The sequence below is a fragment of the Lottia gigantea genome (genome assembly GCF_000327385.1).
Source record: "Lottia gigantea unplaced genomic scaffold LOTGIsca_1, whole genome shotgun sequence".
Taxonomy (NCBI): domain Eukaryota; kingdom Metazoa; phylum Mollusca; class Gastropoda; family Lottiidae; genus Lottia; species Lottia gigantea.
The window spans coordinates 8,742,887-8,803,834 of NW_008706746.1; the positions used below are offsets into that span (position 1 = coordinate 8,742,887).

Genomic DNA, 60,948 nt, shown 5'->3' on the forward strand with positions numbered 1-60,948 from the left:
ACAAGATGATACCGTAGGATTTTCTATCCAGTGGTGCGTCTGTATGGTGAAATTGGGTCAGTCCTTGGTTGTGTGCAATACGTAGGCTCTGTACTATAAAGATTCCTCGGCATCAGATGCGGAGTAGGGCGTAAAACTCCATTTCATTCATTTTGTGGATTGATTGTTTGCACAGTTTAATTTCAGGACCATTTCTATAGCAGAAGTAGGAATTCTTTTAGTAAGACAGTTCAAGACCTGTGTTGATAAACAATTTAGGTCGGCAATTCAGAGCATTATTCACATCATTGTACCGTTGCTAAAGGAACATGGACCATCATCTGAAAGTATATATTAAATCTATAGTGGCTATATAGTCAGACAAGGGAGGCATTTCTAACCACCCTCTAAAACAGATATTAAACAATAAAGGTATTCATACATCTAAATTTTCAGATACAGCTACATTGAATTAAAAAAGAAAGCTCTTCTTTAACAGACAACGCCGTTAAGTGCATTATATGATAGGAGCAATTCTTCCAGGATAGCATCATCTGAGGTACATAGCCTGAAGAACACTGGGTTTCAGTTTTTCCAACAACCAATTTGTTTAACCATGGACCCATGAAGAAACTGACAGACTACAGTTACCCACTATAATAAAACCCAGAATTCCACCTCCTCCCATGCCATTATTCGTCCGGAATTTCATTGAGTTTCCGCAATTTTTTAAGCAGTTATTCAGAAAGCTATATCCCTTGAAATAAGTATATTGTCAAATGAAATGTTTGTGTACAGTGATGTTTATTGAAGTTTGATTTACGATAAACAAATAACAAGTAGCCAAGGGGCAATAAATGTTATATCTGTAATAATATCAATGCTAAATATATAGATATACTTTGAGATAATACTCGGTCGACGATCACTGTGGTCCGTGTTTATTGTAATTCAAGAATGTTTTATCCAATTAAGACGTCAATTTTGCAAATACCACTGATGTCCAGTGGTTAAGTATAATAACTTTATTTGGCAACCCATTTAGACAGAAGTCTAATTTTCAATAGGTCCCACTAGTCTTTCTGGAATCCAGTTATTGCCCATACCTATCTTCTGCTAGATGACAAAACAAGATTCTAGAGAACTGGTGTTAGCGGCCTTCAGAAAGGGCCTACAATCAAAGCCATAATGTCATGTATAATTTTAATAAAGTTTCATTGTATCAAATAAGGACATATTTTTATAAGTTTATTTCACATTTTTTATTATTTAACAATTACAATATTTAATAGATTCACTCAACAATAATATTGATATTTGAACACAAAGAAAGAAACAACCTGATAGCCTTATGGCACATCTATAAACAATAGTGAATGAAATCAAATTTTACTCTGGTCATGCATGATATTTGGGAATATTATTTGGGTTGCTTGATTGGTGAGTTCTGCACTTTCGAGTTTTATGGAATCAACAGAACATTCAATAAAAAAAAGATGGAACAGAGTTTAGAACGCCTTCCATGTGTGCTGAAAAAAATATTAGGTGCTGACAGAATTCAAAATGGAGGAGGGGGAAAATTTGAAATACTGTTCTATTGAGGACAGAATTTGAATAGATGGAACCTGTTTAGAACTGTCCAATTAAACGCCAGCAAGTATTACTGTTGGTGAGGATGATGATGTTATGGATAGTAGCTGCACATGAGAATGATAAGTACAATATGATAATGACAAAAGTGTAGTGTTAAGTTTTAATTTAATTAAAGTGGAAATGGAAAATGTTACAGATAACTGTTATTTAAACAATACAGCTAAGAATTTAATTAAAGCTGAAATATTCCTTAAAATATATTTACAATTGATGTAATGAAGATAAACTGTTCAGTAGAAACACATAATTTAACTTTGAAAAGTCTAACAAAACATAATGATGTACATCTTTCAAGTTTCAATTATTAGCAAATGAAATAATTTTTTCATTATTTGAAAAATTTTGAGGGATTTGAAATGTGCATGACCTACAGAGCACAGAGCATCCGTATTTACTGATCTATTCAATGGAAAATCTGTCTCTCTGTACTTGATACATAATATTTTCTATTATTCAGGGTGACAGGAGCTTTCTCGACAAGAGGCTGATCTCTTGAAGATTTAAGATATTAATCCCTTTGAAAATTCTCCATAAACTCTTAAACTTATATAGGTTCACAAATCCACTGTATTTAAGAAACCAAACAGAGAGCTTTACGATGGTATGATGATGGAGCCTCTGTAACAAAAGACCAATCAGAGAGCTTTACGATGATATTCTGGTGGCGCCACTGTATAATCTTTAATATTAAACAAGGTCGAGGAATTTTTATGTAAATATCTGAAGAAAAAAAACAGAAAAACATCAGAGCATTAGATTATAAATACATTACAATAATACATCTGGTTAGAGATAGTATACTATCACAGATTTTCTTTCTATTAACAAAACTGCAATATCCTTTGGTCAAATTGAATATCTGAAATATTTTTCTGAAGATGCAACTTTTCATCAGTACATAACATTTATTTAGCAAAAGATAGCTACATGTGGTCAAGAGTTCTTTTTAGATTATAAATAGTGATCACACAATTTGCTTTTTGTAATTACAGCAATCACCCAATGGATAGCTCAGACAGTTGCAAGTTGGATTGTTGACAGGCAATAAAGTGAGGTGGGTTTGAATCCTCCTTAACGTAAGTAAAATTCTGGTGCATGTGCTTTCGAGAGTCAATCTGGTGTCTGCTCTCAACCCCTGATACCTAAACCAGATAGACCACTGCTGATATTTCACACTCTTAAACAAATCACATTCACTTAGAGTCAAATAACAAAACAACACTTACTTTAAAAAGTCGTGAATATGAGTTAATAACAACTGAACATTTTTTTCATCTAACGCTGTATAGGCTAACATTCCCCCTAACTTCACTGCAAATAATCATTCAATTTATTTATTAATTCATAACAACTACTGCTTTCTCTTACATTTACAATTAGATGTATTAAATACTACTAGATAAATACATTAAACTGTATTATTTTGCCAGAAAAAAGCAAAAGGTCAAATCAAAATCTCAATTGCATATATAACGGAAATATCTTACCGAATAATCGTAATAAATGCGTGGCACCATAAATACTAGTAATAGGTGTATTAGAATGGTCTGTTAAAATCTACAAGGAAAATATCTTAAAAATAATTTTTGGACTTCTTCGAACCTCTGGAGTCATTTCAGGGATGCTGATTCGGTTTTTATTAATTATCATTTCTGATGTGTTTTGAAATGTTAGGCTAAAACTCATAGATCATAGGAATAACATTTTTTGTTACAAAAATTTGTACAGAATTATGTTTATATAATAGGTTACTTACTTCTTTATATTGTGGCCGTTCAAATTTATATAATAAATGTGTTCCTAACATCACAGTGAAATATTCTCGGATTCCTTTAGTTACTTCTATTATAGCATCTCTAGAAAATTAAAATAATACCCTTTCTTTATTGTGTTTTACTTCAGTAATTCTTCAGAGGGAGTTTCTCACCTCGCAGGCCATGCTTAATTAAGAACACCCACTGACACTCCACAACTTGGTTCGTCTTGTATAGAATACATTTTTGGAAAGACATTTAGGATTGACAATATATTTTCTCTAGAATTTCCTCAATGATTACATAGTTAAGAACACAGAAGTTGAATAGAAAATTGCACAAAAGGACTGTTCTGAAAGACAATTAATTGACAACTTACTTGTTTGGGTTATTTCCCTTGGCTGTTTTAGCTTTCACATAATCATCCAATATCTGATCTACAGACAGTTTACATGGCAATGATACCAGCTGAAATTATTAACGTTTAAATTACAATAGACACATCCATAATTAACATTATGTAGAGAAGTACTTCTAGTGTTTGGTTTAATTGTGCACTATGTTTCAACAAAATTACATTGCCAATATCAAGAGTACCATGTGATTTTGCATTATTTAATCAAGAGGCTGGAAACTTAATTTAGACAGCGACAGTTTAACCAATACCAGTAAAGATTGCCTTTACCAAAATGTACAAATGATGTTCAGAAAAGTGATTTTTCTAAGTGATTGGATAAATGAGAGAATATTTACCATTTTTTGTCTTGAAATTAAATCCCAGTCGTCAACCAACCATGGTTTTAATTCATCCGGAATTTTGATTTTTACTTCTATTTTTGTCAGGAATGACTCTTCCTGTAAAAATAACACAGATCTTCTCAAGTTGGGTCAAAAACGTATCATATTACAATAGAAAAATATACTATTTCAAAAGGGTTAAGTTATAGATATTGACAAATGTTTCAGGTATACAAATTGAAGTTGCTTTGAAATGGGAGGATGGTGAGAGGGTGCGCGGTTTCTTAAACTTTACTTTCGGCACATTTTTTAGCAATACCATTAAAGTAAATCAAAGGATGAAAACTAACTTCTATTAGGAAAAAGCTTTTTAAAAAGCTGATACTGGCACTGACTTTGGGTGATATCTAAATTCCAATCCTTAAGTCAAAGACAATAAGCTATCAATAGGCTAAGATGCTATGGTACAATCTAGTACAAACTAACAGGTTATCAATAATAAGCTAACAAGATGATCATGCATTTAGACTTAGTATATACAGTGAGAGTGTAGCTCAAAAATTAGATATTGACTACATATTTGGTTATAACATGCAATAAATAACAGAATGTATTATCAAATAAAAGAAAAGAAATACAATGATTGTTGACCAATCTTTCCCTTCCCACACAAAATAAATCAAACAGAAATAAAGAGTGTATATTAGTGAATTATAGTTAAAAGAAAGAAAGTTTTATAGTTCTATCTAGTTAAAAAGACTACATTTACTTTTTTAGGTCTTACAGATTCTACTGTGGAATCAGCTGTCCTGGCTCGTTTTCTCTTTGGTTCATTCGATGCTACACTAGTGCTGCTGGATGATTCTGGGACGGGTGTGGATGATCTGGCTGCTGGGGCACCTGTAATATTTATCATTTGATATTTATATTTTTTTTTTTGTGTTCATCATTACCATATGCTTATATTAACTGTTGTCTGTAATGCTTTCATTTTGCTGTTACCTCTCTTGCATGTTTTGTTTTTGATAACTAAAATACATCCATTAAACCTATTATATGAACTGTAGTCTGTTACTATCTAATTATTAGTTATTTGTCTTTAGTACTAGGCACAAATATTGAGGATTATGTTGGATTCCTCGGCCGACATCAAACAAATCTCAAATTGACATCGAGGCAAAATCCGTTTCTCTTGGTGTACGAATTGAACACATAACATATACTTAATGTTATCTGTTATAAAGTATTCTTACACCTTATTACTCTTCATAGTATTAGAAATAAGCTTGATAAATAGAAGTCTAGATATAAGGATGTCATTGGATACAATAAGGCACTGTCCATAAACAATCTCATCTTATTCTTCAGACATATGAGGACAGATAGAAAATTCATGCCTAGTCTATTCATTATGAATCATAACAAAAGTACAAACTTTCACAAGCAGAATTGTGCACAGGACAGACCAAGATATCGACTTTTCTAAAGCCAAATAAAATTTTACCTCTAGATTTTTTAGGAGCAGGTTCTTTTTCGGACGTGTTGGATGCTTTTTCTTTATCTTTGTCTTTCTCCTTGTCCTTTTCTTTGTCTTTTTCTTTCTTTGAGGCTTTTGCTTTCTTTGTGTTCCTAATAAAATGAGATTAACTTAATCACTAATTCACAAATTGTTGTAAAAGACATATATATACATAGGCCTATAGCTTAATATTCAAAGTATCTATTCTCCAAATCTATCAGAATTTATCTCATATCTTGTTTTTTGTTCATTAATGTCATCTACTTTCTTATAATTGTTGTTTTAGTATGATAATATTTACTAGTTCATCTAAGAGTAAATATTCGAAGCCTCACCAACATCTTTCCTTTAACTTTCCTTTAGTTTGAACAATACCTGAAGACATTTCAATATGCATCACCACATTAATATATCAATAGATATGTTATATGTGTGTGAGTCAAGTCATTATAGTCCTTACTTACCCTGCATGAGCTTTTAACAGTTCTTTTTGTTTCTGTAATCCTGCTTCATTACATTTCAACACTCTGGCTTCAGGGACCCATTCATCCCAACTTAAAGACACAAAATTTCAAATTAATTAAATAAAGAAATCACATTCATTAGAATATGACAACATCATCAAAAACTTTGTCCTTAAAGATCAGATTCACCATTTTCGGGGGTTTATTTGGGTTTTGAATATATGTAAATAATCTTCAGAAGTACTAGAAATGTATGAAAATCGCATAATTCCTTCACAAATATCAACTAGGACTAGTGAACTGTGAAATACTAGTATTGACAGGTACACTTACTTTTTATTCCAGCCATTATAATGTATAAAATATCTAACCAATTTGTCTTTCACTTCTGACTTCACACACTGAAAAATAGATATAATTTTAAACTTTTTGTTCTTTTTGAAGAAAAGTGTGGTCGAAATATCCAATGGAGATTATCATCTTCAAAAGTCCTATTAGCATTAGGTTTTAAAATTATACTGATATTTTAACTGAACTACGATAATTTCTGAGGGCGATGGTGCCACTCTTTGCTAAATTACATAGTTGATGACATAGTTCACTAAACTTTAAATAAACCAAATAACTATATACATAAATACAATACCCACCTTAGCTTCATATAAAAGAGGGCCGTGAAAACATAGAACTTTTTCTCCTGAAATAACCAAACATAAACGATTAAAAATACAAAAATAGGCTTCAATGCCTACTCCATACACAAGCAACTTTTGTGGCCATTTTCATGCAAATAATTAACTTTCCTCATTGAAAATTGGACTTGTTAAAAAGATCTATCATGCACTAGTTAATCACAGTCGGTTAGCCAGACTTCAGTGTCAGTATCAGTATTATGGATGTCTGCGGAAAAGCGATAAGCACTTTTGACTTTTCAAGCAAAAGAAAGAGACTCTGTCCAACTTCAATCCAACTCAATTACATAGCTTAAAATATATATGAAATATCACTGACACTCATCTCTGATGCTTGAGAGTCAGTCAGCTGTCAACCTTAACTCATTTCATTTAGTCAAGTCAAATCTATAAAACTGTTTGTTCAGTACAATGTTGATAAATACAAAATGTAAATAATCCCACATAATTATAAAAAAAAAAATGGAGTCAATTATTTCATCAAAATTGAAGACAAAAAGCCAATAAATCAAAGGTCCAAGGCAAAGCAGAGGTCTGCATTTGCTATACTTAAGTGTTACCTTCTTGAAATTTCATTTTAGGAGCCATAACAGAGAAATATTTGTAGGAAAAGCTCTAAAATGTGTCTTCTTCACGCGCCAAGTTGTGTGGCTCTGTATAAAACGTCACATAAACTTGTGCTAATCAAGGGACATAACTCTGTGTATCTAGCGACAGACAACACCTAATCACTTTGTCACATTGCTTTTTAGTGGACATATCAAACGTTTGACATTTTTATATTGCAGGATCAATAACATTTGTGATACTATATGTGTGTTGTTGGGCGTTTGTCGTTGGGGGAGACGTAGGGGAATGGGTATGGGATCTACCATGGGGGTGCTGTATGAGTATTTAGTTTATGTAGCACAGATCATATCCTTGACTCTTAATTCTTGGCTCATAGACCAGTGCGGCATCAGCAGTCAGTGAAATTTCGGTTGAAATTATTGTGTTTTTCGAGACTAAAAACATCATCAAACATAATATATTTATTCATACTCATAATATATACATCACATCATATCAAATACATAGTCAAAGGGTTATAGTGGTTGCAATATTTACTATACTATACGAGCTGAAACAGCTCCATTTCAGCTATCCGTACTATTATTGATAGAATCACAACCCAATTTCAACAAATTTAATTCAATAATCGCGCACACACAAGCAAACATCAACATTTTAAACTCGTATCAACAGTCATATAGAAAATCCGACATATGATTCCTTTTAGATCATTAAAGATTGGTGCCCAGAAACGGGAAACTATAGGCTTTAGGCACGACTATTCACCGAAAAACTCACTTAAATGTAACATCTGTAAAAGCACAAATATCATTGAGATGGACATTATTGAGAACTCGACCGCTTAACAATCCATTAGTGATATGCACACTTGCTAAATATGTTTTATTTACAGAATCTAATATAGCATTTAAACCTCGATACCCACCGTTAACGATACGTACAGGAGAACCCAGATTGGGTATAACTGTTTGTAAATCTTGCTGACGGACACTGACAGTCTCATTCGAGTCTGTGAGTAAAATCAAATAGTTATCTTCAGAGATTGAACAATATACAACGGTTCCGAATTTACCAATGTTCTGTTTCCCAGCAAAGTTTGACGATATTCTAACCTGTAAACCAAGGGTTACCCAACTCAATGTCCTGTTCAGGTGGTCTCTTTCTGACTCAAGTTCCATTTTAATGTCTTCTAGAGCATTTCTTTTCCTCTTTGTGGACTTCGGTGAGTTTTCTTTGATTTTCAAGTCTGAAAAAGAACTGAAGGAATTAATACATTTGTTCATTTCTTTTCCAATATGTTCTCTAAGTTTCGTCGGCTCTTTATCAGTTAGTAAGTCGTCAAGATGATCCCCAGCGTCGGATGGCGGTCTCATATCGCCTATCTTAAACGACAGCCTTTGGTGGTTCAACTCAGATGCGTTTTCTGTGCTGTGTTTTTCAGACTCGCTGATAGGCGGTGTTTCTTTGCTCTTTCTTGAACACTTTGAGAGGGTGAAGTTGATTTTTTCATTTGGATCTCTGGACAACTTTCTCTTCTCAGAAGTTACCGTATTGCGCTTCTTATTTTTGTCAAGTTTCAGCATTTTTCTTACATATGGACACAAACTGTGTGATTTCACTTTCGTGAACTTTTTTTGCCGTTCAATCGTGTCGATTTTTGGAGTTTCTTTGTCAAACTCTTGAATAAGTTCAAATGTCTCATTCACCTGGCATTTTTTGCAGCATTTCAACCAGTAGAGAAACTCGGGTATAGTTTTCCATTGCGTGTTCTCTAATGAAATAGAGTTGCTTTGTAAGTTGTAAGCCTTAAACACCATTCTAGCAGGTACCCGTTTTCTTTTAAATTTCGATAATATTTCTATAAAACCGTCAACAAATTTTTCAGACAAATTTTGTCTTTCAGAACTTTGAAAATTCTGTGAAAAATGCTTCCGCTGACGATGATTTTCCGTCGTCAAATGGTTGAGAAATATATTATGATTTTCACATTGAAGGTTACAAGTGCGACAATACCATTTTGATCCATCTTTATCCAATTCATTTTGCGCTCTTTTAGCCGTAGGTCGTGGAATTAACTCCATTCTAGACTGACAAAACCTCTCCTTAATCAAAGTCTGCTGTAACTAATGGTGTGTTTTTTGAATTTCTTTCTCTTTTATATGATATGGCAAACGTAAGGTTAATGTTTCTTTCGATATTACAGCGTTAGCACAATTACTTAAGCGTTAGAACAACGTTATTTATTAGCCTAATAGTACTAATACAACGGAGAATGAACGTTTCTTTCGATTTATAGTTAAAGGGACGCAACTCCATTTAGTGCTTATGTTTTTGTTAATGATGTAAGCTATGTATTTCAATCGCTTACGCACTTGAAGATTGAAATTTGTTTATGAATGGGTGCGTAAAATCAACGAGTTATAAGAATTGTATCTCTCTTGATACGCGGACTTGACATTGATAAGTAATAAGACCTAAATTTTCTAGTGGATAAAAAACATAAAAAGAAATCAGATAGCCTAACAGGCCTAGTTGCTATTTGATGTGATTGACATAGTTATATTGACATAGTTATATTGATATGCTTACACAAGCAGTGGGATAAGTCAGTTCGGTACGGGGTCATTTCGCCTGTTACTCTTGGTCGTTTCGGTAAATACTTACCATTAATTTATTATTTCCTGGTTCTCTTGCTATACAACTAAAACATATTTTGTAAAACAAGGTAATGAGAAATTAATTTCATTTTAGGTTTAGAAAATATATGAAGTTGTAAGTGTTATTTGCAATTTTTAAAGTTGAAATGGCATCTACAAAAGAATTGGATACCCAGGGTAATATATCTTACAATTAATATGAAACCGTTTGTACAGAAAATAATGATGATTCACAAAGATATTGATTACCTGATATTCAGTGTTTAGGAGGTGGACCATTCGACATGGCCTCCTTCTCGGCCTTTACCTATTTTGAAGTGAATATTAAGGGGCATCAAAGGGGTTTGGCACTTTAGGTCTTACCTTTGGCCCACACCACAGCATTTTCTTAATGAGCCCATGCCTGGGTTCATATAGTGTATAAAAATGTACCCTGAATTTATTATTAACTCCATCGCTTTGTACTTTGGTACATACCATGGTACCTGCTTGAGTGTTAGGTGCCCATTGGTGGAAAAACTGTATGATCATCATAATTGGTAGAAAGACAGATGTGGTTTGTAAGCAAGACTTCCCAGACATTAGGATTTGATAACATTGATACTATGTACGTAGTTGTATTTCCCTCCTTGTACACTGCATGACAGTGTCTGTCTTCAGTATAAGATTTTTAAAGGGTAATAAAAAAGGGGCATCTTAAAATGATAGAGTTTGAAATTGTAGGTGAACCATCAGAAGAAGAGCCCATAAAATTGACACCAGCTCAGAGGGCTAGAGTAGAGAGAAATAGACAGAAAGCTTTACTATTGAAACAAGCTAGACTAGCCAATAGACCTTATACTATTGGTAAAGAAAGGTAAGAATCATCCTCAAATTCATTATTACCTTCCATTAAGAATGACACAACTGTATTTTACAAGGATAACAGTTAAGGATCCTCTCTACCAGCTGGTCGTTGGCCAAACCTCTTGACATTAATCTTTCCTGGATTATCCGTACCCATTTACACCTGGGTCGACTGGAATTATGAGTGAAGATGACTTTTTCAAGGTAATCAGACTATCACACACCCATCGAGAATTGAACCCACAGCCCACATTTGCCAAGCAAATGATGTCATGCTAAGAACCAACGCTCTAACCGACTGTGTTTCTCAATAAGAGAATTCCCCTTACTTATATTTCCATGTACTCCTTCTGGGTGTCCAGTAGATCTCCCATCTCCCATTTCTTGCAGTATAGATTTGTTTTCCCCTTGTTGTTTTTAAGTTGTTTGTTAATTTTGATTTCTTAATTATTTATTGATTATCTTATCTGTAAGCTCAAGAAGCCTTTATCAGTGTGTTAAAAGGTGTGTAAAATCTTATTGTTTCTTCCAGTCACAAAGTTCAGGCAGCACCAAGAGAAGTTGATACTGGTTCAGGGTTTTTTATTGAAGAAGATAACAAAGAAATTAAAACAGGAAAATTAGAAGTTAAACATCAGCCAGGTATGTAACTAGACATGATTTCGCTCATTGAACACTCTGTGATGTTGCTGGTCTTTAACAGTGAAATTAAAAGCTGTTAACAGCCCCGTCACCTGGAATTGGTGCGGGGGCTCAGATTTTGTACGCAGAAAATGTGAAGGATTAGGCCCAGAGAACTCATTTCTGACAATTTTGAGGTGCCAAAAACGTATCAAAAGTCTATATGTTTTCAATTTTTGTACAAAGACACTGTAAATAAATCAATCTCTGCTGAACTGAAGAAGGTTGCTGGGGCTTAATTCTCACTTTCTGGAGACCATTCCCAACGGATCCCACCCTAACAACGGGACTGGCAGTTAAGTAGAAAAATCCATTTCGTTGATCAAGCCTGTGTATTAAAGTGGCCAACTGACAAATTATTGTTTGAATTATTTATATTATAATAAAAAGATTCAAATAAAACTAATAGTGAATTTTTTTTCTCAGAAATATGACTGATTTTAGAATTCATGTCAAAAACAAGCTGACCTCACTATATTATTAAAATTTATTTTTTTATATTTTTGAACAGGTCGAGAAAAGATTTAGTCATTGACTCTTTATGGCCCAAAAGGAATAGTTATACAGTTCTGAAAATATTTATTGTATATTTCAGCACCAGTTATAGCAGTAGATAATATATTCTGTGAGTCTTGTGAAAAAGAATTCCTGGATTCCTATATTTATACTCATTTTAACATTCCTGCTTGTGATACCTGTAGGTATGTACAGCTTGACTCATTGTCTCTTCACAACATCCTCAAATATAACATTACACTTTGTTGCACTGTGGCCAGTTGAATTGGTGTAAGTTATTGAATAATAGATATTTATTCAATTTTATATCAAACTGCTTTGTATGAAAAGGTTTGTTTTGATTGAATAAAATTCACTGCTTCAAACAAAATTATATTGACTCAGTGAACCACAGAAGGCTGAGATTAAATTTTGATGATAAATGATGATAAATGCTTCTGTTGAAAAGGAAAGAAAATTTTGTAAGTAATATCTTGGTCCACACCGGATATAGAATATTTAAGCACGAATTCTGTTGATTGTTTTAGAGAAAAGGACAAATATGACCTGATAACCAAGACAGATGCAAAGAATCGTTTTTTATTGAAAGATGCTGATCTAGATAAACGAGAACCACCTTTGAAATTTATTGTGAAGAAGAATCCTAATAATAACAGATGGGGAGATATGAAGCTATTTCTAGAATATCAGGTTAGTTTGTTATAACAGGTACAGGTATTTAGATCCTTACTTCTCAAAAAATCTTTAAATCATCTTTTTTGTAAATTTCCTCACTTTCGCAATAGTTCTGTTCCGTTCCATGCTAATTCCTTTTCGTAACATTTGAAATATTTGTTTCCTCTGGGCCAACAAACCAAAATTTGATCAAAGCTTAACTTGTCCGTTTTCTCATCTTGCATCTCACAGATTTGGTTTTTAATTGTTCTACTGTACAAATTGGTTTTCACTATTTTAAGGTTCAAGAAAGAGCGATGGAAGTTTGGGGAAGTGAAGAGGCCATTGAAGAAGAGAGAGAAAACAGAAATGAAAAAAAAGATAAAGCTAAACAAAAGAAATTTGATAAGAGAGTAAAAGGTAGATTATCTCCCCTTTATATTTATTTGATACTTATTATGAACAAGAGTTATAAATTGGGTTATTTTGTTTTAAGGAAAAATGAATCATCAAGTGGTAAAAAAATATTAAAATTTTTGAAAAGCAACAAGATAGTTCAAATTGTGTTACAGAGCAGAATAATTGTAAATTTTAATGAAACCTGTCAGTACAATTCCAAGTTCTTGTTTGTGCATTATCAATTATATTGCTTGAAAATAATGAAGACTGTTCTATGTGTGCATGTATAGAATCATATTTTTGGGGCACAAAACATTGCTTATGATGCTCAATATCAAGAATGGTTCAGGAAACCTTGTAGAGAGATTGTTTAAACTAAAATTAACACTTTTTGTTTCAGAGTTGAGAAACACTGTTAGAAGTAGTTTGTGGAGGAAAGGAACAACATTTCATGAACATGATTTTCAGGAAGAAACATACGATGAGGAAGAAGATATTTATTCAAAAAAATGTAAAACTTGTGAACATATAGAAACGTATGAAAAAATGTGAAGCAGGAATGAAATTGTGGAGAATCAAGCTGTTGATTTAGCCGTTTGGTCAAACTATATCTGTCAGTTGAGTCTGACTGGTGCTTTAGTCAATGATATCAGCTGGAAGTGAACGTTATCTTGTCATCAAACCAAACTAAGCATCCTACTAGTGCTAAATTGATTGAGCTCTATATACCAGGCCTGTCTGACTAGACATCTGTATTATTGATGTATTTGTGAGTTACATCTGATTAAAGCTCAGGACTGGGTTGTGACTTCAATCATAAAGATTAGGTTTTATAACCTGTTTTGTGTATTGAGAAAAAAAGATACTATGAAATTAGTTAAAAAAAAAAAAAAAAAGATTTTATTTAAAGAAGAAAGGTGCAATACACAATTGTTTTCCAATTTGGAGTATTTTTGCTTTCTTTTTCAACAATCACTTGATTTATTTCCTTCTTTTTGTCCAAATTTTGCAACCAATATTGAAAAATATATATCTTTTAATACAAGTAAAAAATGGAATATCCTCATTAAAGCTATCATTAACTTATAAAAATGTTTGTAATAGTAATTTTTCTATTGTTATTGACAATGTACTTGATGTATTTCTTTCTTTTTTTCGTGCAACGAATATTAACAAAATATATTTGTATACAAAAAAATGTGAAATGTCCTTAGAAAGCTATCATTAATTCTCTATTTGTCATTGACAAAATAACTGATGTATTTTCTTCTTTTTTTTTAATACTGCTTCAAATAGTAAAAAAAAAATGTGTTTTTATAATAAAAACAAATGAAATATCCTTATAAAGCTATCATAACTTATGAAAAAGTTTTAATAGTAATTTTTCTATTGTCATTGACAATATACTTGATGTATTTTCTTTTTTTTTTTCAAAATTGAGCAACAAATAGAAAAAAAATACATTGTTATACAAACAAAAACCAACAAAAAAAAACAAATATGAAACTTTCTCCTGAAAACTATCATAAACTGACTTAAAAGTTTGTAATAGTAAGTTTTTATTTGTCATAGACAATATAATTAATTCTTTTTTTCCAACTAGTGCAACAAAATACATTGTTATACAAAAAATTGAATATCTTCAAAAAGATATCTTTAATAATACTAATTGTGATAGTAATTTTTTTTTAATTCCTCCTCCATAACTTGGTTCCTGTGTGAAAGAAACTGGTTTCTCTTTTTCAGAAACTGGTTTTCTTTTTCAGAAACTGGTTTCTCTTTTTCAGAGACTGGTTTCTCTTTTTCAGAAACTGGTTTCTCTTTTTCAGAAACTGGTTTCTCTTTTTCTGAAACTGGTTACTCTGTTAAAAAAGATGGTTTCTTTGTTATAGAAAATTGTTTCTTTATTGCAGCCACCAGTTACACTATCACAGCCACTAGTTCCTCTGTTACATAAACTGGTTCCTCTGTCACATAAACTGGTTTCTGTCACACAAACCGCTTTCTCTGTTTCAGAAACTGGTTAGTCTGTTAAAAAAAATGGTTACATTGTTGTAGAAAATTGTTTCTTTATTACAGCCTCCAGTTACAATATCACATCCACTAGTTCCTCTGTTACATAAACTGGTTCCTCTGCTACACAAACCGGTTTCTCTGTTTCAGAAACTGATTAGTCTGTTAAAAAAAATGGTTACATTGTTGTAGAAAATTGTTTCTTTATTACAGCCTCCAGTTACAATATCACATCCACTAGTTCCTCTGTTACATAAACCGGTTCCTCTGTCACATAAACTGGTTCCTCTGCTACATAAACTGGTTTTTTTGTTTCAGAAACTGGTTAGTCTGTTAAAAGAAATGGTTACATTATTGTAGAAAATTGTTTCATTATTACAGCCTCCAGTTACAATATCACATCCACTAGTTCCTCTGTTACATAAACCGGTTCCTCTGTCACATAAACTGGTTCCTCTGCTACATAAACTGGTTTTTTTGTTTCAGAAACTGGTTAGTCTGTTAAAAGAAATGGTTACATTATTGTAGAAAATTGTTTCATTATTACAGCCACCAGTTACACTATCACAGCCACTAGTTCCTCTGTTCATAAACTGGTCCCTCTGTCACATAAACTGGTTTCTGTTACACAAACTGGTTTCTCTGTTTCAGAAACTGGTTAGTCCGTTAAAAAAAAATGGTTTCTTTGTTGTAGAAAAATTGTTCCTTTATTACAACCACCAGTTACAATATCACAGCCACTAGTTCCTCTGTCACATAAACTGGTTTCTGTTACACAAACTGGTTTCTCTGTTTCAGAAACTGGTAAGTCTGTTATAAAAATGGTTTCTTTGTTGTAGAAAATTGTTTCTTTATTACAACCACCAGTTTCTCTATAACTGGTCCCTTTTTTTTGTTATATAGAAACTTGTCTTTCAATCACAAACATCATTTTCTCTATTACATTGTTTCCTCTGTTAGAAACTGATTTCGCAGTTATAGAAATTGGTTTTTCCGTTACAGAAACTGGTTTCTTGTTTTTATTATAAAAACTTGTTTCTCTATTACATTGTTTCCACTGTTACAGAAACTGGTTCCTTTTAAAAAAAAAAACTGATTGTTCTACGGGTTTTTTTTATATCATTGACATCAAATAGAAATTGATTGAAACTGATTCTTTTGTTACAAAAACTGATTGCTCTTTTATAAAAAGTGGTTTTTTTTTTACATGAAATACAAATTGATTGAAACTGGTTCATCTTTCATAAAAACGGGTTCATCTTTTATAAAAACTAGTTCATCTTTTATAAAAACTGGTTCATCTTTTATAAAAACTGGTTTTTTTTTTGGACATGAAATACAAATTGATTGAAACTGGTTAATTTTTGATATAAATTGGTTTATCTTTAATGTTTTTTTTTATATCATTGACATTAAACAGAAAATGATAGAATCTGGTCCTTTGTTATGGAAACAGGTTCTTCTGTTAGAGAAACTAGTTCCACTGTTGTAGAAGCTAGTTCCTCTGTTATAGAAGCTAGTTCCTCGGTTATAGAAACTGGTTCTTGTTATATAAACTGGTTCTTAGGGAACTCATTGTCGTTATCATTTATTTAATATTTATTTTTATTAGGTAATATATATTTTATTACATCTTTTGATGGTCTTATGTATATCTGATATATTATGTATATTTTATGTAAAAAAATATAGTAACTATTAACCTATACAAAGGTTTGATTTTTATTTTGGGAAATACTGATGCTGTTAGAATAACATGAAGATACCTGGACTATTTGAAATGAAGTGCATGTGTATAAGCCCAGAGTTATATTATAAGTCATTTTGCATAGTAGGACTACAAGGAGTCCCTCAGGTGCAAAGCACAGTGTGGCCTGTAGTCGGGGTAAGGGAAATAACTCCATATTGAATGAAACAAGAAATTTGACTATTTCCCTATAGTTTTGCCACCAAAAAGTGAAAACTCTTTCATTACAGAAACACTGTACAAAATCAAATTGCATGGGATATCGAATATCAATCTTAAAGAGACAAATTTTCCGAAATAATAAAATGATGCCCATAGAAAATGTACAAGGACTCAATGATGGAGACTGAGTAAAATGTCTGGACGATCTAGTCTGAGTTCAATAGGTCATGTTGTCAGTGTAAATGCAAGCAGGGTACGAAATATTCTTGAATTTTAGAGAAATAGTAGATAATTTAGAAGTATTGAAGTAGAAATGGCTGACAAAAATCTAACAGCTATTCTGTACAAGCAGGGTGACCTGAAATTGGTGAGTGTTATTCTTTAGATCGTTTGTAATTCGCAATCAAAGCCCTCCTCATTGCCCTGATCACAGAACAGTATACAATACAGTTCTATGCCCTGATGCAGGAGACACAACCCACAGGCATTTGTTTCTTCTATGGAATATTTTTGTCGTTGAGTCAGTAGAAATCCTTTATTTTGATATCATAATTGCTTCTCTAATGAGAAATAGAAGCTAGTGCCTGTGGGCAATTAAAAAGATCATTCACACCATTTTGGATGCCATGGTCTTGACGATGGACACCATGTCATAGCTTGCAGGGACCCTACTTGGTCTCTTGTGCTGAGCCTGAAACCAACCATTCATGGTTCACTTCCAAATATGCAAAGTGGCTCTGACCAAGTTTACTTGATAAGCCTTGGTAAAGATGTAATACAGATCTCAATTAATTATATTAAAATAGTAGACCAACACCATTATATTCATATGAGTAGTCAAACATTACTTTAATCTTAAATAAAAACCAACCTGAAAACTTCAATTACAGATTAAGTTGAATTAAAATGTTATCTTCAGCTATGTCAAGGACAGGGATATAGTATACAGTGACAAAGGCAAGGTCATACAGATAACCTGAAGATTGATAAAGTGCATATTAGGTCAGGGTTAGGGTTAAAAAAAACCCAAATTAACATGATCAAAGGGTTGTTGGATTTAAATCTTCAACTAGTTATTTTTTTGGAATAGGATATGTAGTCAGGGAAGCCACCAACTTTTGATATAGTGGGCTGAATAAGCACTATTTAAGTTACTTGTTATTTCTTAGAAATCATAGTTAACAAAAATTAGATCCTCAGCTCTGAATTGATTCATATTTTCCAAAAATGCTTCCATATGATTTTCGACATTTGAAAGTTATATTGATATTATCATCTGAAAATTTGATTAACAGGTTTATAAACACAGGCACTATCTCTATGATAGTATTGACTATTGATAAAAGCCTTTTTTCAGCAATCTGTAATATTTATTCAAAATTAAAATCTGATAAAAAAAATTCAGTTGTAACTATCATTCTCACAGGCAACAGTCACATAATATTATTAACAATGTCTGTACATGATATGTTTTTGCTGAATTGCAGAGAAACTGGATGTCAGAACTTATATTTAGAGTAATACAGATAGCTTAAATTTGATTATTAGGCAATTATTTATGCTTTAAAGCTGTGGCCATGACCTGTTTTTCTTAAATTCAGAGATCAGTTTCTAATGCAAATATAAAGTACATAGATAATATTTTAAAGATCACATTACTGTCTCTATTAAATAATGAATAAAATGACAAAGTTATGCTTATTCCTAAATATGCAACACCAGTCTAGTATTTTCAACTATCTGAAATATAAAAATTTCATTAAAGAATTGGTGGAATGGATGAAAGTTCCTATGATGCTACTGGCATTCAATCCTTAATTTAGCCTATTTTTCTACTTTTAGGAAGATCTCCCTGTCAAAGAGCCAGGCCCAGGACGTAAGTTTTAACCTAGCACCTGTTCCACTCAAAAATCTTCCAATTAAAAGTATTATCAGGGCTTTATGTATATATATTTACATAGACGTGTTCAGCTGGTTGATATTTCCATTGTTGAACTGGAGTCCCAGTTGACCAGTCATTACTCGCTATTTTGATAATGAATTTAAAACTCATTGGTAGGAATGTAGAATTAAAAATAACTTGAGTAGGAATAAACAATATAGTTATAATCACTTAAAGGCCGTAAATCACCATTTTTGTTGTGACAGTTTTCTCTGTTTCTCTTGATTAACTGTAAAGAGTTTTCCGATGTACCACAACTGTATGAAAATCATATAATTCCTTTATCTGAGAACAAAGTATATTCAACCTCTGAAAATAGTGAATCATGGTCTTTTTGTCTCATATTTATCAATGTCAGTTTTATGTGTACTTTTGACCTCCGTTCATGGTGAATCATGAAGTCCAATATATATTACTGGCAGTTTTCTCTGTATTCTAGAGGTACAACTGAGTATGAAAGATGTAGGTATTTGTGGTTCAGACGTACACTACTGGACTCATGGGGCTATCGGAGACTTTATCGTCAAGGCTCCTATGATATTGGGACATGAAGCAGCAGGCGTAGTCTGTAAACTTGGAGAAGGAGTTACTACTTTGAAAGTTGGTAAGTTAGGGATATGTTACTCTTGAGTCTTCCCCTATATGAGATGGAGTTTTACATTTGGGGAAATTGTGGAGAGTGTATTTTCTGGAGATATTTGTAGGGCATGCTCATCTTTATTGAGTACCTAATGTTTAAATTGATATAGGTACCTAATTTCTGGTATTTGACTTTGTCAAGGCAGGACTGGGGGCAATATATTTGAGGCAGCATCCAAATAGATTTCAAGGAAAATGGTTTAAAAATGAATCAAATGGTGAAAGAAGGAGTTCTCTTTTTGGCAGATAATCTTAACCCTTAGGATTACTATTCCTTGATTGTTTTGCAATTAAATATAGAGACACATTGGAGAATAATAGAAATAGTATGAAGAGCATAATAGACCAATATTCCAATAATTATTGTACTATTTCAGGAGATCGTGTGGCTATTGAACCAGGGGTACCATGTAAGATGTGTAAATACTGTAAGAAGGGAAGATATAATCTATGTCCAGATATGAAGTTCTGTGCTACACCACCTTATGATGGAAATCTAGCTAGATTCTATTGTCATGATGCTGATTACTGTTACAAGTAAGATTTAAGATTCTACAGCATTTGAAATAACTTATTGAGATGCTTGAACTAGATTTGGGAGAAAATAAAACTAAGTCATAATAAGAATATGATTTAAGTTTGAAAAGCTTGAATATCAGTTAGTATGCTTGATTTAAGTAATCTTTCTTGTAAATCTTTGTAAATTGTAGACCTATTATAGGTATATAATATTTTCAAACATAGCAAGACATTGTATTTACTTTAATCATAGATGTACCAGTATAACAAAACTTGCTTTAATAGTCCACAGGCTGATACTTGAAAGCTCAAGGTGGTTATGCATGTGTAGGTTTATCCAAAGCCTTGTACTTGTCAATTATTGTAGATTACCAGACCATGTGAGTAATGAAGAAGGAGCTCTGTTAGAACCACTGTCAGTTGGTGTACATGCCTGTGCCCGTGCTGGTGTGGAGATTGGTTCTAGAGTGTTAATCTGTGGAGCTGGACCTATTGGTCTAGTTAATATGTTAACAGCTAAAGCTAGAGGAGCTGCTGAAATTATTATGACTGGTAAGTGATGTTTACTGTATAATTGTGAGTATAATGCACGCCAATTGTGACCTCAACTAGCTTTGGAACATATATCTCTCACAGTTATTAATTCTCACCCCATCTTGAAGAAAACTCAGTAATGAGTATAATAATATAAAGACGTTAATAATATTTCAAGGTTATCTCCCATATGGCCCACATGTGAACTTATTTTGTATGTGCTACATATTGAAATACTATTTTTAGTTCATGTTTTTGTGTTTTTGCTTTTAGATATCGACCAATCCAGATTAGATTTTGCGAAGAGTTTAGGAGCAAATCATATATTAAAAGTAACGAGTAGAGATCCTCAAGTTACAGCCAATCAGATTGAAGAAATAATGGGTGATAAAGTTGACATCACTATAGAATGTAGCGGGGCTCCTCCCAGTATTAGAACTGGAATCTTCGTAAGTATTTTTTTCTGGCTTACATAATGGTCCAAGATTTTGTCACATGTATTCAGATAAATGGTAAACTTCTATTTACGAATTTTACCTAAATAAATATTGTAAAAAAACTTTAATAGATTTGATGCCTAGACATTTGATGATTTGGTTTCATATTTTAAATTCTAAAAAGACATGTTTACTTGGAAAGTTTGAAATTTTTCAGTTATTACTTGAACACAGAAATACATATTTGTAAGATAAGGCCTGATATTGCTGATAGTGTTCATTTAGTATAATTATTTACTATGAAACGGTTTATCATCTTCACCATAATTCTATCAGTTCATTGTGATTCTGTACTCAGAGTGTATAATAATTACTGTTAGTCTATTTAATGAATTGTAGGCAACAGCACCTGGAGGTTGTGTAGTATTGGTAGGATTAGGACCAGCTGATGTAGAGTTACCTATAGTTAATGCTAGTGTTCGTGAAGTAGATATACGAGGAATATTCCGTTATGTCAACTGGTAAGTCATAGTCCCCTAGTCAACTGATTGAAATCAATAGCAACATTGATGTAGGGATGAAGCAGACTGACTTTTAAATAGCTCATTTTAGCTTATTGTTAGTTAATTTTTATAAGTTATGTGGAGGATCCATAAGAACAGGTTACAGTTTTCTCTAAAATCTAACAATGGAAATCTGTCCAATTTGTGGAATATTCCTTTCAGATTTTCCATACTTTCTACAAAACAAAACAAGACTTTTTGAGAAATGGGGGCTAGTCTTTTCTTTAAAGAAATACTTTACAAAGCATATCATGACCAATTTGATGAACAAATCAATCTGCAGCCAGTTCAACCACTGTATGAATTTCACTATTAACACCCTTGACAATATTTTGTTCTCTATTTACAGTTATCCTACAGCTCTAGCTATGGTAGCATCAGGACAAGTTAATGTGAAGCCTCTCGTGACTCACAGATTTAAACTGGAGCAGGCTTTAGAAGCTTTTCAGATGGCAAAAGAGGGAAAAGGAGTCAAGATTATTATTAATTGTGAAAAATAATGTGCTTTCTGGACAAATTTGACTAACAAAGTATCTTTTATTTTATCGTTTCTAATGAGTATTTTCCCATTTATTGCATTTTTTGTAAGGAATTGAGGAACAGAAGGAGGTATATTTTTAATCGTCTTTTTATTGTTGTTGATTTACAATACATTTTCAAAAAGAATACAAAAAGAAAATACATTATATGACTGAATATGTATTTTTTCTGAGAAAGACCTCGTCTAAACTGGAATAGTTAAAAGATCATTGACAAGAGGCTCCCTTCTTCTTTCCCTTTCCTCAAATTTACAATGGATTATATTTTTTTATCAATTTTTTTTATGGTGATTGTTATTGAATAAATAATAAAGTGCAATTGTTATGATTATAAAATTGTTATGATTATAAAATTGTTATGATTATAAAATTGTTATGATTATAAATTATCTTTCTTATTTGTTGTATTTTTTAAAAATAGTTTACTTGAGACAAAAGGTCCAGTTTAGTAATTTTTATGCCCATTTCCCCAAAACCATAACTCAAGTTAATAGGTATTATGGTCATCTTATTGATTGGTCTTAGAAATGATTTAATATAGTTAATTCCATCAGAAAACAGCATTTCTTGGAATCAAATTTTTAAGTTTTTGACAAACTGATCCTGGTTTGCCTGCGATTTATTATGAAATGGAAAACGGATATATGTGGTCTGACAGTATTATGATAAAGATCTATTTAAAGAGAATGATTTAAGGCAGCCAGCAGATGTCATACAGTATGTATTTAGTTTTTATTCAATCAATCAGGTATTTAATATTGCATTCTGAATACCAGCTTGTAGATATTGAATATAACTTAAACTTGACATTTTATTTTAAAAATTATGTTGCAGATTAATTTTACTTAGTTTATTTAATGTGGAAGCAATAGAAAAGAATTTCTGATTTTGTGGAAATTACATGGAGTTTTATGAATTTTCTCTCTATGCACTGGTAGAATTACTTTCATTTCATGTTTCAGATTTTGATGAAGGTACTTTGTGGAGTTTTTCACAGAACCTGAACGATGAGATGAGGTGAGTCTTCAACTTGATAAAAGTATTATATATCTAGTATACTTATTAAACACCTGGTTATTTGCTGGTATTGTCATGTTAATCTAGTACCAATCCAATATTGAAATCAGAATACTGCCTGAATATTACAATCATTTAGAAATGAATAAGAAAAATTATGCCATTCTAATAAAAAATACAATTTTGTTTCTAATAGTTTGGATTTTATAAAACTGTTTTGTTATGACAATAAGTAATTTTGTAACATCACAGAATAGAAACCTGTTCAGTAGATAAAACCATGAAACAGCATTTTACTTTTAAAGGTTATCATTTATTTTATAAGATTTGATGTCTATTTGAAGTTATCAATGACATGCTGAAATTTGTATTAGGCATTATATTCAGTAGATAAAAACTTTAATAGACTATATATGATACTTTATTTAATTGTTGTCTGATTTTACTGATGTTACTCTTTAATTGGCCTAATTAGAATATAAACTATTGTATTCTCTGATTTGGTTTAAACCGTTTCACTGGACAATGGACGAACTGTGATCAGGGTAGTCAGTCCAGTGAGTTGCCAGTGAATTTATCTCACTTTAATCTCTGTAGCCTCATTATTACCCCGGATACCAAACAGTCTGGTTTGAGTTCAATATTATGAGATAAGTAGAGATTTCTTTTGGTGGACATGGATCCTGCACCAAGTTGCTTAATTTATCATATTTGGAACAACTTTCATATCATTGGCAAGCTGTATTTCAGTCAAATTAGCTTTAAAATATGTAGAGTTCTGTTGGCACCAAATTATCTAGAGTTTTATTTAAATGAAATATCTAGAGCTTTATTAAAATGAAATATCTAGAGCTTTATTAAAATGAAATATCTAGAGCTTTATTAAAATGAAATATCTAGGGATGTATTTTAATTATATTGTCTTAAAATAACCCTAAAAAAGTACACAATATAATATGTAATCAGATTGACAATGAAATATCTAGAGTTGTTTTTTAATCAGATTGACAATGAAATATCTAGAGTTGTATTTTAATCAGATTGACAATGAAATATCTAGAGCTGTATTTTAATCAGATTGACAATGAAATATCTAGAGTTGTATTTTAATCAGATTGACAATGAAATATCTAGAGTTGTATTTTAATTAGATTGACAATGAAATATCTAGAGTTGTATTTTAATCAGATTGACAATGAAATATCTAGAGCTGTATTTTAATCAGATTGACAATGACATATCTAGAGTTGTATTTTAATTAGATTGACAATGAAATATCTAGAGCAGTATTTTAATCAGATTGACAATGAAATATCTAGAGTTGTATTTTAATCAGATTGACAATGAAATATCTAGAGTTGTATTTTAATTAGATTGACAATGAAATATCTAGAGCTGTGTTTTAATCAGATTGACAATGAAATATCTAGAGCTGTGTTTTAATCAGATTGACAATGAAATATCTAGAGCTGTATTTTAATCAGATTGACAATGAAATATCTAGAGCTGTATTTTAATCTGTATTTTAATCAGATTGACAATGAAATATCTAGAGCTGTATTTTAATCAGATTGACAATGAAATATCTAGAGCTGTATTTTAATCAAATTGACAATGAAATATCTAGAGCTGTATTTTAATCAGATTGACAATGAAATATCTAGAGCTGTATTTTAATCTGTATTTTAATCAGATTGACAATGAAATATCTAGAGCTGTGTTTTAATCAGATTGACAATGAAATATCTAGAGCTGTATTTTAATCAAATTGACAATGAAATATCTAGAGCTGTATTTTAATCAAATTGACAATGAAATATCTAGAGCTGTATTGTAGTCATGTTGTAGTAAAAGAACTCTGAGAAAAAGTACACATGAGAATATAGGGTCGTATTTTATTCAAATTGATCTGAATGTATATCTATATATATAACAGTATGAATTATCTGCAGTCCATTCGTTTATTGATTTTAATTGTCAATTGTCGTAAAATTACCAACAGCCGTTTTCAGACTTTGAACACCTGTCACACTTTTCAAGTCAAGTTAATCATATATTCTCACAGTTTCTATTGGGCAACCACTTTGTTTCTTTCATAACTTCGTTTCAAATATGACACATGGAAATTTAGTAAATGCGTCAGAACTGTCAATGACTCAAATTCCAACAGTGCTGTGATTTTTAAAATGATTATTTGATTAAAGATATGACCTATAAAGGAACAGTGACTTAAATTAGAATAGAAAGAAGGTGAATATCATGTAAACAAAATTGTTTGTGTCTACTATAGTGCGTGGACAAGATAAGATCTCAATTAATCGTGACTTTTGTTATTTTTTTTTCAAGTTTATCATCACCAGGACTTATGTGACGCTCATCTATACCTTACCTGGTACTTTACCTTCAAAATATTTATAAAATAGATGAAATATTTATGTTGTTTTGTAAACAAATTTGTGTACCTGTGTATAAGATCTCATGTTATTTTGACTTAATGGTTATATTTTTGAGTATTACCAGGAGTTCTGTGTAAAGAAAGAAGAGGAATATCCATGTTTTGTAAACAATTTGTTTACTTATGTTTATTAATGAGATATACTGTGAGTTTGACTTTGTTGTTATATTTCCCAGTTTTTCATCAACAAGATTTTTGTGGTTCGCTCATTACTATTCCAGCAGCATTTTATCTTCATAATGTTTGTTAAGTTGATGAATACTTGTGATGTTTTGTAAAAAAATAATTATATTGATGATCTATTTCATTCTATCTATTGAATTGGATCTATGTTACTTGATCAGAATTACTTGTGTATATTGATGAGATCTTAAGTTAATTTGATATTGTTGTGTCTAGTTTACCAGTTGGGTTTAAGGGTGCTCTATAAATGATATCTAATGATCCATTGCTTCATAATATTTGGGAAATGAGGTGGACTCTTGTGTTTATATTCGAGGTCTCAAGTGATTTGATTTGATGAATCAGAATGAAGTTTACTAAGCTTCCTCCCTTTACTTTGTCCAAATTTAATTGACTTAACTTACTAAGACTTGTTATTGGTAACAGATGGCCCAATCTTATATAGTATTGTATTGTGTAAGGTCCAACCCTACATTCCAGTCAATTAAAATACTTGTCATAATCTTATGATTTCATTTACCTACTAGTAGTGACCTGATATCATAGTAAAGATCACTTGTCATTGGATGTTGGAAAAGAATAGACATGATCTGGTAATTTGATGTTACAGCGAATTCAATTCTCAGGATCAACTTTGATAATAATGACATTTTAATAAAAAAAACAATTCTTGTTGTTATCACTTACACATCTTTTTTATTTTCTTAATGCCCACATTGAATTGTCGTCACCCATGTCCTTCTGTTGGTCCGTCCATCTGTCCACAGTTGGTTTGTGAACACAATAGAGGCTACAGTTTTTATTTGATTTGATGGTCAAGTTCAAAATTGATGATTTTTGATAAATGGAATTTGAGAAATTTTATGAAATTTTGGGTGTTGTGACAAATTAGATTTTTGGTATGATTTGACAAAGATTGGTAACCGCCCTTGATATACAGAAAATGTATCAGGAAAGTGGGCATATCTTGCTAGGCAACCACTAGTTAATTTTAACAATCTAAAAGATAGGTTACCTAATATAAACAACTAGTTGTAGAAATTATAATTCTCAATCATGCTGCTTTAAGATCTTGTTTATTCACACTTTATGGCAGTTTCAATTAAAAGTAATGTTATACAAGCTTGCAGCCAATCATTTCATATCTCATGACTGAAAAAATCAAATTAAATAATATACCAGCATGCCATGACGATAAATCTTGCAAATTATCATCGATTGAAAATATCTTTCAACAAATATTCAACTTACATAAAATTTTAAATTTAATAATTTGAATAATGACTGACTTAAAATTGTCAAATGGACGAGTATTTTTTTTATTTTTCCTTGTGATGTTATATTTGATAGCCTTGTATAAAGAATATGAAATGAAATGAATGAAGTTTTACATCCTACTTTTCTGCACTATGTAGGCTAATGAAGACGGACAACACCATGAATGAGGGAAACTTTGCCAGGACATCTGTCAAGGGATCTTTAACGTGCACAGCCTGTAGCACACAGGACCTTGGTTTATTTTCTTAGTATCTCGACCTATGCCGTTATTGAACCCGGTACCTTCAGGTTAGCGACCAGGTGTCTAACTCACAGAGCCACAGCTCTGAATAGATAAGATACAGTGACCAGTGTGGTGTTGATACAGTAGAAAATAGATGAAGGGAATACATGTCGTACAGGACTGGACACGATACGAACTTGGCTTGTTTATCTGAATTTCTACACACCACACACCATATTGGAAACCTTCCTTGTTTTTTCGCACCTTGAGACAATATATAACTTTGTATATATAACCAACGGAATGTAATTAAAGTTAAGAGAATTGTTCATGCATAATTAATTAGTCTAACGAGAAAAATCAGAGATGAAAGCTGATTAAAGATTAATCCAATACAGGTAGATTGGTCTTGTCTCTGACTAAAGTTACCTTGAACAGCGTTAATTATTTATTATTTTACCTGACTTAATTAACTCTATAGTTCCTGGCAGATGGTAGGAAATTATACATCGCAACTTGTTGGTAAGAACTGTGCTCTATTTGACTGTCTTATGATTTTGTATCATTTATGATTTGATAATTGTCTACAGCTCTATTTGTTGGTAACAAATTTGTTTCTTTGTGGATATTGTATTATTCTGTGTCATTTATATGGAACAGATTTTTTATGTTTCCTAAATATCGGTAAAATTGCATTTCTGTTTTTATATGTGACTTTTCACTAAGAATTGAGTAATAACTTTTGAAAACTTGCTATTTTTTCCATCCTTGAAAGTTTTGATCTGATAAAAGTTATATATTTTTCAGTTAATTTTTAACTAAGAGAGATGTAGCCAACATAATTTTCTTTAATAATGTCCTTAAAAGTGTGTGTGTTTTTAAGGTTTTAAGATTTTTCTATAATTGGGTATTGATGATATCTATATCTAGGTATCTGTCTCTATGTCCTGGTTAGTGTCTTGAATAATTTTAATTTGATGTAATTGGCTAGAGTTGAGAAAGTCTTTTGATATTTTTTATCCTATAGGTGAATTGAGAGGTGCAATAACAGATTGGTCTATATCTGTCTCTTGGTCTAGTCTTTTTATTGAAGGATAATTAGTAAGAGTTAATAAGATTTTAATTGGTTAACAATGGAAATTGAGACAGGCTCTTCTATAACAGATGGGGATAAGCTCTGTTAATTTTGTGTCAATTAAAAATGTGATAAATTAAGATGATCATCACCCTGTACCCCAATCACTGATCTTGTCCCTAATGAAAGTTAATTATTTTTCAGGATTTAAGACTAGACAGTCACCAGATATAATCATTATTATGTAAACTATGGACCTCAACTTGTTGTAATATTTCTGGATTATCAAGAGAAATTTTATATATTTATATTAAAATGGATTATATATTTAGTAGAAAGTAAGTTAATTTTATTTGTAATTTTTTTTCGAGTGTATCTGACAAAGAATATATTTTGGTTCTAATGATTGTAGTTAGTTCTCAATTGTGCCTGATTAAAATTACAATTCTCTCATACCGTCATACTTAAAGACCCATTTCTCAAAAATACTTGAGAGTATTGCTGTCGGTCCGTCAACTTTTGCATGTAAACGCTCTAAAAACTAGATTTTTTGATGGAATCGAATGAAATTTGGTATGTGTATACATATTCATAGAACGAAGATCAAGTTCGAATTTGAGATATTTTCGACCGTTAGAAGCAGAGTTATTGCCCTTGCCCCAAAATCTTGAATATGCTATTACTCTCTTAGTTTTCAACCGATTTTGATGAAACTTAAAATGGATATTTCGTTTTTACCATCCGCATGCCGTGGTGGGCGTATATGGCTGTGGTCCACTATGTTTATAATGTAAATGTTAAATTTTGATTTGATTTTTATTTGTAAATGTTTTTTCTAGCTTTTGATATGTATCATGGAATTTATTGGCTTCTTATTGCCTCATTTAAATTTTAGTCAAATTCTATGGTTCCTGTAATTACAGAATTGTTAAACTGTATACATCACTATAACAAAGGCTGCTAAAAGTAGGGCTTTGCTTGAGCTACATCATAAAACGCTTAATAGTTTCAGTGGCATTGCAAAGAGATAGATATTTGAAGGGAAATTGTTATGAACATACATTTTTAATATATAGTTAATTTTTTTATATTTATAGTCTAATATATATGCATATTTAGCACATATTGACTATTGATTTATGATATAAGCTGTATGTGGTAGTATGACGTAGTATGACTCAATCTAGTTACCACCCAGTGGGGGCAGTAAATAATAAATAAACATATACATTAATATACATACTGGTCTTAATCAATATACTCTACTGGAGTTTTACATTTTACATATACTTTTGGAAACCTTTTTAGGTTATTGATTTAAAGGGATTGTAAAGAGATTTTCTAAACTTTTTGTGTGTATCTTGGACACTGGTAGCATCAATTTGCACCATTCCAATTTTTCAATCAAACGTCTGTGGTTCTTGCATTTCCACTAAAACTAAGGCGTTTTATGACGTCACTAGATGGAAACTGCATAGATATCAATAGTTGCTTCCCTCAAGTGACATCATAAAATGTGTCAGTTTTCGTGGTAATGCAAGAACCATAGACGTCGGAATGAAAATTGGAATGGTGCAAATTGATGCTATCAGTGTCCTAGATAAACACAAAAAGTTTAGAAAATCTCTTTACAATCTCTTTAAGTAATATAAACAAATAGAGTTTTACTTCCCACTTTTCTGTACCCTTTTGGGTAAAATTCACTTGATCAACCCAGATACAATGCAGTTTGACTTCTGTATCTCATTGGCTTATGAATAAATGAGTTTCACTTCCTACTATTCTGTATTGTATTGGGTTTATGAAATAATTTTGATAAAAGTTAAAAACAAACACAATTAATTCAACAGCCAGCTGTCGGTATTTACTTTCAACTGATTCTCTTCATTAACACAATTAAATCAAATAAATCAGCCAAATCAAATAAATCAAGTCAAATCAAATAGATCTTATAATCAGATAGATTAAATCAATCAAATCGAATCAAATAATTATACAAAATATGAATAATGGGCTTATATTGGGGGGAGGCGAAATTGCTGGAAAATACAAGATTTAATAGCTTTTCCTATATATCCTAATCTGTTTTAGATAGAGAGATATTGGGTTTTGTTGAAAAAGTTACATGAATATCTGAAATACTTCCTTCTAACACTGAGCTAGTGTTTTTTAGTGGCAGTAGAATATGTCAGGTAGCTAGATGGATTGTTGTCTGCCCATCAGGTGAATCCCATAAAAAACTATAGTATTGCCAAAAGTCTACCCTGTGTTAGCTTTTAATCCCTAGATTTTAGTTGAATAAGTATTATATCTATCATTTCAGATTAAACATGTACATAAACTTCCTGATATTAATGTTGATTATTCCGTCCACTGTTGGTCAAGTTACTGTCAAACTGTCCGATACATATTTATCTGCAGAAGAAGGAGAGCAGTTTAGCCTGAAGATTATAAAAACAGGGACAATAACTGAAGATTTAGTTGTGGTAGTTGCTGTAAGTACTGTGTACTAATATGAAGAAGCAATAGAGTAAAAAAAGATGATGCCTCTTTAAATCTTGTGTCCCTTTGTCCTTGTTACAGGCTTGTGACATAATTTTGAAAAAAATGGCCTTTACTTTTGATACCAACTGTGCAGGTTTTGAGATATGTCAATGATTAATGAACTAAGAGGATAAGTGTTGTGACTGCTGTCTTGACATAATTTTCCCTATGCACACTGCATGTGTACTGTTACCATCTTTACAACTCTGAGCAGTATCAGAATTTCTATTCAATATTTTTGTTATTTTTTTCAGGTTGTAAAGGGAGATATAGAAGATTTTGTAGGTGATACCCAGGTTGGGACATTTGAACAGGGCATGAATGAAGTCACAGTGACGTTCACTGTCAGAGATGATGATATAGCTGAAGATGATGAAGAGTTTCAGTTACAATTGTCAGTTGTTGGTAATAAAGCCAATGTTGCCAATCCATTTGTAGCGTCTGTAGTAATCAAGGCTAACGATGATGCTTATGGTGTATTTTCATTTGTTGATGTAAGTAATAATTTCAACTGGCGAGAGTTTCAAAGGATTTTTATAATGAGAATAAATTTATATTGATACTGACCAATACCTTAGGTAGTCCTAGGCATTGTGGATCTATATCATTGTGGATCTATGTGGATCTATATCATTGTGGATGATATACTTGGCTTAAAATGAACCCATTGTAAGATATTAATACTTATTTAATTAATCTCCCATCTTCTATGCCGATTTATTAATGTAAGAAATATTGAGTAATATTATGTTGTTTCTTTCTGTATTGTCAGACTAGTCCTATTATAGTGGTAGAACAGACCTACTCCTCAACATTTGATTTAAGAATCAGTAGATCTAAAGGAAACTTTGGTGCTGTCACTTTAACCTATCAGGTATTGTATATTATATTCATATATTACCTGGTTTCCTGTCTTTGCCTATTTTCAGCCTTTAAGAGGTATCCAATATCGTCTGCGATGATATATACTTTTTGATATACAGGTAACCTCTTTAGAATCTTGATATTTGAGTTTTATCATCAGTAATATACATATGTCCATCATGTCCATCAGAACTACTATTAAATTACTAGTTTTAAACAATTTCAATGTTACATAAAGCTATGTACATACAATAACAATAAGCCACTTCAGAGTTAGGAGATAATGGCTGATGCATTTTTGGTTTGTATGAAAGATAAACAAAGCCAACTTGATCTACGGAAACAAGGGACATGTTTTGAAACTGAATGACACAGCCATAAATATTGACACATTTAAAAGTTTTCACATTGTATCTACTCATTAAGTCATGTTATAAATCAATAATGTTCTTTCTTTTCCTCTACGTTGCAGTACTTGACGATTTGACCTCCTTGAATTGCCACCCTTTATAAGGGTACGCTCCATGCAAAACTCTGAAGTGGCTTATTGGTGTGTTCGGATCTTAGTATGTTACAATTATAAGGTTCTGAGTTATTGGTATCTGAATTTTGATTATATTTACATGCAATCTATTTGTTTATGTTTAGAAATATTTTAAGCCGATTCCACCATTCTTAGACTTTCTCCAGAATTTTTGATAATAATGATCTATATTTCAGACAACTGGCTTAACATCAAATGCTATAGCTGGATCAGATATAGCTCCTATAAGAGGACAGATAACATTTCCTGCTAAAGTAACAACTGCTGTCATGCAGCTTCAAGTTCGCGCTGATAATGTAAGTATTTTTTATGTTCATTAATTCTTGATAATTGTAGTGGTGTATTAAAGGAATATTACCTCTTAGAGAATTTAGATTCTCACACTTGGCCAATAAGAGTTTATAATTATCAGTGGATTTACCTCATATACACAACAGAATACATTAAAATAAGATAAAACCATGTTCATTCTAAGAGGTAGCATTTATTGAACTTTTATCACAAATATAGTCTCAGAAAATGTGCATAATAAGGAAAGGAACTTATCATGTGTTGTGGGCGAATATCTTATGTCTTATGTTTAGGATAACGACTTTGGAAAAAGTTTTTATTTCCTTGATTTGAGATGAAGTTGAATGAGCATGGTAAGCTAAAAGGGGGTAATGGAAGTTAGATTTATATGGATGTAAATAAACTCAGACTGAGTGTAAATATTTATCTGTATGATTATGGTTTTGATGTATTTTGTAGATACCAGAGAACACTGAAAGTTTTACTATCAAACTAACAAAAGTCAGTAGTGGTGCTAGAATTGAGGGTGGTGAAATAGAAATTAGAATCTTGGCTAATGATGCACCAATTAGCTTTGAAAAGGTGAGATTATTTTTATTCTACCTTATTTTGTCATCTTATCTTCGGTTAGTTCTGATCTCTATATTTTAGTTAATCTTCAACTTTGGGTGAATAAGTCTTAGTTCATTGCTGAATGTCTTTGATATGATCTTTCCTGGATCATTTGCTTCTATTTACTAGGATGAAAAATGTCACTTCTTCTAGTTCAACAGACTTTCACTTTATTGTTTTGAAAAAATGTGCTCAAATTGCACATTGCATATGATTTTTCTTATTAAAGAATATATTTTATTGTCCTAGCAATAGATTGATATTCTCATTTCAAAAATCTTTTTTATTTCCAGGGTGAATATAGGTATGAAGAAGGACCAGGAATAAAAACAGCCCATGTGGTTCTGTTTCGTGGCATTGTGTCTGATAATTCTATACCTGTAGGTCCCATTGACACTCAGGTTTCTGCTGACGTCATCTTAGTTAGTGGTACTGCCATATTAGGACAAGATTTTAATGGAGAAAGTCGGAAAGTCGTGTTTCCACCAGGGGTCATGAGAACTAATTTCACTTTTCAAATTTTGGACGATTTAACTCCAGAAATGGAGGAAACATTTAAAATTCAAATCGGCAAGTTGGAGGGTGAAGTCGTGTGGGGTAAATTAATTGAAGTAGTGATCAAAATAAGTGCTAATGACAATCCAAATGGAGCAATTAGTTTTGAATCCATTAATGCAGCCAATAGTTTAACAGTTCGTGTCAACGAAGACACTTTTACCGTAGCAACATTCCCTGTCATTAGAAACGGTGGAACTTTTGGAGCAGTTGCTGTCGAGTGGGAGGTGGTACGATCTGGAGATTCTACAGTCCCAGTGCAAGATGATGTTGGTCCATTGAAGGGAACGATAACATTTGCTGCTGGACAACGCGATACTGAAATAAGTTTAACAATTGTACAAGACATTAGTCCAGAGATAGCAGAGAAGTTTCTGGTGCGTCTGAAACCAGATACTGTTGTTGGTAATGCTAAAGTTGAAGGTATTATACAAGCTGAACTAATTATAGAAGATAGTGATAATGTTTATGGGACAGTAGAGTTTGGACCTGATAATACTCACCTAATACCTACTGTGAGTAATGATTGTTTCTTTTCTTTTACGTATTCTCAATTCATACACCTTGTAAACTTTTTATTTTACATGGGTCAGAACCAAAGTGATATGGTCCTGTCTAACATTCAGCACATAGGAGTCTATACAATGTCAGGAAAAGATGCTTAAAACTACATTTCATTTCTTTATATATTTTCTTATCTTTATCAGCTGAAAGAAAGAGTTTAAAATCTGTTCATTATGTGTTTCTATTAGTCATATACCAGATAAACTATTGCTTAAAGGACCAGGAATTGATGAATTGCCACTTGTTTTTATGAATCAAATATTAGGGGTGTTGAGAAGCAGGTGTAACTTCACTCTTTATTTGTTTTTAGAAATCTGGAAACCGGTATCTACAGTTACAGTTAAATAGAAATGATGGACGTGTTGATGATTTATTAGTCAATATTACTGTTGTATTCAATGACGTGGACGGTCAACTCACTGCTGGTAAGATTTCAATAAAACAAAGATATATATAAGAAATGTATATAGAAATAGAAACAAAATATTAAAACAATCGATGTATTGAGCTTTATTTTGACAGTGCTATTTTTATTTCGCTCTACAATTGATGTATTGAGATTATTTGTCTCCAGATTTTGTTGTTATCACAGGTATGTCAACATTGACATTGGTGTGCCACTATGTCCCTAATATTTATTAATTTTGAATATTTTATTATATCAGATGATATGCTGGCAACACCAGAAATGCAAGTTACCATGGCAACAGATAAAAATCCTGTTATTGTAGAAATACCTCTACTGCGAACGGCTTTTCTGCAAATTGGTGGAAACTTTGTGGCTACATTGTCAGACATTAGACTTCAAAATGGTAAATTGATATATCTTTTTAGTCATGTTGAGTTTATAAATCACATATTGGTAATATATTCGAATGGACTGTTTTACTCTGCTTTAACAGTATAAGTACAATTTAAGGCTATATCTTTGATTAGATGCTGTTGGAATACTTATGCTTTACCTGTGTATTTGATTTAAAAAGTTTGAATTTTCTGACTGTAGTTTCAAAATTTAAAAAAATCTATACTTACAGAACCAGAATTTGGAGCATATAACAGTCCTAAACTAGGTAGTAGAAAATCTGTTACTGTGGAAATCAAAAGTGAAGAAGCAAATGGGAAGATAGGATTTTTTAACATGACAGATGAGATAGTTGAGGAACCTTCTGTTGGACTTTTAGAGGTGAACATTCATACATTTTGGAGGTCATATATTGTAGAGATCTGATGTGTATGACTATTAAGGTTTAATCAATAGAATATAGTGTTATATTCATCCCATGTGCTTAGCCAGTTTGGTGTATGCCTGTAAATCTTTTCTTCAGGGTTTGATAAATACATAGGTATGATGTTTTTCATCCTGTGTGTATTTCTAGATACATCTGATAGCAATGAAGTTTTTTTTATAGAGCTGAGATGGAATAAACTATAACTATTGTTGTGTGTATTTGTAGATACCACTGGTAATTAGTCGAGAAGGTAAAAGTGGTGATGCTGTAATCAGGTGGTCTATCAAGGGAGTTGGTGATTCTGTAGGCCAGGTCACCCAGGAAGATGTTGTTGCTCTCTCAGGATCTGTCAGCATTCCTTCAGGTAGGTCATTGTGATTTCAATGTGGGAAAAAACTTATGAAGGACTTTAACCTCTTCATATGTGTTTTCTTATTTATTTCAAAAGATTTTATGCAAATTGGAAACATCAAGTGTGTTTAAAACTATAGCTACTAGTTGCATTGTCATCTTCTATGAAGTTGGTTGAAATGGGTTTGAATCCTCCTCAAGGTTTTTAAAAATTCTGATGCAAAGACCTGCTCTGCCAAGAGTTGGCCTGGTGATAGCATTCACAATTATACAAAGGGATTGATACATGTGGTCACCATTTGATTTCTTGAAACCAGCTCTTTCAAATCAGCTGTTGGAAAGATTGTTTTTATGTTATGCTAAGGGCATAAAATAAACTTTTGAAAATTATTATTGGAGTTTACTTTGAACTGTCCTGATCAACTAAGTTAAATCTTTGTCTCAATTTACCAATGTTTATTTCAGGTTCTAACAATGTGGGTTTATCAATACAAATACGACCAGACAATATCCCTGAGAATAACGAGACAATGGTAGTTACCTTAGACTCTGTGGAACCTGCAGCTACCCAACGTTTACATCAGGCAACTCGCTCTATTACTATAACTATACTAGAGAATGATAATCCAGGGGGTGTGTTTCAATTTGCTGGTGTAATGAGAAATTCTTATTTAATATCGGTAAGTAAGAAAAAAACTTGTTTTGGTGAAATGAATTGATATAAAAAGAAGAAAGATGATGGGTCCTACAATTAGACAGCAAAGTTTTAAAAACAGCAACATAATCTCAATTCCTTTGCTTGAAATATCCAGAGATCTTTAATGTACACACATACAGCCTTGTTTTGTTTCCTCATTACTAGAGCAAAAATATTTTCTTTTTATTACCCCTTTCAGTATCCTTGATTTATTGCATTATCGTCCTAGAAATTTGTGCTATAAAGCGCTTCATTACCCCTGAAAAATTTCAAAATTTACCTCCTTTGGTGTAATTACCCCCAGCTTAATAGTAATAATACCCACCTTTCAACCTTCATCACAGATTAAAAAGTTAAAAGTGACTAATGTTGATATTTTATCTATATACTAGGAAGGAGATGAAGCTATAGAAGTAGTAGTAGAAAGAACTGGTGGTAATTTAATGACTAAAGAAGTTCAGTATGTTATAGAACCTGATGGAGTCAAGGAATTCTTTGGTGCCATCAATGTATTGAGATTTCAGCCTGGAGAGACGAGGAAAACTGCCACAGTTATAGCTAAGAGTGATAATATACCCGAGGTAGGTCCAAGTGCATAACCCTTAATTTAGACAATTATGCTTTGTACGCTAGGCTCACTCAAAGATTATCTGATGCAACTTTATTACTAGGTTTATCAACCTGTATTCCTCATCAGAGAATCCTCATTGCTACTTATGTCTGTTTGATACATATACTCTTACAAGCACAAGAAAGGAAAAATACTCACCCAGGTTTTTCAACCTGGGATCTGTACTTTCACCTGGTTACCCTATGTAATTTTTCCATAGTATCTAATGTTATTGGAATTGATGATTGATAACAAATAAAGGTTGGAAGATATCTGTTATTTATTTGGATTTTTAGCTCGGAGAAACATATACTATGAGATTATCAAGTTATGGTGAAAGTGAGGCGACAATTGGTGATAAAAATTCAGTACTAATCACAGTAAAAGAGAATGACCAACCCTATGGTGTTCTACAGTTTAAAGATAATCCTATGGTTATTTATATCAGTAAGTAATAAGTTTAATATCTCACTCCAGGACCCATATTCTCAAAAACTGAACTGAAGATGGTTTAGTCATCTGATTGGTCTATCACTAAAATTGATTTTGAATTCAGATATACTTTAATCTGGACTAGATATGAAACTTAACCTAAGATTGATCAAAGCCTTCCCACGTTATCAGTAAAATTTCACTCTCTATGTAAGATATTTGAAGATACAGAGTTCATTAACTTCTTGTTTTCTAGGAGAAAGTCGTGGATCTAATATAGAAAATGCATCTTTACCGCTTGAAAGAATTAAAGGTAGTTTTGGTACCGTTACTGTCTCATGGACATTGCTGCCCTCTACAGGAGATGATTTACGACCAACGTTTGGTATAGTGACAATGCGACCTGGTGAAACTACAGCTAGTATTGATATCACCTCAGTAGATGATGATGTATGTATCAGTCTGTATTACGTTATATCTTCATATATTGTTGGATATTGCGTGCATTCATTCACTATAATTTGCTTGTAATCTCTGGAGAGTATTCAAGAAGTGTGCTTATTTCATATCGTCTTGTCTTTACGTTTGTTTGTACTCATCACTTCTGTCGTTCAAGTCTGAAATCTCTGGAGAATATACAGCTTTGTGTGAAATTTAATAGAACTTTGAACAAAGGTCTCATTTCACCAACTGTTTTATGGACATATCGTTTCATGGAAACTGATCTACGTGTTACTGTAATATCTTAAAATTTAAATTTTATTATCCTTTATATTACTGGTCTGGCAACAAACTTCTCATTTAAATTGTTGTACTCCTTTATAGATCGCGGAACAAGATGAGACAATCAGAGTCCAGCTGTCAACACCAACAGGGGGCGCCACATTAGGACAACCAAACATGGCAACTATAATCATAAGATCCAATGATAATCCTGTAGAATTTACTCGTAAGTTACATCCTATTTTTTTTTTGTCTTATATCCACTCTGTATTTGGTCAAATAACTTGTTGATTCTTTTTAGTATCTTTGTTCACTTACTATGTTCCCATTTTGAAACCAGTAAATGACCAAAACCTTTTCTGAATACTTGAGGTTTTGTCAAGTTCTTGTCAATAGAATAATATATCTCTATGAATTTGGCAGAATGTATAACAGTGTTGGACGGTTCAGTTATAATTTAATATTTTGAATCTTTCAGAAAACCAGGTATATTGTGATGAGCCAGCAAGTCTGATATTTACTGTTATACGGAGAGGAAATCTAGCAGAATCTGCTACAGTCCGATACCGAACACTAGATGGTCCTGCCAAGTCTGCTGATGGTGATTTTAGTCCTATACTTGGTCAAATTATAACGTTTCAACCTGGACAGGCCATGTTCAATCTCACTGTATCAGTTTTAGATGATGATGTACCTGAAGGAAATGAAACGTTCGTTCTTCAACTCTTTGATCTAGGAGGTAAGTAATTGATTAAGATATAAATGAGACAAATGTGTAGAGTTGTATTTACAATGATACTGTTAATAGTGCTCAATAAATCCATTGCAGAGCGATATTAAAATATTAAAAACAGAACCTGAAACATGTCCTCTGAAGGTGACACAGCGTGAAACTTAACAAAATGCTTCAGGTTCTGTTTTAATATTTTTAGGTCTGTATTTAAATATACAGTTCAGGTTTAGGTAGATGAAAAGTTCGAATGACACAGATTTTGTCCATTTTGTAGGTGATCTGCTACTAACTGATAAATCAACAGCAACTATAACTATACTGGATAATGATAATGCTTATGGTATTTTTAAATTTGAGTCATCAACTGGTAGAACTATAGAAGAAGGTAGTGAATATTTCTTAAAGTGAGTACATAAAACAGAATTTCTTGTATTAAAGGGATTGTAAAGAGGTTTTCTAAACTTTTTATTTTTGGGTATCGTAGACTATTATAGCATTGATTTGCACCATTCCTATTTTCAGTCAAACCTCTGTGGTCCATTCAATTCCACTAAAAGGAAGATATAAAACCCTTAATTTTAGTAGAGCTCTACTATGATTTTCGATTAGCAGTCCTCGTTGGTTTAAGAATTTTTGCTGTGAAATTACAACAGACAGACACAGCTAAGCACCTTCTCGTCATTTTTGTATTCAATGATTTGTGCTCTAAGACTAATATTGTTTTAAGAATATAACTGATCATCTGTTTTAATTTTAGTATTGATAGAAGTGAAGGTCGAGAAGGATCAGTGGAAGTGTTCTGGAGAATTCGCTCCCTATCTACAGGAAACATTTTAGACAATGGAGACCAGTTTGAACAGACACAAGGCTCGGTGATATTTCAATCACAGGAACGCAGACAACAATTATCAATCAAACCATTGGCTGATGATATACCAGAAACTAATCTAGCTTATACTGTAGAATTATACAATCTTATAGGTTAGTTATTTATAATGTTATGGTGGGATTTCACATACAAAGACTTTGCATTTTACTAGGTTAAAGTAATGAAATTGTCATATATCCTACTGTTCTATATTCTTCTGCGTTAATGGAAAAAGTAGAGTTTTATTTCATGTTGTTCTGTATCTTATTCTGCACTCTGTTCTTTATACCTCTTTCGAGCAATTAATGAAATACATATCTTAAATGTTGTTGATATTAGTACCTTATACTGATATAAATTTAACATTTAACTCTTTTGTGCCTTAATATGCCAATGGAATATATTCTTTCCATAAAATTTTTGTCTCACTGCAAAGTTTAAAGATAATAATTTTTATTTCTGTTTTTTCAGTCCTGGTGGGAAGAATTGATACTGATAGTCTAGCTAACCTTGCTCGTACAGATACCACAGTACTATTGAATGTTGTTGCCAGTGATGACCCCAATGGTCGCTTTGCTTTTCCTTCTAAAACTCGTGAACTTCAAATAGCAGAAGACTTTGAAGTTGGGAAAGACTCAACAACCAGGACTACTGTAACAGTAGAAAGACGTCAAGGTGTTCTGGGTAAAACTGAGGTAAATATTTCTTGTTTGTTTGACAGTTCATCTAGTTTTTCTAGATTCTAGATATACTTTAGACTAATATAGTAGTTTGAGATTTGTGTTTAAGAGATTTGTAATTCTTTCTTTTTCTGACATGAAAACAAACTGTAAAATTGCATTGAGCCTAGAATTCTAAGAAGGCAGAAAATATTTGCCCTGAAGAATCTTCACTCTTTTCTAGTATCCCAAAATGCTATCGTCAACAATGCACAATGCATTCCTCTTACTCTTACCTCTTATGTCTTACCTCTTACGTCCATACTTACAAAGTGAGGTTGGTTATCAAGGTTTAATCATTGTATCTACAGGTGGTATGGGAGATATATTCTGATTCTGTTGGTGGAACATTCCCAGATTTAATAGATCTGATGTTTATTGGTGACCGACCTTCTTCCATGGTACCTATTCCTACCAAACAACGGAATCAAACTGGTACTCTGGTTCTTCTTTTCTCAGGCGGTGCAGGTAAAGAAATAACTTATACTTATTAAATACGTTTCATCTCATCTCATAGATATAGGTTGAATATTTCACCATTATAATATGTTTAATTTGTACTACAGTTATTGTGAGGCATTGACTGTCTCTATCACAAAAGTGGAATAAATAATATTATTTTGCAATTATCTCTATTGTGAGTCAAATTATACATAAATATAATAAATAGCTAAGGATACTAGTGTTATGACTTTTGCAGTGTTTTGTTTGTAGCCTATGATTGTTTATTGTAGGCAACTATGTAACAGTTTCTAAAGACAAGACCCCAGATGTAACCAAGTTTGAAAATGGTCTGACATTATCAGCTTGGGTTCAACCATTCCCTAACGCTAATGGATATATTATAGCTAGAACTTCAGCCAGTGGTGTCCGACAATTTTACAGTTTAAAATTACAATCTACAGGGTCCACTGTTAATATAGATTTAACTCTTTCTACTGCTGAATCAGTAAGTTAAATAAGTTACCTGACTACTTTATATTCTGAACTACAAACGATAGGACATCAGGATGATATCAATGACCTAGAATATGGTTTAAACTCACTCACTCTATGTGAACATGGTGCATCTTTGCCTATGCAGCCTTATACAAACATGATGCTAGAGGGATATATTGCCTCAGCGGATGCCTCATGGGGCATAAAGGAATTACTAGCCTGCCCTTGGTCCTAGATATCATCTTCACCTGGAGGCAGATGATAACTTGTCATCTACCAACTAACTAGCCTGCTCTTTGGCTAAAATGAATGTATTTCCCTGCTTTTTCTTAAGGAAGTCCAAGTTTGTGTGAAAATTCAAATATTCTTTATCTTCCAGGAGAACCAAGTTATTTCTAGTAGTTCTAATAAAAACATTCAAGATGGTAAATGGCATCACATTCTAGTAGCTGTTTCAAATAGTTCTATTATATTTTATCTTGATGGTATATCTATAGGCACCAGGTAAGTTTTATTTTGGTATAAAATTCTGATATCTTTTGATTTTTCAGTGGAATAGTTTTTTGAAATAAGCTTTTTCTTGTTTTCTGAACAAGTAAGGAGATAATCCTCCCATCAAGTTCATAGTTGTGTTGGAAATGTCTTTGTATTAGTGAAGTGAATTTTGAGCAAAAGTTGTTTATTTTTTTGTTCTAATTTCAACATGCTTGTGTAGCCCATTGAAAATAATTTTGTGAAGTGATCAGGATTTCTTTTTATTGTTAGAACTTTATCAAAGACGGTTACATTTGGCAAATATTTTTCAAAACAAGAACATATATGATTTATTTTGTTGTAGTAAAATGGTAGGAAATAGAATACTAGATAGTCCTGAAGGGGTTTTGTTGGTTGGAGCCCGAGCACCAGGGACAGAGACGTACAATGGCTACCTACAGGATGTCAGGTTGTTTAAACGTAAACTTGAGGAAAAGTAAGTATTGCCCATTTCACACACCATTCTCTTATCAGATGAAATAGTAATTACAGTCATCTCAAAATATCAGCCCAAATTTTTCTCAGATTTTATGATGTGTTTCTTTGATACAAGAAATAGCATGCTCACCCTTCTGGAAGCTTTATACAACTCTGAGCACTAGACATTGCTTTCAGAGGGCCACCATTCCTATTCAATTTATTTTTTAGATTTGGTTTTGTTCAAATCTGCATCACTTAAAGTTTCTACATTGCTACATTGTATCCAATATAGCAATATTTTTTATAACTTGATAGAAACAAACCCTGGTGGTTTATCTAATTTCAGCGAGATACGTGAGACATATGATCTACCAGCAAGAAGGGAAGTAACTCCTGTATCAGGTATTCTAGTATTTGAACAGAACGTTAAAAGTAATACGTTTGAAGTTCGTTCATTACAAGATGTAGAAGAGGAAGGGAATGAGGTGTTTTCTATTGATTTAGTAACGGCTAATGGTGGCGCTACTATCTCTGCTGATGATGGAAAGGCAACATTAACAGGTTGGTCATTTAAAAAATTCTAAAATTATGAGTCTTTTATGAAGTGATGATACCAATGTCTTCAGAATTACATTCAGAATTTGTGTCTGAAACCCTTTATTGATTTGAGCCAAAAAATATCAGATGCAACCTAAAGGATGTTGGTAGGCCTACTCAGTTTTGCAATATTAACTTAACTGAAAAAACTTCCACAAGAAGAAGATGAACATGTATATATCCAAATTGTAATGATTCCATAAACTGACAAAATCAGGTGTTTTCATAATAAAAGTTTTTATCATATTCATCATTCATCATATTGATATTTATCAGGGAAGGCAACTAGAAAATAAATACGAGATTTTGAGATTTGAATTTTATATGTTTTTATCTCCAGTATTAAAGAGTGACAATGCTAATGGTGAATTCAGATATAAAGATCTATGTACACCAGCTAGTACTAATGTAGAGAATACAGCTATCACCTGTTCTATAGAGAGGCTACGAGGGGATGATGGGACTGTATATTTAACGTGGGTAGTACGTCAGGTGACCCCCACTGGTACAGTCGATGCTGTAGATGATTTTGTAAATTATACAGGTGTGGTGACCTTTCCACCAGGCAGCAGATTACAAGTATGTTCTTTAGGTGTACATATAAATTAGACAAGGCTGTAAATTTGTGTGTATTTGCCAGCCATGTAAGACTGAACTTCTGGTTTGGCTGTATTTGCTAGTCATGTTTGACTAGAGCTCTAGGTTGTTGATTTAGCTGTATTTGCCAGTTGCATTTGACAAGAATTTTAGCTATTTAGCTATATTTTCCAATCATGTTTGACTAGAGCTCTAAGTTGTTGATTAGATTGTGTGTGCTGGTCGAGTCTGATTTGAGCTCTAGACTGTTGATTAAGCAGTATTTGTCAGTAATGTCAGAAAAGGGTATTATTAACTATATTGCAGAAGTATGAGTTTAGATTTACTTTCCTTTGTATTCTAGACTTTTCAATTTGAAGTTAAAGAAGACAATATACCAGAAGTAAGAAAGACATTCATGGTAATATTAGAGAAAGTTGTATCAGATGATGGTGTGGTAGGGACGACTAATACAAGTGGAGCTAGTATCAGTCCCAGTGGACGTCTGTCTCAGATTATCATAGAAGAAAATGACTATCCTTATGGTTTATTACAATTTTCTGGTTCTCGTACACCCCCTGTAAATAACGGTAGCATGATTCTACCCACGGAATCAGAACCAGAGGTAAAATACATAAAGTTTATTGTTCAGCAATGGAGATTTATACTCATATGTCAAGCGAAAAATTTGAGGAAAAATTTGTTATAGAGAAAAAAATGCTTGTGCAAAAAGTATTATTTTAATGTAGCATCAAAGCAACTCTTGATGCTACTTGACTGGGTTCTTCAACTTTTCTTCTATGGAGTCCACAAAACTAATAAAAAAAATTTGATCTTTATTGTAGATAATGATACAAGAAGAAATAGGGGTAGCAACTCTAGTGGTAGTAAGAGCTCAGGGAACTCTGAAGAAAATTACAGCTGAGTGGAGAACTGAGGATGGGTCTGCTAAAAGTCAAGGGAAATCACCTATAGATTTTGTGGTAAGCCAAACTGTTTTGTTTTGATTTTGAGTCTAACTGTATATATTCTAAATGGTTGGAGACAGTCCAAGGAGAGAACTACATTCAAGTGATTCAAATAAGATTTTCTGGCCTTTGATATTGGGGACACAGAACACTAAAATGTGCACCGTTTCAGACTGATGAAATAGGAATTTTCAAGTTAATTAAGCACTCTTGGTTTAAAACCAACACTGGCTTATGTCTGTATTCAAAATCAACCATGTAATTTCCCAATAAATCAAATGAAAAGATGACCAAAGCTAGAGATACAAAGATGTCAGGCCAGTAACAGTTCTCTACAACTCTAACAAATCATTTCTTAAATTCAAATTGTTTCTTGTATAGCTATAATAATAATCTTCATCAAAACTAATAAATATCTATTATAGTAAACACATCTAAAACACAAAATTATTTTGTTGAAAACATAACTCACTATCAAAAGCCTTCTTTTACCTTGGAAATATCAATTTACATGTATTTTTTCAATATTGTATGATTAAAAACGTTTTTTTGTTCTTGAATCATATTTTCACTAATTCTTAATGGTACAGTGACACACAATTCATTCCACACCTATTTGATCAAAATCTATTTTGATCCAGCGAAACATTTCTTACCAATGGCTAGTCCAACACGACTGATCAGTGATCTAAATATCAGACACGACTTAAACAGTCTAAAAATTTATTCATACACTATTTTTATTATGATAACTGTTTTTATTCAATAGTCAACATGATATAAACAGTCAAAACAGTAGCTTTGAAATCTAGTCAGACATTATTTGTATTATAAAAACTGATTCCTATTGATATAGCCTGACACATTTATAATATCTTCAACTCACACCACTTCTTGTACAGCTGTAGTTTGAACTTCACATATAAAATTAAATCTTTGTGTACAAATCTCATCATGCCATTTATGGTCATCATCTCTTTTTAACATCATACACTGTGACCCCTCTTCGTTAGGTTCCCCCACCCCCCATTTTATAAAGGTAAACTGTTTATTATAATACTGTGATGACCAAATCCATTGTTTTCTGTTGCTATGGTAACTACCACTAGTCCACCAACCAGCCGCATTCTTTAATTCTGGAAAGGACGAGAACAATTTTTTAATTTAAACTAACGTCCATTTAAGATTGTCCATCTTATAAAAATCACACTATAAACAATATAGTAGCATAATATGTCATTTCAACCCTGCCTTGTGTGATTGCAAATTGAAAATTTTTCTTACAATTATGCCTAATACACCCTCAAAAATGTTTTGTATTCAAATCAGGTGTGACTGAGTGCACAATATAGAAATAACAAGCAAAGCAAATTTAGAAAGCAATGCAAAATGATTTTGAAATCAAAATTACCTGGATCGTTTTTGATGAGAAAAGTGACAATGTAATGTTCTTTTATAGTTCCCATAGATAATAAATCTCCATCAAAAGCTCCACAATATTCTTTAGCATCATACCACGAAGAATTGAAATTAGACAATAAATAGCAGGAACGCCAGTCTTTCATTCCAACAAACCTATCAGGACAGTTATAATTCTTCTCTGCTAGTGAGCGTTCTGTTGGTCCTTTTGAATGTAGGTTGTCAATTTTCCGAGCTAATTTTCTCCACCAACGTAAAACTCGTACTGAAAGTTTATCAACAGTTTTACTAACTTTTAATGAAAGTTTTTTAAATTCTGCTTTAGTTATTGGCCTGTCATTGTCAGAAATTTCTGATCTTTTTGTCCGTTTGTGAATTAAATCCTGGAATTGTTTCTGCTCACAATTTAAACTTGGCGTTAGATTCACTTTATATTCACATCCTTGGATTTCTAAATCACACGAGTTGGATAACGAATTAGAAAAAACAATTAGCGTTAGAATTATTTCAAGGATTATCCAGTCTCGATGTTTCACCATATTTAAAATTTCGTCAGTATTCCAGTTTAGGTTTTTATTGATTTTTTATCCGACGAACAAGTTGATATTGAGAAATCTGCGATGTTGAGTGTCCTGAAGTCTTGTCTGTTCTCCTAGAATAGCCATCACACCTGTCAGTCTAACAGCGGGAAATTAAATTTTCTCAGAATAAAGTGGACCAATCTTCAACTCACTCTGAAAAAATCAAAATTAATTTCTAATGTTTGGCAGTTAAAAAGCAATTATTGTGATTTTTAAAACTGGCTTATTGCACTTCAATCAATTGTTGTTTGATTTTGTTGTAAATAGAAAAATAAAATGAAACATGTTTCTCATACCAATTGTCTAAGTTAGACTGATTTTCTGAAGAAAAATTGTTTATAAATTGAAACTTTTGATACATCTTAGAATGATAATAGTTTTTAAATAAATATTAACAAACCCAGTTACAGAGTGGTATTAGGTGCTCTTCAATTAATAAACATGTCCTTATGATATAGATATTATAATTGGACTCAAAAATGAAAACACGAACTAACTACATGTAAAAACTATATACTCTCATGGTTGACTATTCAGTAGGAATTCAGACAGAAATTTACATTAATATTTGATTGGAATTTAGATACCACCTGTTTACTGAATCAGCTTATCTTTATAACATACCTTTTATCTTAACTAGCCCTGATAATTCAAACTGATATTTCAATATTATTTAAGGTTAAATATTGGAGATATGGCACCTTATTCCCTAGAAAATTCAAACTATCACAGCTCAATCTAATTGATTAAAGAGCTGACTAATGAGAAATAAAAATCAATTTAAAATAGAATATAAAAAATGAGTTTAAAAAATGAGTTTAAATATTAGTTAAAGAGTAGAATAATGTTAAAAAAAATAAAACAAAACTGTTTAATGTTAAAATATTTACAATGTATTACCTTTAACTATAGTAATTGATAAAGAACACATGCTATACAGCACCATTAAATACCATATTATAATTCAATATTCCTCCCAAGATATTCACAATATTTCTACAAGGTAGTCTGTTGACATTTTGTTTTTTCTCAATGATATTTTCAACTTCAAATACCGTAAACACTCTAATGATAGAGATCTATAAAGCCTTCTTTTCAGATTAGAGCTCTACACTATTGATATGGGCATGTCTACCTGTCATGCTTGACTAGAGCTCTGCACTATTGATATATGCATATCTACCTGTCATGTCTGACTAGATCTCTACACTATTGATATGAGCATATATACCTGTCATGTCTGACTAGATCTCTACACTATTGATATGAGCATATCTACCTGTCATGTCTGACTAGATCTCTACACTATTGATATGAGCATATCTACCTGTCATGTCTGACTAGAGCTCTACACTATTGATATGGGCATATCTACCCGTCATGTCTGACTAGATCTCTACACTATTGACATGAGCATATCTACCTGTCATGTCTGACTAGAGCTCTACACTATTGATATGGGCATATTTACCTGTCATGTCTGACTAGATCTCTACACTATTGATATGAGCATATCTACCTGTCATGTCTGACTAGAGCTCTACACTATTGATATATGCATATCTACCTGTCATGCTTGACTAGAGCTCTGCACTATTGATATATGCATATCTACCTGTCATGTCTGACTAGAACTCTACACTATTGATATATGCATATCTACCTGTCATGTCTGACTAGATCTCTACACTATTGATATGAGCATATCTACCTGTCATGTCTGACTAGAGCTCTACACTATTGATATGGGCATATCTACCTGTCATGTCTGACTAGATCTCTACACTATTGATATGAGCATATCTACCTGTCATGTCTGACTAGAGCTCTACACTATTGATATGAGCATATCTACCTGTCATGTCTGACTAGAGCTCTACAGTATTGATATGGTCATGTCTACCTGTCATGTCTGACTAGAGCTCTACACTATTGACATGTGCATATCTACCTGTCATGTCTGACTAGAGCTCTACACTATTGATATGTGCATATCTACCTGTCATTCCTGACTAGAGCTCTACATTATTGATATGTGCATATATACCTGTCATGTCTGACTAGAGCTCTACAGTATTGATATGGGCATATCTACCTGTCATGTCTGACTAGAGCTCTACACTATTGATATGGGCATATCTACCTGTCATGTCTGACTAGAGCTCTACACTATTGATATGGATATATCTACCTGTCATGTCTGACGAGAGCTCTACAGTATTGATATGGTCATGTCTACCTGTCATGTCTGACTAGAGCTCTACACTATTGATATGGGCATATCTACCTGTCATGTCTGACTAGAGCTCTACACTATTGATATGGGCATATCTACCTGTCATGTCTGACTAGAGCTCTACAGTATTGATATGGTCATGTCTACCTGTCATGTCTGACTAGAGCTCTACACTATTGATATGGTCATGTCTACCTGTCATGTCTGACTAGAGCTCTACACTATTGATATGGGCATATCTACCTGTCATGTCTGACTAGAGCTCTACAGTATTGATATGGTCATGTCTGACTAGAGCTCTACACTATTGATATGGGCATATCTACCTGTCATGTCTGACTAGAGCTCTACAGTATTGATATGGTCATGTCTACCTGTCATGTCTGACTAGAGCTCTACACTATTGACATGGTTATATTGACCAGTTATGTATGACTTGATTTCCAGATTGACATGAGCTCCAGATTATTAATATGACTGTATTTTTTTCTTGTCATGTCTGACTAGATTTCTAGACTATTGATATTATGACTGTATTTACCTGTCTTATCATACTACAGCTCTAGATTGATGCTTTTACAGTATTTTCTTGTCATAGTTGACAAGAGCTCTAGACTGTTGATATGGCTTTATTTATCAGTCATATCTAACTCTATCTCTAACTTGTAAGAGGGTATACAGGATATTTTTTGAGAAGTTTACGGTAATTTCTATTTCTATCAATTCAATATATCAACAATAGAATTATTACAATATTTCTAGGGTAGAATTACAATCAATGAGCAATGATCTCTTTTTGAATATCTTAACACATTTTTACATTGACAATTTTATCCTTTATATAATTTGTATAGTTCAATCAAGTTGGAGTCCTCCAAGATAAAATTGATAAGTTTGATTTTCCATTTGTACAGTTAATCTTAGTTTAAGTCTTCTAAAATAGAGCAGTGTAATACCTTATACAATTTGTACAGTTTAGCTGTCTAAGTGCAATTTTGTAGTCAAGTCAAGTTGGGGTCCTCTTAAAACTGATATGGGTGTGAAGAACAATTTTACATTTGTACCACTTGGTCAGGCTGTGGTCCTCCAAAACAAGAAAAGTGTGATTCCTTTTTTTTATTTAAGTGAAGCTGAATTCCTAACAAACAAGTTGATTCTGTTTGCTGAAGCAATTATACAATTGTACATTATTGTATATGTCAAGTTGGATTCCTCCAAAGTTAAAATCTTATTTTATGGTGACTGTTTGATTTTTCATTTGATTTTTTATTTGATTTGTCCAGTTTTGGTCAGTTTGGGTCCTATAAAATCAATATTAATTTCAACCTCATTTTAATTCTGAACTCCAACTTCAATTCTATTTTGTCATTTGATGATATATGAGATTTAATATGAATATGAGAGATGAAATTCAACAGTATTTTTTGATTGATGAAATCTGATTATGAAAGATGCTTCCTTTTTCAATAACTTTTATTTCCTTTAATTTCATTTTTTTCTGAATCAGATCTTTTTTTGGTTTATATTAGATCTAGATCTTCAGATTTTTAGCTTTAGCAAACTAACATTTATAATAAAATTTGTTTAAAATATAGTATCTATATAAATAATATAATAAATATGGTAAATAAAGTCAAATAGTAAGATGTGGAACCATCTTACGAAATATCATACCCGACAGGCTAGCAGCTCTTAGCTATTGCTCTAAAATACACCCTAGATGCTCAAAGTTACAGAGAACTGTGCTGATCACTATAATGTCAGAGCAGTGGCACCGTAGATGGTTGTTTCTATTTGAGAGCAGGATACAATATATCAATGTATTAGAAAAAAAGATATAACAATAGCTAAGATGTTTGATATTTTGTGTTTCAGGGAGACGCCAGTGTCATTACTTTAGAAGAAGGAGAAACCTGGACGTTTGTTAATATAACGATCAAGGATAATGTTATACCAGAAGATGACAAATATTTCTATGTTAATCTGGTGAATCCACAAGGTGGGGCTGCTATTGGTGTAGGCGGAAGGTTAAAGGTCACAATAAAACCATCAGATGGAGCGTTTGGTATTTACAGATTCTCTGATTCAGCACTACAAATTATTGCTGATGAAGAAGGAGATTTGGGCTTCAATTCAGTTTTCTTTGAGGTAAATTTCTTCCTGTGTCAAATATTTCAACATGTCCCTCCCGCAAGTTTTTAGTCTTGGAGGTGATAAGAAAATAGGAAGGGTATGCTTGATCCTGTGTTAGTTGTGGAACACTCCAATTGCCCGTTCGATTACTTACACTGCGCTTACGCATGGAAGCTCGAATGCGGTCGCTTTAGCGATGACGTCATCACTCGCGCTTACTCAAGCCAGGCTGAAGTAACACACCCCCCCTGAGCCGGTTACTTTGGCAAGTATCCCAATGTGCAATAAAAGAAGAAGGTGGACAGTGCGATCAATACAAATTTCGCATTCGATTACTTGCGCCACACTTCCACGACACTACTCGGGCATGTCAAACAATGCCGGAGTAACATTGTCGTGGAAGCATGGCACAAGTAATCGAACGCAAAACTATAAGCAATCTTCAGATATCAAGATTGTGGCTTAGATAAGACTGTTAGGAAACCAATAGCAACATGCAAAGATATTGGTTATGGTATAAAAGCGTGTATGAAACACCCCACAAATGGAAGGGTTGCCACTAGCACTTTTCCAAAGTGAGCAGAACGTATTTAGTTAAAATTACTTAAATTTCCATAGTTTTCTGGTGCAGAAAAGTAGGACGTAAAAAAACATTTATTTTATTTCATTCTATTTTATTATTAAGGTTGTGCGACTTGGAGGAGCGATAGGTAACTCAACAGTGACCTGGATAACAGAGGGTGACGTTAATAATGATCTGGTTGATAAATCAGGGGAGATAACTTTTGAATCTGGTCAGATTACGTCTAGAATAGAAATCAAGATTAGAGGTGACATCGATCCAGAACTGGATGAAATATTCAGAATCACTTTAACTGCAACTAGTGAGGTAGGATTGATCATTGTACTGATTAGTTTTTGTTGTTTGACACAGGACCAACTCTTAGACAAGATCATAGGAAGTTAAGCTGTTATTCTTTTCTTGGACAAAGCATAACAGTTATCTTTCTTAGATTTGAACTCTTGAGCGCCTTTATCCTGATATATAATATCAAACAGATTTAGGTGATCAATTAAAACATTATTATGTTAAGATTTGAACTCTAGAGCACCAATTTTTCATTTGAAGGTAATCTAGGAAATAGATTGTAATAGTATGATATTAGGATTTGAACTCACAAGCACCATTTCTTATTTCAGGGTGAACTAGGAGATAAATTAAAAAGATCTAGTTTATTGATAGTGAAAGCTAATGATGATCCATATGGTGTATTTGTTGTAGCTGATCAATCTAGATCTATCAGAGCAGATGAGAGAAATTCAGGTTTGTTAGTTTGGATATATATGTATATGTATTCATGACTCTAATTTTAAAAATCTAACTTGTTTTGTTAGTAATATTTCTTCCTTTCTGCACTTTGGAGCAGGAACATAGGTAAGGTCCAGAGAGCCAAAGCTGTTAAGATATTTTCAATAGCTATGATATTCTGAATTTACTGTCAGGACTTCACAAGTTATGATTTACATTTTGAAATTAACCTCTGGAATTCTCCACTGAACCATGCCCATATACAGTAAAGGTCTGATAGTTCCGATCTGCATAGATCTATATGAGATGTTACATCTTACAGTCTAATCTTACCAGATGCAGACACATTATAGAGAGTATCTATTGAGCATGATCGACAAATGATGATGAATTTTGATTATTGAGTTTTAAAATTAACACAAAAGATAAAACAGCACTTAGATCAATACTCTGTGCATATCAGAATTAAACTGAAATTAAAGATGTCTATAATTATTTTCAGATATAACTATTGAAGCTCAGAGACTAAAAGGAAGATTTGGAGGTGTATTGCTGACCTATGCCACTCTAGTTCCAACACAAACATATCCATTTTTACCAGGACCATTAACTCGTGCTGATGTCACTGATTTCCGTGCTGTTACCAAGACAGTAGAATTCTTACCAAAAGAAGAATTTAAGAATTTTACTGTGACTATATTTGATGATAGTATCCCTGAAGAAGATGAATCTGTATTTGTTAGGCTGATAGCAGTTAATGTTACACAAGTTGCTCAAGTCTCATTTAGTGAGTATAATAGCTAGGACCTGCCAGTCATGTTTGTTTTATCTCTAAAATGTCTGACTAAGAGTTTGAATTTAGGTCTCATTTAATTTATTAAGTCTCACAAGGTTTGTTAATTTGATTGTACCTGTCGGTTGTGCTTGTTTCATCTTTCTTTTTCAAATGTCTGCCTATGAAATATGGATTTAGGTCATTCTTTAAAGTTTTTGTGGGTTAATCATAATTTTTTTATGTGTTTTTGAACAAACTAAAATGCTTGATGTAAAATGTCCCTCTGCAAATAAGCTTGGCTTTCAACATGTTTCTGCTTTCAAGCGTCAGTATAGCTTTTTCTAATTGTTCAACTCATCTTTTACAGTTGCTAAATCTCCAAGACTTGGTGAAAACTTCCAGACCTATTCTCAGATTATAATCAACAGTAATGATGATGCTGGTGGTGTTTTAGAGTTATACCCCCTAGCTGTAAATGTTACAGAGGGGTCACAACCAGAGCTTAGCCTTAGACGTTTAGGTGGACTGTTTGGAGAGGTAAGTTGTTTTGTGACTTTATCTATGACTTTTATCTTGAAAAGAGATTTTATTTGAATTTGATAAAATGAAATTAAGTTACATATCATTAGGACAGACAACGTAAATAAGTCAGTATATTTTTCTAAAAGGTAATTGTAAATGTGGTTTTTCTTATGATGCTTTTTATCAAAGGTTATATTTTTTGGTCTTGACTCTGAACAAAACGTTTTTCTCTGCATCTTCCATATTTTGTTATCTGTAGGTTACAGTACTCTTCCGAGCTATACAAGATTCAGCTACCTCGAAAGTAGACTATGAAGTCCTACGAACTGAAGTGATCCTGAATTCTGGTGAAGCCAGTAAGAAGTTACCCATTGAAATATTGGATGACAGAATTCCAGAACTGATGGAATCATTTACTGTTGAGTTAATTTCTGTAAGTTCTGGTGGTGCCACGCTAGGAACTAATAAACAGGCTGTTGTCAACATACTACCATCAGATGATCCTTACGGCTTATTTAGTAAGTTTTAGTTTTATCCAAAACTTAAATGTGGAACCCATTTGTGGTTTACTTTACTTTAAAAAACCTTTTTAGATAATGTTTTTGACAAGTTATTATCAGAATGGTATGCTGCTATCGTATGATAATTTGAAGATTTATTAAGTTTAGCTTTATAGAGTTTCTTTTTGGAGGTTATCACAATATCTTGAGTTGGCCTGGCATTAAATTTAACAGTACTTTTCTACATTTAGGATTTCCAAAAGACTTGTATTGGGTTTGTGCCAATCTGTCCATTAACCTACCAAAGGTTTATCTATTTCTACTCATGTTTTGTACTCCCATTTTTATATTTTCCAGGATTTGCAATGCCCAGTCAGAGTGTAGAGGAACCAGAGAATGGTATAGCCTATACTATAGATATACGGGTTGAACGACTGGGTGGTAGTATGGGCATTGTTAATTTAGAATGGATGTCAGACCTGAATGGTGAAGAAGCCGTACAGGATATACAACCTTCATCAGGAACATTACGATTTGTTAGTGGAGAATCTAATTTGAAAATATCTCTACAAATTCTACCAGATGATATACCTGAAGGACAAGAGGTAGGCTTGCTTTTATCATTTATTATTTTCCCTCCTTAAAGAAACATGAAGTTTTTCAACTTATTTTTTTTTAATCTGTGATATTTTGAAACATATTGCACTATCTTTATAGTTCCATAAATTCCAAAAGAAGTCAAATTGTCCACTAAAATGGTTTTTGAAAATATCTGAAGGACATCTGTTTTAGAATATTGAGTATATGTTATGTTAATTATACTTTCTTGGTGTTCTCATGGTCAGCTTTACATACAATTTTGGCACGCAGATGACCCTTTGTTTAAATGTGATATGATAGCTATTTATGATTATAGGATATAAGATTAAGTATCAAGTTAAAGTCAGCTGAAGGAAGAATAGACACACAGAATACATTCACCCTGACAATAGCTCCAAATGATAATCCTCATGGTTTTATACAGCTATATACCAATGAATATAGAGTTAAAGAGAAAACAGATGAGGTTGTTCGTGTTCAAAGAAGGTAAGGCTAATAATACACAAAAATGACAGTGTAATGCATCAAATATAACTGTTTCATACTTCTGATAATTTATCACTACTATTAACTTATCTACATCCATATTCATGCATCATTGCTTATCTTATAGTAAACTTAATAGCATTAAATGCCTAAGTGTCGGAATTATTCACCAAAGGCTCTAAAGTTATGGACTAAATTAATTGCCATTCTGGTATCACTTGACAAATCATTATTAAATGCTTTACTGAAACTACTGAGATTTGCTGAATGATGTTTAATATATACTATAAAGTGGTACTTATTGATGTTATGACTGTTTATTTCAGTGGAGGTACATACGGCAGTCTAAAAGTCTTCTACACAGTTAGTGAAATAGATCTGGTATCCGAGGCTATACGACGTGGCGAGGCTGTGATTGGTTACTATGACAGTGGTACTAGTGGTAAACGTGCTGATACAGGAAATCAAGTTAATATCACTTCCTCAACTGATTCTCTACTGGTGAGTTATCTTTCCCTTATTATTAGAAAATATTTCTCTGAAATTCATGGAAATTGATCCGTCTTGGAAACTCATGTCTTGAAAGGCACCCACCTAACTCTAAGGAACAATCAAAAGAGTGATTTGATGTTGAATTAACCAGTTAAGACTGTCAACTGTCAGATAGAGACAAACAAGAAGGTTGTCATCAGTCTTTGTGATACCCTTTAATGTACGCTCAATGAAGTGAATGATTGTCAGAAATTATGCCCACTAGCAGTGTTTTTTAAAATGAAAATTATTTATATTTCAGTCCTGTGCCTCTGTCTGTTTAAGTATTGAAGCATGTTTAAGTTTCCAGTTTTCAAGGGCAAGTAACTCTACCTGTCACTGGTTTACAACTGAAACCAATAAATTGACTATAATACCGGATTCTGATTCTACTATTTATGATAAAAACAGTGAGAGGGTAAGGCTGTTTTTGAATTATTAAAGGCAATATTATCACATTAGACTTTGGTAATTCAAGACCGACATTTGAATTCAAATTTTTGTCAGTATTTTAATCTCAATAGGTAAAGAGAAAATATAAGTACTGGTAGATTGAAATTTGTTTTTCTGAACTTATTTCAGATGTAAGAAGAATTTGATTTTAAACATTTTGTGAAATATAATTTAGTGCACATTAAGCCTGCATGGATTATTTTTATCGAATTTTCAGTATGAAATGCTACAAGCAGCAAAAGCCAGAGCAGATGTGGACTTTGGACTGGTCACAGAAAATTCCATCATCATTGGAGACGGTGAAACATCAGGGGCAATAAATTTGAGTATCATTAATGACAACTTGCCAGAATTGGACGAGAAATTTGAACTGAAGCTGACTAAAGTCGAAGTAGCTGACGAAAAGTTCAAAACGAAGGAGGATCCCAAGTTAGGCGAGATCAAGTCAGCCCTGGTGGTGATTGAGTCTAATGATAATGCTAATGGAGTGTTTAATATCTATGGAACTCCTGCTAGTCTTGGTCGAACTGTGGAAGTAGAGGAAATTGATAAATATGCTGTAGATTTGGTTGTTGAAAGACAAGGTGGGTAGAAACTTTATTAGAAAATTGATCAGATGCATATGATAGCTAAAGGCTTAATTAAAAAATAAAAGAAAAGAAGCAATTTGGAGCATGAACTTCATCCATTTACACACGTTTTATTTCCTGACCTGTACACTAATTAATGCTGATATGTATTTCATAATACTAGCAATGCTGTACTTATATTGTTGTAGGTGGTAATATTGGTGATGTAAACATACAATGGTCAGTAGATACTGGTAACGCCACCTATGGTAAAGATTATATTGCGGACGGGGCTATACTTAGTTTCGCTAATGGAGTTACTCGTAGAGGTAAGATTCTATAAGTATTGAAACTTAACATAAAGTTTTATAACAAATATTTTAACAAATTATTATATAAATATGAAAAAAGATTGATGAACAGGTTTTTTACTCTTTATAATTATGCAAAGTGTTTCAGAAAGGCAACTATGGATTTAGAATTGAAGTTCTAATGATCCATTATTGAGATTTAGATATGATTAGTTAATTTATATATGATTGATAATTAGTTAATTTATATATGATTGATAATTAGTTAATTTATATATGATTGAATATGATGAAATAGGAATTTATTATTAAAGTGAAAGTAGAATCTACCGGATGTTGTTATAAAAAGTGTGTCACGTGGGCTTAAAATACACATTATCGGGTGAAAATAGATCAAATTACCATCTTAATTGGGGGATTAATTAATTAGGCAATGATAATATTATTACATGATGAGATTAACGCATGTTACCGACAATCAAGATACAAGTAATGATAGATATTTTGTTGATTTATAGTAGTGAATTTGAGCATTGAAAACGGTAGATCCCGTGAAAATTTGATTAGGAAAAAAACCCAAAAATCGGTAGAATCGGGTATCCTGTCGGTAGAGCGGTAGACAACATCCCAAAGCGGTAGAAACCTGACAACATCGGTAGATTACACATGTATGAGTATAATATAGGAATATGAGTCAATCAAATTTAAAAAAAAAGTTTGAATGAACTTTTCATGACTTTTCAGTAATAACTAGCAACACAATAACAAATCAAATAGACATAGTCTTGAATTTTATACTCTATTTTCAGTAATAACAGTAACTATATTAGATGATACTATACCAGAAGACCGAGAGGAGTTTATGATTTATCTAACTAACGTAGACGGTGTAGCAGAACTCGGTACCGAGACCAATATATCAATAGTTATATTAGAGAATGACTATGTCGCAGGTCTACTGGCTTTAGAGTCTACTTCTGTACTAGCTTCTGAAGGTTTGTATTAGATTTACTTACTTGGCATACATTTAGTTAGCCTTTTGGACAGGAATGCTTTACTAGCTGACTAACCAATAAAAAACTTTAAAAAGAGTATTTAGTTAGGAACACTAATTTTAGAGAGTTGTTGTCTTCTCATGTTCTTGAATGATATTTGTAGGTGATAAATTACCAGTGAATGTAACACGAACTCCACCAGCTCATGGTACAGTCAAGGTGGATTGGTCTATTAAAGGAAAGGGAGGCCTAAAACCTGATCTTGGATTTAAAACATCGTTTGGTTCTCTTATATTTCAACCTGTAAGTTCAATTACATATACAGCTTTTTTCTACTTGTGGACGTATATTTTCTTTCCCCTTTCTCATTTTGAGCATGACCCTATTTTAGATTTGCATGAAACGTAGTTTTCTTGATATATGATACCTTTTTTCCTATCAATATATGAATTTTCTGACATCTTTATTTTCATCCAGGGTGAAACAGCAAAGAGACTAGAACTAGAAGTATTAAAGGATGAAACACCAGAAATTAATGAAGAATATGAACTACAGTTAATTAGTGTTCAAACACAAGGTAGGACAGTTGTTTAAGATATGTTCAGTTGGCATTTTAGTTCATCATTCTAGTCTGGTTGATTATTTTCTGTATGGTAAGTGTATCCTAAAGATTAGGATCTTAGTGGAGCATTTTTTAAGTTTGATCCAGATTTGTTTTGTATTAGGAATTAAAGTAGTGTAGATTGTCGTTTGAAAAGAAAATCGTAATGAAAGTGCACTCTATCACACCTTGGTAGATTAGTTGGTAGATTACAAAGAAGCAGTTAACATCTGATTCCAGAAGATGCTGATATTTTAAACTAGGTAGTAGTCACGATAGTTTGTAGAAGAATCTGGATCAATTGGTTGTTTTGGTAGTTGAGTCTCTCACACCCACCTACCACTCTGCTTTTATGTGTGTCATGTTATGTTTTTGTTTCATATATCGATTCAGTGTTATTTTTATAGGTGTTGGTAAGACAGGAGCAGCGTCAATAGATCCTCAGTTTAAAACAGCTTTAATCACCATACAAGGTAGTGATAACCCCCATGGTATAATACAAATAGCGTCTGCATCATTAACTGTTAGAATTGAAGAAGATATTGGACAGGTTCGAATCAATATTGACAGAAAGTTTGGAGCTATAGGTAAGTTTATAGCATCAGTATTGATGTTTCTTGTATTCAGTGAGTTCACTTACTATGTTCAAGTCAAAAATATTGTTAGTCTAATCTCCTACTTCCAGATTAGTTATCCTAGACTAGAGTGGCAATAGATGAGTGACATTGAAATTGACCCTGACTCGCATCCATTGTGATCTGTGTACCCATCAGATTTAAATTCATTATCGAAAATACCATTACAATGATCAGATGATATGGCTACAATGATAGAAGGCTTACAAACTCCATATCATTAATCATGATGGTACAATGTTGTATTAGGTGATAGGTAATGTGAAGTAAAACTGCACTCCATGATATTCAACTATTCTAGGTGTGGTGAGGGTCAACTACGAAGTTCTCAGTGGGTCCATAGCTTCAAGTAATACAGCATTAAGTGCTGCCACTGTTAATGATGACTTCCGTTCGACAACCAGTTTTATTGACATTGCTGATAAAGTCACCAGTGGCCAGATTGTAGTAGACATTATAAATGATGAGAGACCAGAAATAGATGAAGTATTTAAAATAAAGTTATTATCTGTAGCTCTAGTTGGGTCGTTAAATTCCGATCCCCCTCGTTTAGCCAGTAATAATACAGAAGCTGAAGTTATAATCAATGCCAATGATGGAGCTAAAGGAATTATTGTGTTTGCTTCAGACTCCAGAAGGTAAGTATTTATATATTACAGTAGGCCACTGAAGGAAAAATCCAAAACAGTCTTTTAATTGTACTATAATCTGTTGATAGTCATATGAATTATAAAATAGCAATACTAGTTTTGTGTAGCCTGATTTCACAGTAGTGGTACACAGATCATATGAAAGATAAAATCAACTTGTGGTCATTACTTAAACGATAGCAATGTCCAAAACGAACATAAGCCTAATTGAAAAATTCCTGATCATTCATCCAATGATTAATGCTTTTTTTTTCAGTGTAAAAGTGGATGAAAGACTTTATAACATATCTCTAACAGTACAGAGAACGGCCGGTACCTTTGGGGATGTATCAGTATTCTATATGTCACAAAGTTTCCAGGAGGGGTCAACTTTAGGGGCCGATTACAGAGTTACACCTAGGGTAAGACTGAATGACAAATATCATCAATCTATAGCAAAGATATTTCTATACAACCAGCTCGGATACAAAATATATTTCAATAACATAAAATAGATAGTATTTGAAACTAACTAACTTAAAATAAAGTGGCTTTGTTGTGTTGATGTTTTGACTCTGATGGATATATAATTTCTTTGCTTGACTTTCCTTACAAAATCTCCATAACAACTTTCAGTGACATTGAGTTATAGGCAAATAGTTTTGGTTTTCACCAAAGGTCTTCATTATTTTTTTGGAGGACCTTTTTGCCAAAACTATCATTTTGATATGTTTATCTATATTATAAGAATTCTAGATGTTAAGTTTGAATATTTCAGAAACTGACATTTTTGAATGGAGAAAGAACACGAGATATCTTGATAGAAATATTAGATGATGATA

The 60,948-nt window shown here is 32.5% G+C and overlaps 6 protein-coding genes across 6 annotated transcripts; 3 read left to right on the forward strand and 3 right to left on the reverse strand.

Moving 5' to 3' along the window:
- Window positions 1-2,267: 2,267 nt before the first annotated feature.
- Window positions 2,268-7,387, reverse strand: LOTGIDRAFT_177197 (hypothetical protein; the record flags this gene model as incomplete). Its single annotated transcript, XM_009045951.1, has 12 exons — window positions 2,268-2,352; window positions 2,859-2,943; window positions 3,120-3,189; window positions 3,389-3,488; window positions 3,766-3,854; window positions 4,140-4,241; window positions 4,909-5,024; window positions 5,629-5,630; window positions 6,108-6,197; window positions 6,441-6,508; window positions 6,758-6,804; window positions 7,360-7,387. 12 exons carry the CDS (start codon window positions 7,385-7,387, stop codon window positions 2,268-2,270), a joined length of 882 nt encoding a protein of 293 aa, XP_009044199.1.
- Window positions 7,388-8,145: 758 nt separating this feature from the next.
- LOTGIDRAFT_102754 (hypothetical protein) lies at window positions 8,146-9,453 on the reverse strand (the record flags this gene model as incomplete). The annotated part of the gene is made up of 2 exons (XM_009045952.1): window positions 8,146-8,674; window positions 8,816-9,453. The coding sequence occupies 2 exons, from the start codon at window positions 9,451-9,453 to the stop codon at window positions 8,146-8,148; spliced, it is 1,167 nt and encodes a 388-aa protein (XP_009044200.1).
- A 1,277-nt stretch (window positions 9,454-10,730) lies between these two features.
- LOTGIDRAFT_103099 (hypothetical protein) lies at window positions 10,731-13,677 on the forward strand (the record flags this gene model as incomplete). Its single annotated transcript, XM_009045953.1, has 6 exons — window positions 10,731-10,885; window positions 11,408-11,517; window positions 12,152-12,257; window positions 12,600-12,762; window positions 13,029-13,146; window positions 13,526-13,677. 6 exons carry the CDS (start codon window positions 10,731-10,733, stop codon window positions 13,675-13,677), a joined length of 804 nt encoding a protein of 267 aa, XP_009044201.1.
- Window positions 13,678-15,284: 1,607 nt separating this feature from the next.
- On the reverse strand, window positions 15,285-15,434 carry LOTGIDRAFT_102564 (hypothetical protein; the record flags this gene model as incomplete). The annotated part of the gene is made up of 1 exon (XM_009045954.1): window positions 15,285-15,434. A coding segment is annotated over one exon (150 nt), but the record flags the coding sequence as incomplete, so codon positions are not given.
- A 1,839-nt stretch (window positions 15,435-17,273) lies between these two features.
- Window positions 17,274-22,617, forward strand: LOTGIDRAFT_208637 (hypothetical protein). Its single transcript, XM_009045955.1, has 8 exons — window positions 17,274-17,414; window positions 18,890-18,923; window positions 19,429-19,593; window positions 20,006-20,165; window positions 20,515-20,699; window positions 20,955-21,130; window positions 21,518-21,639; window positions 22,031-22,617. The coding sequence occupies exons 1-8, from the start codon at window positions 17,361-17,363 to the stop codon at window positions 22,179-22,181; spliced, it is 1,047 nt and encodes a 348-aa protein (XP_009044203.1). The 5' UTR covers window positions 17,274-17,360; the 3' UTR covers window positions 22,182-22,617.
- A 9,998-nt stretch (window positions 22,618-32,615) lies between these two features.
- LOTGIDRAFT_102713 (hypothetical protein) lies at window positions 32,616-60,119 on the forward strand (the record flags this gene model as incomplete). The annotated part of the gene is made up of 41 exons (XM_009045956.1): window positions 32,616-32,699; window positions 33,154-33,276; window positions 33,600-34,376; window positions 34,736-34,850; window positions 35,091-35,237; window positions 35,466-35,608; window positions 35,880-36,018; window positions 36,471-36,685; window positions 37,095-37,283; window positions 37,609-37,759; window positions 38,001-38,194; window positions 38,570-38,680; window positions 38,954-39,206; window positions 39,475-39,604; window positions 39,958-40,185; window positions 40,568-40,763; window positions 41,099-41,255; window positions 41,522-41,736; window positions 42,109-42,230; window positions 42,565-42,696; window positions 43,027-43,241; window positions 43,618-43,856; window positions 44,218-44,478; window positions 44,699-44,836; window positions 50,933-51,205; window positions 51,876-52,079; window positions 52,391-52,514; window positions 53,002-53,286; window positions 53,642-53,811; window positions 54,056-54,314; window positions 54,654-54,901; window positions 55,213-55,382; window positions 55,709-55,883; window positions 56,176-56,331; window positions 56,584-56,950; window positions 57,145-57,264; window positions 58,056-58,241; window positions 58,405-58,544; window positions 58,719-58,818; window positions 59,250-59,429; window positions 59,779-60,119. Coding segments are annotated over 41 exons (8,172 nt in total), but the record flags the coding sequence as incomplete, so codon positions are not given.
- Window positions 60,120-60,948: the final 829 nt, after the last annotated feature.

Coding starts and splice junctions, on each gene's coding strand:
- LOTGIDRAFT_208637 (XM_009045955.1), top strand. CDS start 17,361: ATGGCTGACAAAAATCTAACAGCTATTCTGTACAAGCAGGGTGACCTG. Junction 18,924..19,428: donor CAAAGAGCCAGGCCCAGGAC/GTAAGTTTTAAC, acceptor TCTGTATTCTAG/AGGTACAACTGAGTATGAAA. Junction 21,640..22,030: donor ATATTCCGTTATGTCAACTG/GTAAGTCATAGT, acceptor CTCTATTTACAG/TTATCCTACAGCTCTAGCTA.